This window comes from Cajanus cajan, chromosome 11 (assembly GCF_000230855.2).
Source record: "Cajanus cajan strain Asha chromosome 11, NIPB_CcT2T_4, whole genome shotgun sequence".
NCBI lineage: Eukaryota > Viridiplantae > Streptophyta > Magnoliopsida > Fabales > Fabaceae > Cajanus > Cajanus cajan.
In genome coordinates, this window is record NC_138527.1 from 5,983,686 (window position 1) to 6,044,633 (window position 60,948).

At 32.7% G+C, this 60,948-nt stretch overlaps 5 protein-coding genes and 1 pseudogene across 7 annotated transcripts in view; 1 reads left to right on the forward strand and 5 right to left on the reverse strand.

The window, feature by feature from the left end:
* The window catches only part of RDR1 (RNA-dependent RNA polymerase 1), a 10,161-nt gene extending 9,532 nt beyond the window's left edge, over positions 1 to 629 (reverse strand). The window contains exons 1-2 of one of the 2 annotated variants that reach the window (XM_020377074.3): positions 470 to 629; positions 188 to 255 (exon numbers count right to left, since the gene is read on the reverse strand). The gene's annotated coding sequence lies outside the window, so the exon portion shown is untranslated. The remainder of the gene's footprint in view (positions 1 to 187; positions 256 to 469) is intronic. The other variant, XM_020377075.3, reaches the window with a different exon arrangement.
* Positions 630 to 13,265: 12,636 nt separating this feature from the next.
* Positions 13,266 to 13,964, forward strand: LOC145953312 (secreted RxLR effector protein 161 pseudogene; annotated as a pseudogene).
* A 2,054-nt stretch (positions 13,965 to 16,018) lies between these two features.
* On the reverse strand, positions 16,019 to 19,165 carry LOC109812983 (transcription factor bHLH121). Its single transcript, XM_020377072.3, has 5 exons — positions 19,016 to 19,165; positions 18,815 to 18,933; positions 17,756 to 17,883; positions 17,076 to 17,546; positions 16,019 to 16,547 (listed from the first exon to the last, which is right to left on the reverse strand). Exons 1-5 carry the CDS (start codon positions 19,063 to 19,065, stop codon positions 16,398 to 16,400), a joined length of 918 nt encoding a protein of 305 aa, XP_020232661.1. The 5' UTR covers positions 19,066 to 19,165; the 3' UTR covers positions 16,019 to 16,397.
* Positions 19,166 to 20,396: 1,231 nt separating this feature from the next.
* LOC109812971 (putative RNA-dependent RNA polymerase 1) lies at positions 20,397 to 29,007 on the reverse strand. The gene is made up of 4 exons (XM_020377059.3): positions 26,129 to 29,007; positions 22,737 to 24,604; positions 22,111 to 22,261; positions 20,397 to 21,269 (listed from the first exon to the last, which is right to left on the reverse strand). The coding sequence occupies exons 1-4, from the start codon at positions 26,354 to 26,356 to the stop codon at positions 20,397 to 20,399; spliced, it is 3,120 nt and encodes a 1,039-aa protein (XP_020232648.2). The 5' UTR covers positions 26,357 to 29,007.
* Positions 29,008 to 30,410: 1,403 nt separating this feature from the next.
* Positions 30,411 to 41,796, reverse strand: LOC109812981 (Sec14p-like phosphatidylinositol transfer family protein). Its single transcript, XM_020377070.3, has 6 exons — positions 41,526 to 41,796; positions 40,435 to 40,690; positions 37,536 to 37,572; positions 37,087 to 37,204; positions 36,756 to 36,866; positions 30,411 to 30,705 (listed from the first exon to the last, which is right to left on the reverse strand). Exons 1-6 carry the CDS (start codon positions 41,595 to 41,597, stop codon positions 30,556 to 30,558), a joined length of 744 nt encoding a protein of 247 aa, XP_020232659.1. The 5' UTR covers positions 41,598 to 41,796; the 3' UTR covers positions 30,411 to 30,555.
* A 12,476-nt stretch (positions 41,797 to 54,272) lies between these two features.
* On the reverse strand, positions 54,273 to 60,679 carry LOC109812988 (two-component response regulator ORR21). Of its 2 annotated transcripts, none has more exons than XM_020377081.3 (6): positions 60,289 to 60,679; positions 58,130 to 58,282; positions 57,654 to 58,043; positions 57,411 to 57,487; positions 55,829 to 56,995; positions 54,273 to 54,903 (listed from the first exon to the last, which is right to left on the reverse strand). In XM_020377081.3, exons 1-5 carry the CDS (start codon positions 60,434 to 60,436, stop codon positions 55,829 to 55,831), a joined length of 1,935 nt encoding a protein of 644 aa, XP_020232670.1. In that variant the 5' UTR covers positions 60,437 to 60,679; the 3' UTR covers positions 54,273 to 54,903. The 2 variants fall into 2 exon arrangements, with proteins under 2 accessions (XP_020232670.1, XP_020232669.1); XM_020377080.3 differs by having other exon boundaries at positions 54,273 to 54,881; positions 60,289 to 60,678.
* Positions 60,680 to 60,948: the final 269 nt, after the last annotated feature.

The window sequence follows — 60,948 nt, forward strand, 5'->3', positions numbered from 1 at the left end:
CTTCTCTTTTTTTACCCTTGATATCTCTCTCTTCCTTCCACCCCAAAATGGGATCTACGTTTACATTTTCCCCTAGTCCAAGAAACCATACAAAGATAACACAATTAGTTCATGAACCCCCCCCCCCCCCCCCCCCAATTAAAGTAATTCTTAGACATAAAAGATAAAACTGTTCAAGTGTGCTCACCCCTTCGAATAGTATCAGAACCTCTATGATCGTGCGGTATTACCTAATCAAAGTTGTTCTCCACTCTTCTGAAATAAAATAGAAAACACATGATCATTAAAACACAACAACAACAACAACAAAAAATGCAAACTTGACAGAAAAGCAACTTCTTTTAAAATTTAAAAAAAAAATTGAGTATACAATTGATCATCTTAGTTCAGTCATGAGAAAGCATGAAAGAAACAAGACATGAAAAATCCTTTTGTGGGTATGATGAGCATGATCACTGTGAACACCCACCATGAAAAGAATGAGCAAGGAAATGAAGAAAGTGATGCAAACCCAATACTGAAGAGTGAAGTTATGAGCATTTAGAAGCAAAGGGAGAGAGAAAAAGAATCGTCAACGTTAAGTCAATAGCACTGCGATGGTCACTGCTGCTCACTGAGTGAGTTACAAAAACAAAATTCTTATATAACGAAGGAAACCATTTTTTTTAAATTAAATTTTGGATCCAGTTTCTGATTGATTCGGCAATGGAACGGTGTCGTTTAGATGAGCTGGATTACTAATGCAGTACTGCCCAATGGATTGGATTTCATTCAGCAAACTCTGCAAAGGACTGGACGCCAAAAGTGCAATATTCTTTTTTTTTTTAATTTACATTTTTTAAAACAAAATTCAGACTTAAAAATGAAAATTCACTTTTATATAACAAATTCAAACTTTTATTCTCATGTGTGATAATATTTATTTGAGTAAAATACATTTTTGGATCGTTTTACTCATTTTATTTTTTAATCTTTATAATTTAAAAAAATTATTTTTAGTTTTTATATTTATTTTTTAATTTTTTTTTTAGTTTTTATATTTTAAGATAAATTTTTTTTTACTCCTTATGCGTGTGATTTTTTATTTTTTTAGTTATTATTATTATTTTTTTAACATTATCTATTTTATGTTTATGTAATAAATATATAATTCAATATTATGTGTCTCATAAGAATTTATTTTATTGAGTTATTCTAAATTAAGTTCATTGATATTTCATGCCTCTTTTTTATCCTCATTTTTATCTTTGACGTTCATTTTTTAGATACTCTTTTTTACCTTTAGAAAGTTAAAAAATTTTACAATATCAATATAAAAGAAATAATCTTATAAGAAATTAACGATAAAAATTTAAAAAGATTATAAAAAAAGATAAGTATAAAGATTATATATATATATATATATATGAGAAAAGAGATCAAATGACTCTAAAAGTAATATTCTCTTAAGTTATTTTACTCAATAACTCATTATGTATTTAAAATTTAACTATCTAACTATTAAAAATTTAAAAGTTTTAAAAATTAATATTTTATTTTGTTGATTCAAATTAATAAATAATCATTAAAATATTTTAAATTTCTTAAAAAAATTTAAACTTAATTTATGTATTAAATCAATAAAATTTAACAATTAAATCAATAAAATTTAACATATACAATAAATTATTAAATAAAGTACCTTGAGCAACTTCCTTTTAAAATCATTTGAGAGAAAAAAAAGTCATAAAAGTCCATTAACAAGGTAATCATTTGAGAGAGAAAAAAAAGGTAGCTTTTCCTATAGAAAAAATTCCTGCCATGTTCCAAACTTCGTTTCTAAGTACCATAATAATAAAAATAAAAAGAAAAAGAAAAAACCCTTCGTTTTTTACTATCGGATAAGGGCTTTTTTTTTTTTTTAAATATAATAACATCTCCAATAGAAATGATTCCCTTTAGTGGTTCGGTATATTTAAAGGTGTGATAGGTGCTATCATGTGTCATTATTAAGTAGTTTATACTAAATTTTGCTCCAATAAAAAAATTTTAAGTTTCGAAGAAAACTTATAATTTTATATTTTTTTTTAATTTTAACTTAATTATTATATCTATAAATTTATAAACATCTCAACAATGGAGAGTTGCATGATAAAAAAAACTTTTAAAAAAATTAAACAACTTTCATTGTAAACTTACTCCTATAAAAGAATTATTTTAAACAACTAACTTCATTGAGCATGTATACAAGCATCTCCTAATTGTTGCATTGTATGTTGTAGAACTAAAAAGAAAATAAATTATTAGTCTAATTTTGTATATTTTCTCTCTATCGTTACAATGAATTTTATCATGCCATTTACTATGTATAGTAAAAAAATTTAACGTAAATCATATATTTTACATCAAAATATAAAATCTATCTTCCTTTTAAATTATAAATTTTTAAGAAGATTTTATTTTTATTTATATGTCATTTTTAAAGTCTTAGACAATATCAATTATTATTTTTTTTAAATTATACCACTATATTTCATTTAACATTTTATTAATTTATACATTGATAATGAATATATATTTATTTCAAAGCAAAAATGAAAGAGTATAATAACTCAAAGCGTGTAGTTCAGTAGTAGGGGTTGATCACCCTTAAGCAAGGTCAGGAGTTTGAATCCTGCCTTGTGTATGCAGCCGCGTTAAATCTTGAGATCAGCTATCTCACTCTTTGAGGTGCCTCCCTCGTAACGAGTAGAGGAAGCTGAAAGAATTATTACTTTTATTGATTTGTTTATGATAATTTTAAACAGCCCTTAAAAAGGAAGAAAAGCGGTTATTTTGAATTTGAATGAAAATCAACATTAATAAAAAAAATCGTCCAATTAAATATTGTTAATACAGTAATTTATTAACTTTTATATTTCCTTCATTCCAAAATAATTATTAATTTTATACAATTTACACAAATCAAGAAAAATAATAATTAGACTAGACAAAATATAATTTTACAGAAGTAACTTTATTTTAGTTTATAAAAAATAATAAATAAATTAAATAAAACTTTATTATTAAATATATGATAGAAAAAACAATTAATACTATCTTGGAAAGGTAAAATTAGAAGAAAAAAAATCTTCTTTTTGATGATTATTTTGAAACAGAGAAAGTAATAATTATTTTTAAAGACATATTTACTCCGTATTAGTTAATAATATAAATTATTTTATATCGATAATGCATAAATATTAAATTCTAAAACATATATTACAATTTATCTTCATGATGGAAAATTTAAAAAATAAATTACTATTTATAAAATTGGTTTTAATCATAAATCAAATGGTTTATATTCAATATTAAACTAAAAGAGGAATATTAAATAGAATCAAAGTCTTTGTTGTTCAAAGTAATGTTCCCAAGAAAAGTATATAAGAGCATGAAAGTTAGAGAAAAGAATACATAGTGTAAAACTTTTATGAACTATTTATATTATTCTCCTAGGGATAAGTGTGAATCCCCTAAAATTTCCCATATTTACTATAGATTTACTTGTTCAATTGTGACATCAAATTCAATACTTTGCATTTGTTGCTGTATTGAATTTTTTTTTTCCAACGACATCTGTATTGAGAAAAGCATAAACCTATAGAATTCTTAATATTGAAACTTTTGAATCAACTAAAATAAATTATAAATTAAAAAAAAAGTAAAATAATTGATAGAGATTATGAGTTCTTTCTCATTTTCCAACTTCTAAGAGTGTGTTTAAGAACTAGTTAAGCTTAAAAAAACAATTATATTACAAATTTTTATTTTTTTTATATTGAAATATGTATTTTTTTTTTTTGTTAAAGGTGATTTTAAATTTGTATATAGACATGCACTAAGTAATTAGAATAAAATCTATATCATATATAGATCCTTGGCAATATAGTTTTTACGTGGTGTATGTATGTTTTAAAGTTTAGAATATTTAAATGTGGGTTAAATTTAAAATTTCAAATTCATGAGTTAAGTTGAGTTGAATGTACATAGAAATGTGTGCTAATTTTAAAATAAATACACACATATAGGTTATGCTTGGTAAAAAAAATGAATTGTTATGGGTTGCATCAATTGTCCCGTGGCAGAGGCTAGGTGGGCCAAGTCACTGTCGAATCATGGCGTTTGGACTGCTACGCTCTTAAGTAGAAAGAGTTGCGCCCTGACTATAAGCTATAGCTTTTGGCCTAGTGGTAAGCGCTCGATCCAACAATTGATATTTAAGTAGAAAGAGTTGCGCCCTGACTATAAGCTATAGTTTTTGGCTTAGTGGTAAGCGCTCAATGGGTTGCATCAATTATCCCGTGGCAGAGGCTAGGTAGGTTAAGTCACTGTCGAATCATGGTACTTAGACTGTTACGCTCTTAAGTAGAAAGAGTTGCGCCCTGACTATAAGCTATAGTTTTTGACTTAGTGGTAAGCGCTCAATTCAACATGAATAAATTAAATTTAAGAAATAATATAATTTTTCTCTTTAGTTGTCTTTATATAATTTAAAATTTAAATTATTCCCTTTGTTTTCGCTTTTTTTTTTTTTACGTGAAGAAGAGTTGCGTTAATTTATAGTCTTTAAAGAAGAGTTGCATGTATTTGTTTCTTGAATCTTCTCTTTTGTCTGTTTGCATGAAACTAAATTTTGACAAGAGTTGCATTAATTTACTTACTTTACAAGTATCTTCTTTTCTTCCTATTTTGGCGTGTTGGCCACATATTACGATTAAGGTCATGAATGCTTCTTAAATTTAAAGTTTTAGGTTACAAACAATTTTTGTTGGAAACAATAAAAGATTCAACAATCAACCCAAACACAAATTTTAATAAAATAAACAACTGTTATTAAAAATGTATAGTATTACACTTCACTCTTTATGTCTCTTTTTTATCCTCACTTATGATATTTATTGTTGAAACACTTTTTTTTTTATCTTCACAAAATTAAAGACATTTAACATGTGATCTCAAAAGAGATAACATGCAAAAAAAAATAGCAATAGGGACTAAAATAATTAAAAAATTAAAAATATAAAAATTAAAATAATCTATCTTAAATTACAAAGACTAAAATAGATTGAAAAAAATAAATATAAAAATAAAAAATAATTATTTTAAATTATGAAAAATAAATATAAAGTAAGTAAAATTAGAAAACAACAAAATAATATTTTAACCTATTATGAATTAGAAAGTGTTCCATCGTTCTTTTCCTTCGAGATTTGAATGCAAATATCGTCAAAGTTTTGAAATCAAACTAAAAGCAGAGGAACTTAGGAAACCATTAATATATTTTTTTTCGTTTTCTCTTGGTTCTAAAAAAGTATTCTGAATCGACACGACCATATTGGAAAAAGAAGCGGTTAATGCTATAAATATGCTTAGATAATTTTTTTAATGATATGTTTGGTAATGAGAAAGTAGTAGAGAAGAGGAAGAAAGTGTACACAAGTGTGAGAACATTGAAAATTTGAGTGTATTTAGTAAGAGAGAATTATAGGTAAATTTTTTTATGAATTTCATTTTAAAAAATTTTCTCTAAAAAATGAGAAAAAAAATGTGTGAAATTTGATTTCAACTATGTTTTTCTAGTATTTTTGAGTTATTTTTCTCTTTATTATATAAATATTATTTATATTAAATACTAATTTCATTATATTTCTTATTTAATTTTATTTACTAAATAATTATAAATTTTATTTTATTTAATTTTATTTCTTATCAAATTAATTTTCATTTATTTATTTTTCTTTATCGTCTATTTCTCCCTCAAAGTAACTTATATTTTTTAATTATTTGATATATATATTTTAAATTTCTTAAAAAAATAAAAATATGCAATAATAAAATATTTGTTGTGTACTAGTCCGTACAATAGAATCTTGAGTGCAGGCGTAGACGAGGAAAGAAAGGATGTTTTCAAATCCCAAAGGGAAAAAGAATACTTGTGGGCCCACTTTTGTCACACTGCTTTTTTCTCGCCAATCATCGGCGACTCCTTCTTCAACAAGCACCTTTTTTTAACTTTTCTGCTTCACATGACTTGTAAAATAGAATAGTTGGATAAATATAGAAAATAAAAATATTTATTTTTTTTCTTGATTTAACAATTAAATATCTTTTTATAATCAAGTTTCTTCAAATTTAATAATAAAACATTTTTTTATAATTAAAATTTTTAACTTAAAATAAGTATTTTTTCATACAAACTTTTCTAGACTCAATCTTATAACATTGTTATGAAAGTTATATAAATATTGTGTTCGTTTCAATTGGATATTATACAATCAAATACAAAATAGTAAATGAAAGAATATATTTATAAAGAGTATGTTTCCATGTAGTTTGGAGAAAAGATCATCGTAACATTTTGAGTTTAACTCAGAAATTTATTTGGTATGTCTTCATCGTCTTTTCTTGTGATGACAGATGATTATTCAATTCATTTGATACGAGCATTGAATGTATTTCACTAAATGTTATCTCTTATATAATCAAGGAGATTACTTATCAACTTTCTATATCAAGCAAAACTTGTATAAACAATATTAGTGTATAGCAACTATAATAATGATTTCATCTATTTTTCTCCGTGATTTTAGGAATCTTGGTTCTAACAGAAAGCATAAGTCTTCTTTTTAATAAATTTATGAATTCCAAGATGACTTTTTGGCTTGATATGTTAAATAAAGAAGAATTCAATATATACTTTATTGTTAATTTTAATGAATAATAAATATTTAATATATTTGAGATAAATTATATATTTTGTCTAATTTAGACGTCTCACAAACGATCTGTGTCTTACACTTTATTTAATAAATTTTTTAAAGTATTTTTTAAAGACGATTTTGCAGACATTTATTCTTTATAAAAATGTTTTGTTTATTAATATTAAAATTTTGAATTCAAGAATCTATATTGTCTTTTGACTTAACACTTAATTTTATATATTTAATATTTTATCTTTTATTTCTAAATATTATAATATAAAATATATAATACGTAAAAAATTATAACATGAATTTTAATTTTTTAGGATAATCATTAACTTGGTTATTTTAACATTCACTTTACTCTTTCAATTTTTTTTGTGATATCCATATAGATTTCATACAAAATTGAAAATTCAAGAATATTTTATTTACTTTAAATTATTCATTAGATATTAATGAAGTATAGCTCAATTTGTTAAAAAACCAACTTAGATATTACTTTCTCAGTAGTTTGACATTACAAATTTTATCAATTTCAATTTTCTTCTGTCGTTTTAAAATATTAATATAGTATTAAATTTTTTTTCTTTTATATTTTTAATCATTATTAATGCATTAAAAAAACTAATTTAAAGACATGAATATTTTACAAAAACTTATCTTAATAACTATAACAAACATAATTATTTAATCAAAAAATTATTATTATTATTTCTATATATTTTATTTAATTTTTCAGTTATCTTTTAGAAGAAAAAATTGAGACCTTAACTGTGTCAGTTAATTATATTGCTTACATATCTTTTTCTCCCACAAATCAACGACGACTCCTTATTGCATAAGTATGGATGATGAATATATCTTCTAATCTGGACTTGAGTGTTGACTTACCAAAGGATAAAGGTAAACCCTATTTGTCTTTGGCAAGCAAGAAGTATCTGGGAACGTTAACCACTTCCAACATCTAATTAGACTTACAAGTCCAATTAAGTTAAAAAAATTAAAAATTAAAATGTCAAATTCAATTTTTTTTTTTTGTATTTCTTTCCTTTTTTAAATTATGACAAACACAAGGATATATATATATATATATATATATATATATTGAAAGATGACTTTTCAGGTCTAGACCATGACATTGATGGTGTCTAAAATAGTAAATGAGATACTGGCGGGTGTAAGTGTTGGATCTTAATCCAACGTTGGCCTTATATGTGAATAATTATATATTAAAAACACATAATGCCAAATTAAAGTGATCTAATGACGTATAAATTATTTTGGCAGTTATGTATCTGAAAGGTTATGGGACCTTTAATGTGTGGTAACTAAAGGGTAATTCTATTTTGTGACGGGTTAAAATAGAAATACCAAAAGACCTTATGACTGTCTACAAATAGGTTAGGTCCCCAGATCACACGATGTTCTTTTCTTTTCTGACATCCCATTATCAGAGAGAGACAGAGAGATAATTAAAGGGTTTTCTCAAGAGAGTACGTGTTGATCTGGAAGGCCAAACCACACCGCTCTCTTATCATCATGAATTCAGGTATGCTTCCGCTTATTGTTTCTAGTGATTAACATGATAGAATTTATTTTTATATAGATGATGATTTTCATCAAAAGGTTAAATTTGGTTCTAACAATTGGTATCAGAGCCATTTATCATGTTTTATCATTAGTAATATTTTGGACATGTTTCTTCATTATAGTATTATATAAATTCACCATGCATGTACAGTTGAAAGAAAATCCAATATATGTATCTTCTGAATATTATAGTAAGGAGAAAAGGACTTTAATTGTTGGCTGATTTATTTATTTATATATTTTTTGAAATTCCTTTATGTAATTTGGAAAATGGATTTTCATATGCACCGTAACAAGGAATGATAGTTGTTTATTTGATTTTAATGGAGTTTGCTTCCAGTAAAGTTTATTTCTACAATTTGTATTCGTTACTATGGTTGAATGCAATTGATTGGATTGGTTTCAGTTTCAATTTACAATTTTAATTAATTTTAAGGTGATATATTACTTATTATGTCAGACGCATATTATATTTAATTAGTCTGAACTTTTGATTTGCGTTTGATACATAATATTTGTTTGATATATTGAACATTTGCAAGCATGTATTGAATTTAGTAAATTATATTGTATGAAAAGGTATGATTTTTATATCAATTATATTATATGAAAGGTATGATTTTTATATCAATTTTGGGATTTACGACTAATTGGTTATGAAGAATCAAATAATAGTCTTTTATATTTTGACATAAATTTCTTGATGATTCTCACAGATTATGTAGTCAATTGATATATTATTATATCTCTTTATGCTAATTGATTTCGATTTCAATTACGAATTAAATTCATTTTTAAATTGATATGTTATATATTGCAATTGATTTCGAATTCAGTTACGAATTTAATTCGTCTTTAAATTATGAATTCATTTGGTTTTAAACTGATACATTAATATATATTATGTCCAACGTTTAATGTATTAATTACTTTTTATATTGAGAATTCATTTGATTTAATATGTTTACATTATTGCAATAATAATTGATTTTATAATCAGTTTGATTTTTATATATACACACGGTAATATTTTTATTTATTATTAAAAAAAAAAGGAACCTACATATGATTACAATAAAGGTTGATTTGTGTGTATATATAAATTTAAAAATATTAATTAAATTCAAATACTAAAATAGTAAAAATAAAGGTTTATATATATATTAAGATTAATTAATTTAAACAACATGTCACCAAAGTGACCTCTCTTGTGAAAATTAATTTATTTTAAAATATAAAAGGTTGTGATCCTGTAACTTATGTGTGTATTAGTCGGCCCAAAGGAAGGTTAATATTTTACATAATTACATGTGTACTTGTGGTGATAAATGCGTAATAATTCTTTGGTTTCTTTTTACATGTAAATATTAAATCAGCCTAAAGGAAGGTTTATTATTTGACATGTTCTTATTATTAGCATTTTATTATCGCATCAAGGTATCATTGAATAGTTAAAATTTTATCCAAAGATAAAATATTAATGTATTACCGGTATCTTGAAATGGGATTTATTTGTATTTCAATTTAATTTTTATTTTTTGAGACTTATATGAGTGTATTTTGTTTGTTGTTCTCAATTCAGTTATGAATGATCCTGCCAATATTATTGCTAATGTCAACTCTATTCCTATATTAAATGGCTCAAACTTCAAGTCCTGGAAAGACAATGTCTTAATAGTTCTTGGAGTAATGGATCTTGACCTTGCATTAAGGATAGACTCACCCCCACCTCTTACGGATACAAGTACCTCTGAAAATAATAGGGAAATGGAAATGTGGGAGAAGTCAAATCGCATGAGTCTAATGATCATGAAGAAAGCCATTCCAGAAGCATTCCGAGGCACAATATCTGAAAATATAAATACAGCTAAGGAGTTCCTTGCAGAAATTGAAAAAAGGTTTGTTAAGAATGAAAAGTCTGAAATAGGTACACTCTTGGAAAACCTAATTTCAAAGAAGTATATGGGTAAAGGAAACATTAGGGAGTACATCATGGAGATGTCTCATATTGCTTCAAAACTAAAAGCACTTAAGTTAGAACTCTCTGAGGACTTGTTGGTGCATTTAGTTTTGACTTCTCTTCCAACACAATTTGGTCAGTTTAAGGTGAGCTATAATTGTCAGAAAGAGACTTGGTCTCTAAATGAGCTCATCTCACATTGTGTTCAGGAAGAAGAAAGATTAAAGCAAGATAAGACAGAAAGTGCTCATATTGCCTCTACCTCAAAATATAAGGGCAAGGGATTGAAAAGGAAAAAGGATAAGGAAGTTGCAGTTACAACACCTCAAAGGAAACAACAAAAGAAATCAAATGAATCTGAAGGAAGTGTTTGTTTCTTTTGTGGGGTTGTAGGGCATGTGAAGAAGCATTGCACTAATTATCACGCATGGCGTGCTAAGAAAGGTATGCTTCTCAACTTGGTTTGTTCTGAGGTTAATTTAACTTCTGTACCTAGACACACATGGTGGATAGATTCTGGTGCAACAACTCACATCAGTGTGTCTATTCGGGGTTGCCTGAGTTACCGAAAACCAAATGATGGTGAAAGATACATCTATGTGGGTGATGGCAAGACGGTTCAAGTTGAAGCAATTGGAAAATTTAGATTATTGTTAAAAACTGGTTTTTATTTGGATCTTGATGAAACGTTTATTGTACCGTCTTTTAGATGAAATTTAATTTCTATTTCTGTTTTGGACAAATTTGGTTATTCTTGTTCATTTGGGAGTGGAAAATTTAGTTTGTTTCATGATTCAAAATTGGTTGGTTCTGGTTTTTTATCAGGTTACGATAATCTTTATTTCATTGATACGATTGCTTCATTTAATGAATCTTTACAATTAAGTACTCGAGGCATAAAGAGAAAATTAACTAATGAGAATTCAGCTGCGTTATGGCACAGACGATTAGGTCACATCTCTAAACGAAGAATAGAAAGACTTGTGTCAAACGAAATTCTAAACCCTTTAGATTTTACAGATTTTGATATTTGTATCAATTGTATAAAGGGGAAACAAATCAACAAAAGGAGATTTGAGGCCAATAGGACTTTGGATGTCTTAGAACTTATAATACAGATATTTGTGGACCATTTCCTACGGTAGCATGGAATGGTCAACAATATTTTATAACGTTCATAGACGATTTTTCAAGATATGGCTACATTTATCTCATTCATGAAAAGGCAAAGTCATTGGACGTGTTCAAAAATTATAAGGCTGAAGTTGAGAACCAACTCAACAAAAGAATTAAAAGCGTCAGATCTGACCGTGGTGGTGAATACTATGGTAGATATGATGGTTCAGGTGAGCAACGTCCAGGACCATTTGCTAAATTCCTAGAGGAATGTGGTATCGTCCCACAGTACACTATGCCGGGTTCGCCCACTATGAATGGTGTTGCTGAAAGACGAAATAGAACGCTTAAAGATATGGTAAGGAGTATGATTAGTCATTCTACTTTACCAAAGTCACTCTGGGGAGAAGCCCTTAAAACTGCAGCATATATCCTTAATAGAGTTCCAACAAAAGCAACTGGAAAAACCCCTTATGAACTTTGGACAGGCAAAAAGCCTAGTTTAAAACACTTACATGTTTGGGGTTGTCCAGCTGAAGCAAGGCCTTATAGGCCAAATGAAAAGAAACTGGACTCAAGAACTATAAGTTGTTATTTTGTTGGATACCCTGAAAGATCAAGGGGGTATAAATTTTATGATCCCACAACTAAGTCGATTTTCGAAACAGGAAATGCTCAGTTCTTTGAGGATGTAGATTTTGCAAGGGGAGATATAATTAAGGACTTTGTATTTGAAGAGGAATATGTTGATATTCCCACAGGTGTTATTGACATTGTTCAGGATCCTCTTCTTGACTTTGTTCAAGACACAACAAATCAAGACAATGTCAAATCTCCTATGCAAGAAGTTGTTCCAGAAGAACAAACTCTTCCTCCTCAAGAACCTATGCCATTAAGGAAATCCACTAGAGAAAGAAGAAGTGCAATACCAGATGACTATATTGTGTTTCTCCAAGAACATGAGGTTGGAATTGGATTGATGGAAGATGATCCAATTAACTTTCATCAAGCCATGGAAAGTTCTAATTCTCAAAAGTGGATTGATGCCATGAATGAAGAGATTAAGTCCATGAAGGACAATGACGTTTGGGATCTTGTTCCATTACCAGAAGGTGCGAAACCCATTGGTTGCAAATGGATATTTAAGACCAAGAGGGATTCGAAAGGTGATGTGGAGAGGTTCAAGGCTCGTCTTGTCGCAAAGGGATTTACTCAAAAAGAAGGTATTGACTATAAAGAAACTTTTTCTCCGGTTTCTTCTAAAGACTCTTTTAGGACTATAATGGCATTAGTGGCGCATTTCGATCTTGAGTTACATCAGATGGATGTAAAGACAGCGTTTCTCAATGGTAACATTGATGAGACAATTTATATGATGCAACCAGAAAACTTTATTTTGAAAGATTCAAAGAATTTGGTTTGCAAACTTAAGAAATCCATCTATGGGCTTAAGCAAGCATCTCGACAATGGTATTTCAAGTTTCATCATGTGATCACCTCGTGTGGTTTTGAAGTGAATTTAGTTGATGATTGTATATACCATAAGTTTTGTGGGAGCAAGTATATTTTTTCTGGTTTTATATGTTGATGATATTTTGCTTGCCAGCAACGATATAAATTTATTGCATGAAACCAAGAAATTTCTATCTAAGAACTTTGAGATGAAAGATCTTGGTAATGCATCTTTTGTATTGGGCATACAGATACATCGAGATCGTTCTCGAGGTACTCTTGGGTTGTCTCAAAAAGGTTATATCAAAAAGGTTCTCAAGAGATATGGCATGCAAGATTGCAAACCAGGTAATACCCCTGTGGCTAAGGGAGACAAGTTTAGTCTCGCTTAGTGCCCTAAGAATGACTTTGAAGAAAAGGAGATGCAAAAGATTCCTTATGCATCAGCAGTAAGAAGTCTTATGTATGCTCAAGTCTGTACGCGTCCAGATATTGCGTACGTTACAGGGATGTTAGGCAGATATTTGAGTAATCCTGGATTAGATCATTGGAAAGCAGTTAAGCGAGTCATGCGGTACTTAAAGAGAACAAAAGATTATATGCTCATATATCGGAGGTTGGATCAGCTTGAGATCATTGGGTATACTGACTCCGATTTTGCTGGATGCCAAGACAGTATGAAATCTACATCAGGCTATATATACATGCTAGCTGGAGGTGCTATTTCATGGAAGAGTGCTAAACAATCTCTTATAGCCTCTTCTACTATGGCAGCTGAATTCATAGCGTGTTATGAGGCATCTAATCATGGAATTTGGCTGCGAAACTTTGTCACAGGCTTGCGTATAGTAGATGGCATAGAAAGACCACTCAAGTTATTTTGTGATAATAAATCAGCAGTTTTATTTTCCAACAACAACAAAAGCTCAACAAAGTCTAAACACATAGACATCAAGTTCCTAGTTGTTAAAGAAAGAGTTCAAAGTAAACAATTGTCTATAGAACATATTGGCACAAACTCCATGGTTGCGGATCCGCTTACTAAAGGATTACCACCCAAAATGTTTCTTGAGCACACTGCTCATATGGGTGTTATGTCTTTAAGTGATATTCAGTTTTAGTGGGAGTTTGTAATTTTATGAATGCTTCTATGACATAGACATATTTTTCAATATATGTATGGTTCAAGTATATTTTCTGCAGAAATAAAGTTTTGGTATATTGAAACTTTGATTTTGTCATGGTTTGATCTCACTAAGGTTTAAGGAGGACCTATTGGAATTAGGCATGTTAAGATCACATTACATGAAAATTCCATGCTACACATCCATATCATGATTCATGTTATTCATTTGTATCAATATATGTGACCATTGATGGGTTTAGTTACGACAAATTAAATGTAACAAAGACTACTTTGATCCTATGTTGGTATGATTGATGAACCGAATTGGTAAAAGATGCATTTTATAATTATATAATTATAAGGTTACACATATAGTCCAAGTGGGAGATTGTTGGATCCTTAATCCAACGTTGACCTTATATGTGAATAATTATATATTAAAGACACATAATGCCAAATTAAAGTGATCTAATGACGTATAAATTATTTTGGCAGTTATGTATCTGAAAGGTTATGGGACCTTTAATGTGTGGTAACTAAAGGGTAATTCTATTTTGTGATGGGTTAAAATAGAAATATCAAAAGACCTTATGACTGTCTACAAATAGGTTAGGTCCCCAGATCACACGACGTTCTTTTCTTTTCTGACATCCCATTATCAGAGAGAGACAGAGAGATAATTAAAGGGTTTTCTCAAGAGAGTACGTGTTGATCTGGAAGGCCAAACCACACCGCTCTCTTATCATCATGAATTCAGGTATGCTTCCGCTTATTGTTTCTAGTGATTAACATGATAGAATTTATTTTTATATAGATGATGGTTTTCATCAAAAGGTTAAATTTGGTTCTAACAGTAAGAACATATAAGGATCAACAGAGATTGGTTGAGACTGTTAAATTTGCACATTTTAACAAAAATACCAAAATTTTAATCTCTTAAAAATTTAAAAGTCAAGATATACCAACTAAGCATCAAAGTTTTAATGTTTTAAAAATTTAAAAGTCCAAATAAATATGAAAATCTTAATATCTTAAAAACAAAAATAAAATACTGTTATAATACATTAAACAAATATGTTTTAACTCCAAATATATCAAACAAATCCATGTGAAACGGACAAGTCCCATGGGGTTTGCAAATTTAGCCAGCGAACTTTACAGAACAGGCAAAAATATAGCCATATGAATTTTTAAAAAATAAAATGCAACTGTTATTCGCAGGCTTAGAAGACTAATTTGCGACCTTAACCGATAAACTCACTCGTACTCTTTATCTTATTTTTAAGATTCATTTTAGTTCTACATATAGAAATAAACTATAATATAAAATTCAAATACTATCATCATCTTAATTTCAGAAAGGGAAATAAATTCTTAAAAGTAATTAAAACAATTTAATATAACATATAAATCTAAATAATATTTTAAAGATTATAAATTCCTAAAATAGCTTATCTTAAAATTTCACTCACTTTTAACTATTTTGAAATTTAAATTATTCTATCAACATGTACCAACTTCAAGGAGAGTGTTGAATTTTTTTATTATTTTTTTTTAACGCAGTTGCTGTATTTTTAGTTTGTGTCTCTCTGATTGTTGGCTATATATTTTTCGTGTACAGTTTTCTACAAAAATAACACAATATTATTAAATCTGAACCCAAAGGTTTGGTTGAGATGTCATTTTCTTCCAAATTTGAACCCATATATCTGAAGCCCAACTTCAAATTGAAATGGACTAGCAAATTAATAATATGTCTCATGTGCAGAGAAAAAATTATACACTACGATTGAATTAGAAGAAAGGTTGATTTGATTTTACCAAAGAATCCGCCAACTATTATTTCGTTCCCTAATGAATAAAGTCGTTTCATACCACGTGTGGAAGAATTGAAGAAACCGAGACAAGAAAAAAGGAATATAAACTCTTGAATCTAAGTCATATTTTCATATTTTGGTGCCCTCAGTTATTAAACAAAATGACTTGGGTCCAAGTACCAGAAGATCATAAAAATAGGCAACAAAATCTCAAATAGAACAATTCACCCACTTTTGCATCAAGTATACCGATAATCTATATTACTAGCATGTTAATCTATATTTACATTCTCTGGGAGGTTTTCATTTCTCAAGCACTCAAATTGCTCCAAGATGAGTTTATTGTGAGTAGTTTGTAACCTACATATAGGGATTCCGATGCTGTGATAATTAACTTAGGAATATACATCTATACTAAACATCTTTCAGATTTTTCTCTTGTCAGGGTAAGAACCGTTCCATAGGTCATCATTTTGTTTCAGAAATGATAGAATCTATTGCCAAATTATGCTCAGACCAAGGAACAAGTATAACTGGAAAGTGTTATATATATATATATATATATATATATATATGACGTGGTCAAATGGTACAAGAAGCCATATGCAATATCAATTATCAGTCTTTGGGATGTCACCCACGCTGTTGGAGCTATCCTGAAGTCCTTGAGACGAAGAATACTGACTTGAAGCACTCCCACCTAGGATTGTTCTGTTTTTCATAACTGAATGCTTGCCCTTCCTTCCTCCAGAAATGCAATCCTACAGGAATTGAAATTGATGTTGTTAGTTTCAGCATTGAGACAAGTTTGAGTTTCTAAATCTGGGTTATATATGTGTTCAGTCCCCAACAAAATCATCTCTTTTCAGTCCTTCATTTATGAAAAATTGAAAATGTATGATATACGATCCCTATTTCAATAAAAAAGGACCAAAAGGAAACTATATATTTTTGTAAAGGATAAGGACAACCAACACACCTAGGCCAGATTAACGATAAATGAGACCTAAATGAGAACGATATATATTAGGTTTTTTTTGCCAACATATGAAACCTTTTTGTTATGCGTGACTTTTTTACTTTAAAGAAACTAATAGTAAGTAATTTTTTGTTGATGGGCCTAAAGCCTAAGCTAAAGCAACCTTAACTTTAGGCCACCCCTTAGTACACCTTACACATTTTAAAAAACAAGGAATGAAATTGAGATGAATTTTCTATAGGGGCTAAAGGCAAACATATTTTTATATTTATAAAAACATATTCAACTCTTAAAATTTTTTATAACCTACCTGTTGTGTTGATGATGATCCAGGCATCTTAAGTTCAAGCTCTGTGGCCACATCATGGGACTCACTACACCTTTCAGCATCACCGGGCCTTCCATGAGCTGGTGACTTGCTTCGGGATTCTTTATGGTTTGACACGTGGGACGTGGAAGCACACAGAGCTGATGGCAGCTCAACTGGTGGATTAGTTGGAGTTGAATATGGGACATACATTGGACAAGGATTAGCCATGGGACCAGGGTTTTGATTTCCAAAGAAAGGAAAAGGTTGAAGAGAAGGGTGGATGGAAATTGGAGCAGGAGGGATAGGAATAGGAACTGGATACGAGTAAGGTTGACTAATGACAACAGAATGGTCAATTGCAGCCCATGGGAACATGATTCTCACCCTCTGCTGGTACTGGGCATTAAGATTGTCTATATCAGATTTTATAGATGTCATCTCTTCTCTGAGTTCATTCTTTTCTTGCATTAGCTGCAAATTACAAAATTGACGGAAGAAATGAGCAGCAGACTGGCTATGTAATATCTCATGATCAAAATTTAGGCAAACAAAAATCTATTTGGATACAAACTTAGAAAAAAACTTTTGAGTTTTTTTACTGAAAATAAAGAACTCTTTTAAATAAAGAAACTCTTATAAACATTTCTATCCTGTATTCAAACAAACTTTAGGAACCTTACTTCACGTGATTCTTCAGAAAGTGCTTTATGCCCTGTTTTAAGCTTATTAACTTCGGCGGTTAAGTCCTTTAGCATTTGGATGGTCTCGGTGAGGATAGTTGCCTTGTCATTCTTTGGTCTATCAGGATCTGTATCGAGTTCAACAAGCATTGATATCTCAGCCAAACCATAACTGCTACATCAAATTGGCAATATATGTTGAAAAGGACAAAGACTAGATAAAAGTTCAAGATAAAGAACTTTTTGTATACAAAAGCTATCTTAAGAGGCCTCAAACACAAATTAACATAATAAGATATTCCCTTATGCCAACCAGAAAAATTGCAAGGTACAGCACAAGATCAAAGATTCAAAGAAGGTTCTTGTTTCAGCAATCAGCACAAAATCAATCATATGCAGGTATGTTACATCATTGTCAGTGAGGGGAAAAATGATGACTAATGGAGAATTGTGTCAGGAACCCTTGGGCAAAACAGAAACAAGAAAGACTGGAACGAAGTAATTGGAATAGATCACTTTATTCAAAAACTAGAAAGAATAGGAAAAGAATTACACAAGGAGCACTCTCCTTCACACTGAGAAAAGCTCAGTCAAACTAATGAATTTCCCAAAATTGTTCTCATTTACTTCTAAAGTCTTATTTAAATGGTGAATTTGAAGGCACAAATTTGAAATAAAATGAAGGGTGGGAATCTATTATTCCCTTATTTGGGAGTTGGGACACAAATGTCACATAGGGGGAACGATTCTAACAAAAAAAAAACAGATAAATTATTTGTTTAGCTATATAGAAAGCCAATTTCCCCAAAAACAAAGCAAAAGGGAATGAAAACTTAACTATGGAAATGTAAGTTGTGTTATTTTACACACTTATAAAAATGTAGACTTAAACTAAACTTCATGGAATACAAGGAAGGGCCAATAAAACAAGTAGCGTATCATACAAAAAAAATCTTAAAAAAAAAAAAGAATCAGATACAAATGATAGATGGATTTAGTTATAAAATATTTGCAAAGAAAAAGAAAAAATGAGGAGAGAGAGATGTTGCAGTGTTGAACCTAACGTGTTTGCCAAGTCTTGGAAGTGCTCATTGAGTCGATCCCTTCTGAGTTTCTCGCGGTCTGCCTTGAGAACCTTTCGTGCTGCACTGGGATCCTCCTTTCCGCCTTCTCTCTCCCTATAACCACGCTTTCTCATTTAGTAACAGTTGCAAGTTAGTTGTTAACAAGTAAGAGTAAGAGCGAATTGACATGCAAAACCTGAGAACTTGGTTTGAATTTGAAGAGGGTTTGGAGCTGCGGTGATCCATTTTGGCACTCTAATCCAAAGACTTGAGAAACTGAGAAAGAGATACATAGTGTGTCCTCCACGAGCCACTATGTATCTCTTTTCGTCTTTTCTCATTCTTAATCCTTTCGTTTTCCATTTGCACGAGTGCCTTACACGTGTCAACACCTCACCATCATTTGTATTCTTGCTATTTGCTATTTGCTATTTGCTATTTGCTATGCTTCCCTTCTTCTATTAAGAGGTATATTATATGTTGTATGTAAAATTATGAAAATTAAATTTTATTAGTCTCATAATAAATTTATTTCTTAATAAATTTGAGGGTACCACACTATTCCATTTTTAAACCTATTAAATTTCATTAGTTTTCATTAAAATTAACTATTCTTGAAATATCTTTTACATTATCATTATTATTATTATCTAAGATATGCAAATATTATAATTATATTATACTTTATTATATTTTTTAATTTTTTTGTTACAATTAATTATATAATTAAGATATTTTACACTCACCTGTCTCGAGAAATTTAAATGTTATATATATATATATTTTTATTTTAGAATATAATTCATCTAGATTCAAATATTAAATCAATTCAAATGATAATTAAGAAAGTTAATTAAATCATTTAATTTTAGAGAAAATAAATTATAGAGAAATGTATTTTATTTTTCTTTTTTATTTTAATCACCTAGAAATATTTTTAGAAAAATTTACTCAAACAGACTTGAATATTCTTTAGATTGGTTTAATTAAAATGATTGAGTTATTTTATGATATTTATCTAAAGAGATATTTTATAAAAGTTATTTTTTACCAGAGGAATATAATTTAATTTTATTTATGAGATCTCTATTTATTGAGAAAATTTGTTATACAAAATCAAATATTAATATTATCGTATTCTAAAAATAAAAAAATAATTATTAAAATAATCAAAACAGATTAAATCTAAATATTTAAAATATAAATAAAATATTCTTATTAAAAAACTAATTTATTTTCTTAAAGATATTTAGAATATTTCCAACATAAAAGAATTGAAAAAGCAGCTTTGCTATACCGGTATTCCTTTGCATTAATGAAATCTTCCGTAAGAAGCAATCAAAGTAGCTAATGTTCATATCTAAATAGTTGGAAATGACACTCCTAGGTGCTTGTTCATTCCATTCCCTTACTCACTTATCTGGCTTAAACTATGCTTATTTATTTAATCATCTGCATAAGGTAAATTTGGCAAAAAGCGTAAGAAAAAGGAAGATCATAGATAATAGATAATAGATATGTATTAGTCCATATGAAATCATATATATCAAGTAAATAAGAAATTTTTAGCTACATGTTCAACCGGTTAGATATTGTACTATTAGCCACAATAAGAAGCAAAACAGTGATATGGGTAACAGTTTCAGTATTGTCCAAATCTTCATGGTAAAAGTTCTTCGAGTGACTTTGTCCTTCTTTATCTGGATGAGAGTGTCATATACACACCATGGGAAACTGATGAAATGTTCCCTGTTTAACCCTTGATTATAGCATCCCCAGTAACTAGGATGATATGTAACATGGTACCAAGCTGATGCTATTGCATTGGCATCATCCCCTTGAGAATTTGACTTTTCTATCATCACATTGAACCAGCTTCTAGCTTCCTTTCTAAGTGATATCATAGCATGGTTAATTCCTTCCAAATCCTTTCTATCATTGAAGGCTTTTGACATTTTCAAGATATTGCCACTGACTATTTCTGCTTCTGTCTCTATGCCATAGTAATCCATAAGGTTCCCCAACTTGAAATCATACATGTTCTTGTATTCACTAGCAATAGCTGCATACTTCTCAAAGCCATCAATCTCCATGTCATGGTCATATGATTGCCTTGCCACTTTTCTAGTGAAGGGCTTAGAGAGACTCCTGTGTTGTGCAACATTCTTCACCTCGCGATAGAGCTTTCCTATTATGCTGTTTGATTGGTAACTTGGTTTGTCTGGCTTTTCCATGAAATCTGGATACTCTTCCACGCGTAGATGCTGCGGTATTTCTGCTGGCACACCAGATTTTGCAAAATCAACTGCAATTGAGTGTAGCTTTGCAAGCTCAATACATGCAGGGCTCATTGCCCTCTCAGGATCTTTGTCAGCAAAGACAGTGTGTGCACTTGCAACAATTCCTAACCTGTCTTTAACTATGTAGTGAGCAAAATACTCCTCAACTTCCTGTAGCCAGGTGTCAACAGATTAGAACATGAGAGAGCAGGGCGGCTCAAGGGTAAGGCTACTAAAACTAAGGTTTTAGGCCTATCAACTAAAAGTTATTTGCTTTTGCTATTACCTAATAGGTTTTGTAAAGCAAAAACGGCCATATATATTAGTAAAAAAGACTTGACATATAACTCTTTTATTTGAAGTATATAAGTCTCTCAAATTTTGTTTTAAGTCTCTGTCATTATTGGGTCAACCCTATAAGAGAGAGCTCTCAGATTGTGTTTAGTTTTTATACAAATAGAAGTCAAGAACTAAGTCTTTGTCTATAACTAGTGACTATAGGATGATTTAGATTATAAGCATAAACAAAATAAGAACAATTCTCAAACATTTCATCATGTTTGTGGAAAAAACGAAGCAACGCCTATACATATTTTAACTTTGGTTATTTTTCCTTTTATTTTTGTAGTGGCCATGCCACTACTTTGATAACATTGCTTTGCGCTAAGCGGCATTCATTAAAGAAAACAGGCATCTTAATCTAAGCTCACAATAAAGAAGTGTTTTATACTAAATCTTTCTCTATTTCTACACATAATTTTTTTAATTTGATAAGAAGGTATAGCTCCTTCCCACCAAATTGGTCTATTCCTACATATTTTCCTTTCTTATAGCATTGTTAGGATAATCTCCAACTGCTAAAATACAGCATGAATTATCCTAACTAGGGTTGTAGTCATCAGATAAACAATCTTTGATTTTCTCTTTTAGAGGTAAAATTTTATCTTTGATGTCTTTTTGATCCCCTTCCTTCTATCATTTTACTATTACACTTCTATTTTTAAATTAATACCTGTAATGTAACATCATGATCCACAATCACAACTTTAGATGGTGCATGATCCATGGGATTTTCCTGACGAGGAGGAATAAGATCAGGGTCCCAACTGACAAAGTAAATATCTCCATCCAAGTCACTTCCTGAACATTCATTAGGATGAGGTCTACATGAAAAATCAAATGAAATCAGAAAACAGCTTACACATAAGAAGTGTTATCTCTTCCATCAATTTGCCGCGGTAGTACTAGTGTATGAAAGAAAGACTTGGTAGATAATAATTAGGCAAACTATTCTAGGAATCTTCAAACAAGAATGAAAATGAAATCCAACAGAATGTTATTGATTCCTTTCATTCTAAAAATTCCTTTCCACGTAGTCACCAAAATACTATGATAAGTTAATTTTATGTATACAATATGATTTATCTGATAATGCTATACTATGATATCTTCGTAACAACTAGTAATTTTCTCAATTGAAATTTAGGTACATCAAGTTATGCTGCCTTTAAAATAGATGGTTGAATGAATAGGTTATGTGTGGAAGGTTATTCCGAAAGGCGTGTGCACTTGAATCAATGTCTTCATGTGTGTGCTGTGCTGTGCTGGGAATAGGAAATAGCAAAATGGAAGTCTTACCTTCTCCCCTTCTGTGGAAAAACAACACAGTCCACCATATGATGCAGGGAAGGTACATCCACTGCTCTTAAAACTCGCACATCTCCTGGGTGCAGACAAGGATTTTTGGCTACAACTACCTTTCCCTTAACAATATGTTTGCTTTTGTTTGATCCATATCTGTTAGAAGAAAGAGAGGACATAGCATGAAATTGCTTATTTCTTTGGTGAGATATCTGCACAAAAACCTCTCCATATTTTAATGTCCTAGTTTCATCTAAGCATCCTAGCATTGCTCTTCCTTTCTTAACAAGTATCCTTGTTTTGAGCTGCAATTCCTGTAGTTTTGATGCATATAACGTTTGCAACATCATGGAAAGAAATGGTTCCTTAGTTGGACGAAAGCCACAGATAAGCATTTCCCTTAAAATGTTTCTAATCTCTCCTGTGGACATCAAGTCCAGCACCTTCAACGGCTTTCTGGATATCATTTTAAGCTGATTAAGGATCTCTCGTTGTTTCTTTCTGAAGACTTGATCGTTGACCCCAAGTGTGGACAAGAGGGTAATTATTTGACGATTAAGGTAACAAGGTCTGTATTTACTCCATGCCAAAACATCTAATTTTGTGTTTTCTGACTTGTACTTGCACATGCTCTTTCTTAAGGACAATTTAGTTGAAGAAGTTGGATCAATAGCAACAACACCTTTGTACCCCCCATATCTGATTTGAAATGCAGATGGAATGTTATCCTTACAACCACATTTCTTAGCCACTTTTTGAGCCAATTCAGAAGATATCTTCCCAATTCCATCAGAGAAACAAAACTTGATTTCACCTCTTCTTAGTTCTATATCAGGAATAATTTCAATTTCATGTTTTCCAACACTCACTGTTTCCCTGGAAGAACTGAATGATTGACCAAGCCTAGCTGCATATTTTGCCACATTTCTAATTTCATGAAACTCTCCCATCCACTTTCTTATATCAGATGCTGTAAGTCCAGTTCTTGATGCAAACATCCACACAGAGTTATCCCGTAATTGACTTGGTGAGAAGGCAAGAAACTCAAACTTTTTATCACCAATTGATATGCCATTTTTCAGTGTTGACAGTACCCTCTCATGAATCTTTGTTTCTCTGTCCACATCTATAGAACATGAACGTGGCACCAAATCTGCTGAATGAAGTCTATCCATGTCCTCATCAACAAAAGAAACACGAAGGAAGTTATCAGTGTCTTCAGGATAGTTGCGCAAGACACGATTGGAAAGGTTCACTTCAGGACCACAGAAATATATTTTGGATGGTGTCACTTGTATTCTATGCACATAGACCAACCCATCATCTAAAGAAATAGCACTAGATACTGGAAGTTGACTATTTGTTGAGTATTTCTTGTATTGTTTCTCCAACCATTGTGCAGGTTCATAGCAGCATTCTTTCATTTGATCTAATTTATGCAGGGCACTTTCTATGTATTCAAGCTGTACTCTTCTAGGATCAACCAGATGAAAAAGATTGATGTCAATTGCAAGCACAGGAAGGCATCCATGCTGAATCAATGAGTTGATTTTGAACACAATTTTGTATGGCAAGTTGAAGTCATTTGGAGGGATCACTATGGGGACAAAATTCAAGTTAGAACAGAAACCAAGGTGTCTCTCAAGAGTAAAGATGCCATCATTAACTTCCTTATAATTACGAAAGTGCTGATGGAATTTTGGGACCTCAACACTTTGAGGAAGCTCAAAACATAAAGCAGAAGATTGTCCAATGCTACATGATGGGGTGAAATCTACTCCTCTAAACCAATGGTTGTCATGAGCCTCCTTAAAATATTTGCTTTTGGAAACATCTTTCTCGTAGATCAGAGGAGCACCACGTAACTGACAATTAGGAGAGAAAGTGCAAGAATAAGATAGAGTTCTTATCTGCTGCTATAAAGTAGACCAAAATATTCAGTTTTCTTATAAACTAAGATGGTCAAGTTTCAGCTACCAGAACAAGGTTCATGTTAAAGTAAAATAGGTAATGTGATTTGTAGTTGTGGCATTATACTGTGCAGAAGAGTTCTAACAGACAACATTTTCTACAATTGTATGGACACTTTGTAGCACTATTTGTTTGTGACATAGTGATCACTATTTCCTCAAATAAAATCAATATAAAGTGAGGAATATATACATGAGAGAGAAAAATACATGAAGATATCTATTTTAAACATTTTGCCCTTGTTAATCTTTTTCTTTAAGCTAGTCTTATTGAATGTTGTCAAAATTAAAACCGGGAAATGGAAAAAAAAAAAAAAAAAAAACCACACACACACACCTACCTGAAACAAGTAGAAAATTGGGAAAAAAGAAACAAAAATTGTATGTAAAAGGCTTATAGGAAGGGATGGTAAAAGTAAGAACCTTCATGCATTGTCACTCTGTAAATTGGAAAAACTAAACCTTTCCCTCATGAAAATTAAATTTACCCAGATTCATGTTCACCCTATGTAATCTTTTTATCCACAAAACCTTTTTCCATGGTTTAAACAATCTAAATAAATTGTGGGTATAATATGATTAAAAAGATCGATGGTCTAAATAGTTTTATAGATTGATACATAAATCTAGGGGAGTATTTTTCCCAAAAAAAGTAGCTTTTTAAGCTTTAAGAATTTTACCAAAATGGTTTATATAGTTCTTGAAAAAATAAAATTCAACTAGGACTACTGATTTTATTTTATATTTTCTTCATCTGAAATCTTCACAACTCAGTACTCCATAAAAGAGATTAACATGAAAATTATGTCAAGATAAAATTCATAAAAGGAAAACTGATTGCAAAACAATTTTAGTTTGTTTGGATAAATTTCACCATAAACACTTATAGAATAAAAAATAGGAAAAATAAAATGAAATAAGTTTTTTCATAAGGTAAAATTAACAAATGTACAAGTTAAATTCAATTTTGGCAGAAGTTAAATGGTTTTTAACTTCTTCAAAAAGTTGATTTTAACTTATGCATAAGTTAATTTTAACTTTTAAGAGAAGTTCATTTTTTTTGGAAAAGCTTATCCAAATAGGGAAATACTCTTAGAATATATGTTTTGAGACACCAACAAATGCTATATTGATATAACTGAGATGGATATAAATTAGGAAAATCTTGGAGTATATTCAAACTCACACATGAACACATCTGTGAGTACATTCAAACTACTTAAGTTAAATCTGAAACTAGGTGATATGGATACTTTTGCCAACCGTAGTTGATATGATTATTTAAAAGAATATATAAAACTATGAATTTTGGATGTGTACATGTCCTTGTTTCTTAGATCTGTTCATAAGGATTTGGATACCTATTATTATAAAATAATTAATTAAGGGATCTGATAGTACCTATGTAAGAAAACTAACCTGAAAAATGAGAAGCTTTTTGGTTAAATCATCAGAACGATGCAGCTCAATACGTGATATACTCTCAGAAGAAATCTGCAGCTTATAATCCGTTGACAAGTAATGAAAAAATATATACATTTTTCTCAATCTGGACCCGAATTTAACTGAAGCATTTGGATGTTCCCAGAGTACACTTAGTTTGTCCTTGGATGTTTGACATCCAAAGTGCACTACTATATCATCCATGCAGTGAGGAAAGATCCTTGACTTTGGCACAATGACATCTTTTATTTATGTAGCATTTAGAGCATATTCATTGTAAGATAGGTGCTGAGTAACTAAGAGCAAGATTGTTTCAACACTTTTTCTGTCTGTGAATTGAACATTAACATGTGTTGTAGTATCTGCTTCTTTATTCTGCCCAACCTCTACAGCATGAACAGTTTGGGGGCCTGTATGTTGCTCCAAAAATTTCTTCACCTCTTCAGCTAACACATTAGATGGAAATCCATGCATTTGGATTGTCTTTCCCATAGTGTTCAATTGATTAGTTTACCTGAAATTTATATCTGAAGGACAAATAAGCGTACAATTCCTTAACTTAGAAAAATATGATTTGCATTTTTATGTTCAATGTGAATGTTACCTTGTAGAACAATTAGAGAGATAGATCACATTTCCTTTGTGATATTTCATAGTTTTGCAAATATAACATATAGACACTTCTTGCTTGGAAAAAGAAAGAAAGAAAACTAAAGGATTTTTTTTTTTTGCTAGGATACATTTATTTAATTCATGGAAAATGGATATAAACAGTGTGAGCTTTTAACTTGTCTCAAGTAATGTATATCAATAACCCTGTGCAGAATCCATGTATCAAGGTAAAAATACTAATAAACAACTATATATAGAAGTTGAGGAGGAGCAACTAAGAAAACAACTTCAATTTGGTTAGAATGTGATTCCAAAAGTATGGTTAATAATACAATTGATGGTCTGAGAGACCAGGTTCTTCAAAGAAATTAGACTAATTTTGTTAGTCACAACAAAGAAAGAGCATGGTGGAAATCTGTTTGTTTAACTAATGTTACTCTATTTTTTTTTTTTTTAATGTGTGTATTCATATTTTCTTTCCTTTTAGGCTATGGTTGTCTCAAATATCAAATATGCAGTTTATTTCACGCTACTGACAATGATAAGTAATACCTTGTTTGACAATTCAATAAAACTGTTAAGAACAATTTATTTGAAAATATTCCCTATAGAGATTAAAATGAACAGTAAACTGATAAAATTTGCAATTCAGGAAGGCCTTTAGCTTGCAATTAGATCATTAATAATGCAGAGCATTTTCATGTAATTACTAATTAACTATTATATTTTAGTTAACATGTTAGTTTCAAGAAGATAATAACATTTACTCTGACAAGAATTCTTTGCTTGGTGGGGAAGAGACAGAATAGTTCAAATACTAAAATAGAGACAAATTATATCATTATCATTAAGAAGACAAGAACTAGCTTTTAGCTGGGGGTGGGGGAGTTGTGATATTTCTTATCTTGAGGATAAAACAAACAATTGCCAAAATATAAAATCCATTCTCGGGTCATAATTTCAATCCTATTATCAATTTGAAAATGACGTATTCCTGAATTGGAAAATTAAGAAATAATAAAATAGAGACAAATTACATCTATTGTAGGTCTTGATTTCAATTCCATTGTCAATTTTAACATCTTGTATAGATGGAACATAGTTATGCTATATACCCAAATAAGTTTTCACCTTTAGTAAGTCTGGCAACTGCGAAATGTACTGTGGTGAAAGATTTTATACTGACAAGTGACAACGTTTGCTGCTTGTATTTGAATCTTAACATGTAGAGAAAGGAAGATATAAATTTCATTATCAAACAGTTATACATGATTTTGAATAACACATTACAACAATCAAATTATCCAATAGATGTTCAAACTTTTAAATCAAACACTTGTAATCTTGAAAACAATAAGAGATTCTATCCATGTTAGAGCACTAACTTTATATGCAATTTGTAGAGTGTCTTACACAAAAGTGAACCAAATTACCAATGTATAGCAAGAGGCAGCATCAGCAGCACTTACAACTGAAAACATGCATTTTCATTGCTTCAAATGATGAATCAAATTGATAATTTACCAACATGTAAGGAGAAAGAATGCTCAAAGGAAACCTCTCTAGTTACACTAGCCAAATGCAGTTTGAGAAAACCAGGACATGCATAATGGAACAAGAGGAAAAGAGTGTCCTGCTTTACACTTTATATGATTGTTAGGCTAGAGTATACAACATTTTTCTTTTCAGAATAAAAAGAAATGGTAGCATCCCTTTTCTATTATGGAATTTTTTTATTTATATTTATGTCTTTTTATTAAATTTATTAGATAATCATTTATTCATCAGTATTATTATTATTATTATTATTATTATTATTATTATTATTATTATTATTATGATTATTATTATTATTGGATTCATGGCAAGAACAATAATTTACTATTTTTTCTCAAATCGATGAATTGTTATTTTTATAAAATTATTTTACACATAACTCTGCAAGTCTTCATAGTTTTACTTTTAGATATTATACAAAATATTTTTCAAACATTGAAATATATGTATGTTTTAAAAATTCTTATTTCTCTTTTTATTTTATCGATGTGAGATTTTATTTATATTTCAACATGTAAATATATACCGTATAAAATTATTTTATATTATTAGTGAATAACCTATTTTCTCTCTTCCACTAATTTTTTTTATAACTTAATTTTCAACCAATATTTTAGTGTACGTATATGTACTTTTTTTATTTTATAACTTTTTATTTTCAATCCATATTTTAGTGTACGGAGGTATATGTGCTTTGCCTTTTCCCAAATAGGAGGGCAAGTATAGAAACGCGGAAGCTCATACTTTTCTTTACATTACATTCCCCAACATAGGAAAAGGAAAAGTATGATTCAGTCCAATGTAATGTCCCTACCTATTAGTTGAACAGATTGATACGTATGATTATTCAATTATAAAGGATAAATGATTCTTTCGGTTTCCCCTACTACTTTCACATTTTTTCTAACAATCTTATTACAATAAAAATAATACACCTCCATTCCTTTGAGGCAAAGAACCTATTGTTTTCTTGAATGTGCTATGGAGGCCAAGAGGAAGTTAGAATATAAGAGTACTCATCTTCGGATGGTTTAATTAATTTAAGGGGTGTATTTATTTCAAATTTTATAAAATTTTAAAAGACTTTTTTTAAATAAACAAGTATGTTAGTATTTAATCAAAGATTTTATGTCACTTAAAAAATAATGTAGTGATATTTAATCTAGATTTTCAAGATTTTTTAAAGAATCTATTAGTATTCATTTGAAACTTTTTACAACTTAAAAACAATCCATTGGTATTAAAAAAATATAAGGATTTTAAAAAATTATTGTATTAGACGGATTTTGAAGAACTTTTTAATAATATCTATAAATACCAAATTCATAAAACAATCTCATTCAAACCCATCAAAATTTGGAGGATTGTTTGAAATGACTTTTCAAGTACTTCAAGAATTTTCAAGTGAGTTTTTCATCTTTTTTTTTCATGCTCTTGTCTTTCTCCATTTTTTTTTCTATTAATAATATTGCATTACTGCTCATATATAATATTGTACTATTGTTCCATTTCATTCCCCTATTTGGTGAAACTCCAGTACATAAATGTCAGTGTCATTGACTTGTTATATTTTTCTCTTCATTCTCTTTAATTGAGTTACTTTTATTTTTCGCTATTTAGTTGAATTTGTTCCTCAAATATATAACAAAGAAAATTCTTGAAATTTCAACTTTCAAGTAGTAATTTTTTTATAACATGCGTCAAGAAAAAGGAAAACTGAAAGCTGAAATTAATATCATGATCTCTCCAATCAACCGTAGATCTTCAAGACCTTGTAATAAAAAATAGCGATCTCTCTTCCTTTTTTGAATTTGTTACTCTTATCTTCTTCCTTTTATGACTCAACATTTATTTTATTTCTTTTTTTTACTATGAATTTTATTTTGTCTGAATGCATCTCTCTTTCATTTTTTTGGTAATCTGATGTAAAGAAGAAAACAAATTACCAACCAGGGGCTATGTTAAGAACTCCAAGAGGAGTGGAGAGTATACACATCCTTTCACTTTGAGTTTCTCCCGGGTTTGAAAGTTATTGAATTTGAATAAAATAAACGTTAATTGACCATATTAACTAAACAAGAATTTGAAATTGAATGGATAAGAGATGAATTATGATTTTTTTTTTTGTCGACAAAATTAGGTTTTATAAAGTAAACATGTTTCTGGGAAAGGAAGTCCTGATAGATTACAAGGTTAGACTTTAAGCATCAGATTTTCCCTACAAGACTCCTTAATCAATTTGTTGTTCCATTTTCCAATGGTGTCAATTCAACATCCTGGATAGCTACAAGCTTAGCTTTTCCACCATACTCTTCTGGGAGCACCTCTTCACCAACCTCCCTTATAAACGCCCTTGTCTCATCCTCATTGGTTACAATCACAACCTGCATTCACCATCCAAAACTCATGGAAGTTAATCAAGATTCATATAGGACCTTAAAGTGGGGAATTGAAGGATGTTAAATAATTCTTAAGTGGTCAAACGTAATTCTAAGCTATGAAGCTAGAACTTATTTCCCTTCATATGAGTAAAAAGTTGACTAAAGTAGCTAATCAACTAGTATTATGCTTTAAAACCATATTATAAAAATACAATTACTGTAAGTATAAACAAAAATACAAAGCCCAGACACCATATTTTAGGAGACAAAAACGAAATGTTGAAAGAGGGGACCTTTAGTTTTATAAATGTTTCAATTTATTCCTTCATTCAAATGGTAACGATGTTTCTAATAAGAACCCTAAGAGAGTTACAGCACAATTAATGTCTTCCTCTTGCAGGAAATCAAAACAAAAATCAGTAGCAAGGTCAAGTATGAGGCCAAATATCAAGAAATGACCCTAACTTCCTGACTTTTTTTTTTTTTTTTAACAGCAAAAGAAATTTATTAATCTGGTACAAGGGGTACCATAAACCCATTTACAACAGGAGAAGACATAGAAAACATAAATTGAACACATAAATTTGTTTGCCATCACTATAAAACCTCCTCCTTCATACCCTAGGACAAATGCAAAGACCAGGGTTGCTACACCATTGTGAGAATGTAAATTGAAAATTCTTCTTAAAACTTGACAACCACGACCAAGATGTAAAGAGAACGTCCTTAATAATTTTGTCTAGATCAAAGCCTTCATGTTCAAACACATAGATTTTTGTGCCTTTACAAGGTCCACATAGTCACACTCCATATTACGCGCTAGGTTTCCACTTCTGACTTGGACAATAATGGACCCGGAATGAAGCCAAAATGTTGTTCTAATGACAGTGGTAGGGGAGAGGGGCAATTTAGCCAACTGAGCCATTGTGTCCATACCTTATCTACTAGAAGACATGTGCAGAAAATGTGTGAAGAACTTTCAGGTTCTACTTTGCAAAAGGCACATAACATCTCTTGAGAACCTAAGATGACATTTCTTTTTACCAAATTATCAACTGTTGATAGTCCCCCTTGCAACAACCTCCACATAAAAATCTGAACTTTGGGGGGAGTTAAAGTATTCCAAATTTATTTAAGAGTTATGGCTTAAGTGGACCTAAAGACTTCTGCGTGAATAGTTTTATAAGTTGACCTAATTGTAAACAAGCCAGAGGAATCAAGCTTCCATACCCATGAGTCTGATAGGTCTTTGCAAAAAGTGATACTCTTAATTGTATGTAACATAGCCTGTTCTTGAGCTAGCTCCCATTCGAACCAATTCCTACGCCATCTGAAATGCCATACCCAACCAGCTTTCGACCAGCACCCCATATTATCAATTGTGTCATGTTTTTGTTCTGAATTTAGGTAGAGCCTCAGATATGTTGCTGCCAGAGTTTCTGTTCCAGCCCATTTATCCTCCCAGAATTTAACCCTTGTCCCATCTCCAATTTTCCAGCTCACTAACTTATCAAACCAGCTATCCTCCATCTCGCTCCCACAAACCTTTAGGAGGTCACGCCACCAAATAGAATCTTTGCCAGAGGCATTATGTAGGGACATGTTGCTACCTCCTCCGTACCTTGAATGTAACACTTGTCCCCACAAGGTGTTTGGTTGATGGAAAAGGTTCCATCTCCATTTTTCCAACAGGGCAGTGTTAAACATAGTGATATTTTTTATACCTAATCCACCTTGTGCCTTTGGTTGAGTAATCTTGTCCCACTTAATCCAAGGAATCTTCTATTGACTCTCTTTGAACCCCCATAGAAAACTCCTCTGTATGGACTTTATTTGCCTAGCCACCTTCTTTGGCATTTTGAAGAAAGATAGGTAGAAGAGGGGTAGAGAAGCAAAAGTAGAATTGATCAAGCACACCCTTCCCGTCATAGAGAGCGTTTTACTCTTCCATAAGGACAACTTCTTTTTAAGTTTTTGAAGGATGGGGTTTCATGACTCCGCCCTCCTTGGATTCACTCCTATAGGCAAGCCAAGATAAAAGAAAGGGAAATGTAGAAGTTTACAATTCAACAGATAGGCATAGCTCTCCACTATGGATGGTTCCATGCCAACCGCTCCAAAATTACTTTTACAAAAATTGACCTTTAACCCTGATACAATCTCAAAGTACCGCAACATGCTTTTTATTACAATAACATTCTCAAGACAAGCTTCACCCAAGAACATGGTATCATCTGCATATTGGACTATACTAATGTCAATTTTGTTTTCACCCACCTTCAGGCCTCTGAACAAACTTTTTTTCTTTGCCTCCCTCATCATACCTGTCAGCCCTTTGGCAGCAACATTAAAAAGGAATGGTGCCAGAGGGTCTCCTTACCTTATGCCTCTCTTTAGGCTAAATTCATCAGTTGGACTTCCATTAACAAGCACCGATACATGGGCTGTTTTCAAACATTCACTTATCCAATCTACCCATTTGTGATTGAATCCCAAGCATTGTAGCATATAAAGGAGGTAATTCCAGTTAACTGAGTCATACGCCTTCTCATAATCCACCTTAAAGAAGATATTGCCTTTTTTCTCCCTCTTTGCTTCGTCAATAGCCTCATTAACCACCAGTACACTATACAACAAATTCCTCCCTTCTAAGAATGTGCTTTGTCTCTCATCTATAACACATGGTAACACGATTTTCAATCTATTAGCTAGAGTCTTGGATAGAATCCCTAAACCCTAAACTTCTTGACTTGTTATTGTTGTATCATTTACTTGATGTCAATTATGCATACAATTTCTATTCAATTTAGACAATTATTAATGTATTTTATACTTCTAATCTTGTTTTTAGTCACAAAATACTTAGTTGGGAGTTAATTTTATTTTAGGATTTAATTATTTAAATATTAGATATTTTAAAAAAATTTATATAACACAGGAAGAAAATACTTTTGAAACTCCAAGATACATAGGAGACTGCTCTGAACTAGTGAATTTCGTGCAAAGCGACCAAATTACGGCCCGAAGCAAGCCAAGTCAAAGAGCAACTCTAGAGGATTATGCCAACTCATTCAGAACAAGTTATTTAGGTGCTTTGAGTATGCAAAATTTGCTCACAACTACTACTCAAGCTCGCTCTAAGCTAATACCTTGCTTGGAGCTACTAATAGACTAGCTTCTATTGTACAAGCTCGTTAAAAGCGAGCCACATGAGCGCTCTAAGCGAGCACATCTGACCTAAACGTCCATTAAAAAATATTATAAAAATAAGGTCTCTAACATGTCTATGTATCAATGAATCAATACTTTTCAAAGTACAATTTTAGAGAGATTAGGAAAAGTTTGTGTCACGGGTCAATCAGAGATCTCTCTTCTCTTGTGTAATCTTTAGTCACGAGTGGCTAAGTTCTCTGCTTCTAGTATTGATGTCGTTCTCTTGTATAATTTTTAGTCATGAGTGACTAAGTTCTCTACCGTTGGGGGTTGATGTAGTTACTATACTCATGTAATCTATTCTATTCTCATTCAATATATTGTTTTTATTCGACGAATCTTTTACTTTATATTTAATGCTTGTTTTGATCAATGCATGATTTTATAATTTTAAATTAGGTTAGAAAATCCTTTTAAAATTACGATCCAGGAATAGGATTATTATCCTTATCCTTATTATTATTATTATTATTATTATCTAAATTTAAATTCTTCATAGCTTTGTTACATACTTTTTACGTCTATCATTCTATAAATTTTTTATACTTTACGTTAAACAATTTAAAATAAATCTATATGTTTAATACTAAATTTAATTAAACAAATTATAACTCAAATCAATGTGAATTTGATAACTTGAACTTTTGTCTAATTTACTATCTATGTTAATAAATATACTTGTTAAATGTGTATTATCCATAGAAGCCAACTGCAACTTTATTTGGAACAAGATCCAATGGAGGATGGTTAACATCTATCACCCAACTTGGGGGGGGGGGTGTTATTAATCATGCATGTGTTTAGTGTGCATGGTAGTAATTTAGTCCTTACTCCTTACATGTTAATCAGAATATTCGCTACGATTTGTGTCCATTCTAATCAGATTTTTTTCTACTTTTATTGTGTATAAGTTAGGGTTTAATTGCATATATTTATTGTATATATTCTCTGATTTAGGAGGTAAATCAGGAATTAGAATATTTGTAATTAATAATTGTAACTATGTCTGTTAGGATACTATGCTACTGAAAAACTAACGCTAACAAAATAGCTTCAAAATAAAGGTAATAGTCATGCTTCTTGCTTTCTATTCCATTATCACATGTATATATAGCAAAATACAATGCCACATCATTGGCTCCCCGCACAAACAAATAACAGAAAAGAATGGGATGATAAGCACTACTAGGCAGTTATATGCTTTCCTACAAGTCAAAAGCTGTAAATTTATATTTATATTTCATTACACAAAGTCCTAATAATAGTTGGATTTCATTGTAGTACTCTTGGGTCGTGGGACTGGGTTGTGTTGCTATCATCATCTCTATTTATGAGAAATAACTCAGAATCCAAACAGGGCATCAAAAGCCTATTTTCTCATATTACATTACTTTGCAGTCATTTTGTTCTGTATAAATTCATGACCTGTACCTACATTGAGAACAGTTTTCCAAATTCTCCTACAAGAACCATATTATGAAGTAGTTATGCTGTGGCGCAAGAGTAACCTTTTATGTCTGGCTTACAAGGTACCTAGATCCTGTAAAGCTTAAAAGAGGGTTTTGGAGTAGTATGCTTTGATGCTTTAAGAATTAAAGGGAAAGCAAAATGTCATTTGACTTGAAAGTTAAAATGGAATCACAAACACTTGTATTTCTTGTCATATTGTATACTATTCACATTGGATATGATTTAAGTGATAAGATTATTTGGTCATTTTTTTTGTTATAGATATATTTTTATCAAAAGAAGAACTTAGTTATAACTGATAGGGTTATTAATTTTATGATATTTATCTTAGAGGATATTTTATAAGAGTTATTTTTTTATCAGAGGAACATGATCTAATTTTATTCATAAATCTAAAAAATTTGTTATACAAAATCAAATATTGATATTATCCTATTATAAAATAAGGAAACAAAAATCACTAGGGTTAGCCTAGTAGTTGGGTGGGAAGGGATTGGGGGTAGTTAGAAGCATGAGGACCTAGATTCAATTCTTATTGCGACCATCTTTGTAATCTTTCTTATCTTTATCAAAAAAAAAAAATTATGGAAACAAATCCTAAAATAATCAAGATTAAATCTAAATATTTGAAATATAAATAAAATATTCTTATTAAAAAATAATTTATTCTCCTAAAGATATTTAGGTATACTCCCAACAACAACAATGTTGGAGACACTAACAACTGTAGATTTAGTTTTCTGTTAACTCTTAACACAATTCTGTTACAACTAACTGCTGAGACTGCAGTTAGTTATACAGCCCGTCAATATAAATCCTAATAACCCTGTACTTTGAGTTGTTGAATGCTAATAGATTCAGAGATTCTTCTCTTTGTATGCACTCTCATCTCTCACTCTTTATGCTATCCTGTCCAACAAATATGACTAGGATGGGATCTCATATTATCACATTAATAACTCAATAAAATTGATTTATAAAATAAAGATTATTTTTTATTTATATACATTATTTTGACCATATTAAATTGTAATGAAATCTTTAACAAATTCCTTTTGATAGAGTAAAAATAATATATTCTACTCTCATTACTAGGAATATTAACTTTTAGTTAACAAGTTGAATATATTAAACAAATATCATTCCTAATATATCTAATATCCCATTCTACCTGCTTTGATGGCATACCGATACATGGAAAGGTATATTAATTTCCAATTCAGATTGATTCCAGAAAAAGGAATCACTGATGGGTTCGATGTGCATTGAGATCATAAATCCATGGGAGATTTTTAAAGATGATGCATGTAGCCAATGAATTACAATTGTGCACAAGCATAAAAATTCAACTTAAGATAATTAATAAGTACCTTTTCTAGTGTAGCTTTCTCTAGGAAGCGAGAAACTAATTTCCAAACAGCCACAAAAAACCATGGCATGTGCAAAATATAGCACTTTGCTAAACGTTCAGGGTAGTAATCCTGCAATTCAACCAAAAAGCATTAAAAATAATTTAAAATATATGCTGTATTTTACCTTTCAAATAAATGTTGATAAAGGCCACACTAAATTGATGCTAATTTGGACATGATATAAACAGTGATTTTGATCAAATATTCAATAAAGTGAAAGTGTGATTTTATATATTGGCATTTATGATATGCATGAAAATTTCAAGGAAAAGCACAAAGGAAGTTTTACCTGTAAAAATTGAAATCCTGTGATTAACCCCCGTGCATCAACATTTTTATATGAAATATTCTTCAGATCAATAATCCCAATCAACTTTTCATTTCCTACTTCCCTTCCTTTGAAAGCACTGCAGATGAAAACGATTAAAATTAATTTCAAAATTTTCAATGATATAAAGAGAATAAAGACAGATCACAGATGAAAATTACTTTCTGATAATAAAAATTTTATTGTTTGTTAGGAGGTAAAATGTACTAACTTTATTTTTAAAATGAAGCCAAGATATTGCAAAAAAAATTCCCAACTTGAAATTAAAAAATTTAGTCTTAGGCTATGGAAAGTAGAGATCAAGTATCAATCACATTAAGTAAAACAGATATAATCCTTCTATAATGCATAGTCAGCAAGTAATTTAGTTTTAGACAATTGAAAAAAGCATCACAGTAAAATTATAGTACCTTGCAATTGTCTTGTCCAGAAGATATACAACAAATTCTGAATCAATAAAACAAAATAGAGTAGTCAGTCAAACTGGCAGAATTAAAAGGAATTAGTGAAATAATTTTATGAAACCATGCATGCTCAATCCCAGTAATCAAATCAAAACACAGTTACGAATCACTAAATTAGTAATCATCAGAAATGGTCATATGGAAAAATAGAAAGGAAGAATTGAAAAGAAAAAAAAAATTAATATAATCTAAAATTACGTATTCAATATGTTGACTTCACTTGCTCTTTTTATTGATTTTACCTGATTTATTATTTTTATTTTTATTTTTTAGTTTATGCAATGTTTGAATCGAAGGTATACACCCTCTCAAGAGCCATCAATATGGTTTCTCTGTAAATATTAGGGTGTAAGCGGGCATAACTCACCTACAAATTTAACCTATTCGAATCAACTCAATTACATTTTTGTAAGTTGGGTGGATAATTTTAATATTACCTGATTATAAATGAGTTGAGTAACAAGTTAGAGAGTTTGTTACTCAATGAACCTGAGCTAACTTGACATAACTTGACCTATAATAAATTATTAAATTAAATTAAAAATACTACACAACGCATAATACACATCTTTGTATATATTTAATTCTACTTTGTTTTCACCAAATATTTTAGTAATGAGTTGATTGACTAAATTAAAGAAAACATAGAGTACAAACAATAATTTAATTTTACTTTTTATGTAATTCAAAATTTGTTAGTTCAAAAGATAATGTTTGCTTGTTTGAAAAAATATTTGTATTTTTTCACGTTTAATTGTTGTAATATTATTTGTGCTTTGAATCATGTATTAAAGTTTGAATTAAATATTTTTTTGTTTTTTATTTGTTTCAATTTTTTAAAATATATTTATTTTTAATTGTTTAAGTCGATGATTCTACTTGACTCAAATTGATTGTAGTCCGATTGGTTTGAGTTTCATCATTTAAAAATATTAGAAAAGTACTTTTACCAATTTTAATGTAAATTTGAAAGTTGAATGCATAAATGAAGAAAGAATAAATTGTTACTTTGAAAATAAAATTACTTATAAACTCTCCCAACTTATTTAATTAATCGACACAAATGCAAAATAACGTGTTTCAAAAATCAAAAAATTTGAAAGCAAAAGACACATTAATAGAACTATGAGACAATTGGACAGAGTTCAATAATTGAAGTAGAGACACAGCGTTTGGTTTGGTACATCTATCATCAGGCACCAGAACCACAATTAATGCATTCAACGACTTATATAAATCCTCGACCACAAAAGAATGCATATAACTAAAAGTTGCTGGATATGCCCAGAGCCTCATTAATGTTTGACATATTCATTTCCCTAATTTTTCAAATGAAAACAATTACTCCACTAAATATAATGATAAGCATATAGGGGTAAATATACATTTTTAGTGCTTGTACATAGAACCATTAAAATAACCATGATCTAATAAATATTTTAATATTTTAAATTTAATAATGACTTGATCGTGCGAGGCCCCAGCAGGAGAAGTTGGCCATGCAGGGGATAACCCTAATCAAACCATTAAATTAACCTTGACCTAAGTGGCATATCCCAAATTTTGGCCTTTAAGCAAACAATAATGTAGTTTAATTAATTAATTCCATAGGTGAAAAGAAAAAGTCAAGGAACGAGAACCAAGTGAAGCGTAACACAAATTTTAAGTTAGGATCTCTCTCGTGGAATATTCGCCTAGTGGTCCCCATTAGCAATGAGGACAAATCACATGCAAATGAGTAAATGACATATTTGAACTGACACTAAACTTTCCACATCCACATGACAAAAGACATTGGAATTTTATTTAGACTTTATGAAGATTGTTAGATGATTTTTGATATAATTTTTAAAATAATTATTAAATTTAAATACTTTTTTATTTCTTATAAAATGAGCGAATTTTATTTTTAGTATTTAATTTTTTCTATGAAATCATTATTTTTAGTATCCTATCATTAGGTGATGTTTATTAACTTTTTTATGTATTTAACTAAAATTTAAGTAATTATCTTAAATAATATTTACTAGAATTTTTATATCAGGTTAATATATGACATTTTCTAATTTATCTACTTAAATTGATTTTTATGAACAAAAAATAATTATTTCATATTATAGAGGAGTGAAAATCAAATAAAAGATTTATAAGAATTAAAATTAGTTCAATTTACATCGACTAAAAATAATAAATTTTAAATTTTGAAGAGGTAAAAAAAATATTTTATATGAATCAAAATCAAAACTTGATTATCATATGAACATTTAAAATATATTCAGTCTAATTGTTATAAAAGTTAATAATTTTATTTTACATAGCATTTTATTCTAATTAAATTATTTTATTCTTTATAAAAACAATAACTTCTTATACATTTAAGACTTAAGAGTGAAAATGTTGAAAAGAAAATGTTATATTTTTATATTTATGATAAATTCAATACGTATTTTTCAATAATAATATATTAATTTTAAATGTTTAAAATCAATTATAATGATAAGTAATAATAAAATCAAGACTTTTAATTTTGTACCCTATAAATAAGATAATATTTATTTTTAATCTCTAAAAATATTATCTTTTTTCCCCTCATTTATTGAATATATCATTATCAATTCTATTTCTAATTTTCATGACCAAGAGTTTAAAAAAAAAATTCCTAAATGACAAGATCACATCTAACATATATTTATATGTGAGATTTTGTTTTTTACAGACTGAAAGAGAACATATTCATAATTAAAAGAAGAAAAACATTTTTAATTTTAATTGTTTTATAAATATATAATTTTTTTAAAAATAAAAAAAGTGCTGCAATTTAACAAAGTTTAAAGAAGGCAATTACTCTTGAATTGAATCTGATCCTTGGAAGGGAAATGTCTGCATGTTTGGACAATCATCACAGGAAATTTATCCTTAGACAAGCCCTGCAATAAGATCTTTCTTGTTTCCAATTCATCCCGAATTTCAGAATCTGAAATGAACCCATTTGGCACCATGTCAGCTCTCCATTTTTGCCACTGCACAAACATCTTTGCACCCTTTTCCACCTCCATTGATCGAGAAATCAAAAATCTCATCAGTGTAGGGTCCCCATAGCCCTACAAAACGTAAATTAAAACCCCTCAATAACATTAGTAATAGTAAAGATTACTTCCCTGTGCCAACAAGTTTAACATCTTTTGAAAGTCTAGATCATAAGTAACTTATAAACATCCTTTATGGGCTCATCAAGACTTCTTTTCAGAACAAAATCATGATGATTTATAAACATCATTTTTTAGTTCATATAAGACTTCTTTTCGATTATGATGAACCAACAAATGTTAGAGCAGATGATCAGTATGTTTGAAAATTAATTGAATTGAACTCGACTGATATTTAAAAAAAAAAAGTTATATTTACAAAAAAAAAATTATCAGATCACGTGTTTCTCTGATGGTAGTGATTTTAAATTGATACTCAAACATATACAATATCTCAAATGTAGTCACCTTATCGATGTCCGCAGACATGGAACATTGATGCAGACTACCTTTGCCCATCAGCTTCAATTAGAATTTATTACGGTTATGCTAAAAAATCTCACATATTTTGTGAGTTAAGGCTAAAGGTAAATTAAAAAGTCCTCTTTAAAACAAAATCCTGATAATTCAATGATTATCAGAATAAACGTAACTAAAATTAAAATCACTCATTTTAATCCTCATATTCTTATATAAGAAAAAAAAAATTAGAACTTATGAACTCATCACGTATATGTTCAAAGCCCGCCTTATTACTATTGCAATCCTAATGATTCTAAAATGAGCGAACTAAAACTAATTGTAGCCGAAAATTAGAATCTAGAACACATTTTAGGTTGAAAACAATAGCAGTAGAAGTTGGGAGCACAGAAACTAGTACATTAGTTGAGAAAATAAGAGATTGGGTTACCTCTGCAGAAGAACCAAGGTTCTGAACAGATTTCCTCATCTGGGTAAGTGCAAAATCACTTTGTTGATCCATTTGGGTGAAGAAAAAAGTGAGAGCAGGTCCCAAATAGGAGAAAAGTTGGAAGAGGGAAGGTATAGAGAAATATAAAGAAGGGGTAGGTGGAGGTTAGAGTGAGTAAATGAGGAGAAAGAAGAGTTTGTTCCGTTGAAAAAACGGAAACAAAAACAGAAAGAAATGAAGTTCGTGACAGGCCTCCCTCATTTTCCTGCTTTGCCATTCTCACATAACTCATAACCTCCACATTTTATTTATTATTATTTTAATAAGTCGGTATGTCTATTAATTATTTCACCCCAAAAAAATATCTATGGTTTATTTTATTTTATTTTTGAAATTTTTAACTAAATGATTAAATTAAAAATTATAATAAAATCATTTATTTTTATATAGGGCATTAGAATCTATTTAGGGTGACTTAAAATTATTTAAATAATTAATAAGAGAAAAAACACTTCGTGTATTTTTTTTTTTTAAAAAAATAGGCAAATAAATATTTTAATATAAAAAATGTAGTTGTTATTATTAAAGAAGATAATTTTTTTTTCATATACATTTTTTCTTATTTTATATTTAAGAGATTTATTTTTTTATTTTTGAGTAAATCAAAGTTTTTCAAAAAAAATGTTATATTTTTTTTAGGCTTTATTTTTTTTATATATTAAACTTATTTTTGTTAAAATTATCTTAAATTAAGTCTTTTCATATTTTATACTTTTTTTTTATCCTCACCTATGATAATATTATTAGGACACTTATTTTTTTATTCTTACAAAATTAAAGACCTTTATCATCTTAAAATAAAAGAGATGATGTTATAAAAAAAAATTAATAGTATGAGTTAAAAAGGATTAAAAAAGATAAGTAAAAGAATTAAAAATATATATTTTAAACTATAAAAATTAAAAATTATTAATAAATATAAATATAGAGACTAAAAATATTTATTTTAAATTATAAAGAGTAAAAGATAAAATAAATAAAATTATAAAATTAGAAATATATTTTAATTTTTTTTATTAAAGAAAGAAGTTACACCTGCTTGTAAAAAAAATTGCATTAGTGACAATGTAAGGTACCTAAACTCATACACAAGAAAATCAAATACATAAAATCCAGCATGCCATATGTTAACTATTATTTATAGCATAGACATAATAAAAATTAGGAATTAATTAGGGATGCCAAACGACTGACCGCTCAGAACATGTATAACCTTTTATATAAGGATGGTAAAAAAATCTCGTAATTCAAATATTTGTGGATAAAATTTGTTATAAATTATATATAAATAATTAAATAGATATTTGTTTAATATTAGAACAAGGATAAATAGTAAGATATCAGTATCTATAGATATTATATATGTCATAATTATTTATTTTTAAATAAATATAAGTTGTAAAATTCTTTTAAAATATAAATATGTTTAAAAATTATTTATTTTTAATTTTATTATATTTTTTATCTTTTATTTAAAGCCTTATATTTTAACAAATATTTATGAATATTCACGAATATATAAAAAAATCATTAATATTTATTAAATAAATACCTGCACTAAATGAGAGACAAGAGATAATACTTGTCATGTCCTACCTCATTAACATTCATTAAATATTATATTTGTGTATTTGCTATCCAGATTACTCAGCAGAATACCCTTTTACAATCTGAATTGAGTAATTCAGGTTGTTGAAGTTGTATTATTTTATGATTTTTATTTTGAAATTGTAGTCATGACACGTAGCATAGGTGATGGCTTACATACAAAGGACCAACACTGTTGACCGATTACATATACATGCAGGAGGCATGCCAGTGTGGATGATGTATTCAAGGAGCCTTATCAGAACCAGCCTCCTAAAGAGGTGCCTCATTAGGACCAGGCTAGAGTTGTGATTACTCTCATTCTTGGCTTCCTTAGTGGGTTTGAACACTTCCAACCTCAAAAAACCACATTTAAATATTGATGTTTTAATAATTATGTGCTTATATGTACATTTTTTTTTCAGGATATTGGCGAGTTGAAACTAGTATCCCATGGTATGGTGTTTAAAATGAGGACCCCATATTATCAGATATCGTATATGGTTAATGTAACCAAATTGAGCTCCCTTCTCATCTATAACGTATAGATGATAAATAAGGCATTATTGTAACACGATATTATGAATTATTATTTATTTAATTATATTATATAATTGATAATGTTGATATGTTGTTTTATTGTTTTAAAATTAAAGAATTATTATAAGTTTAATTTTTTAGAATCTTTTTACGTTGAGGTCAAAGTTAACCTAATTTAGGAGTATATAAGATTTTTTGTAAGACTTAAACTTCATAAATTTATTTATTAAAAATTATACAGAGAGATTATAAAGAGAATCTCTTAAGCAAAAGGAGATCTTCTTCCTTTTAATTTCATAGGAGAACTCTGACTCTTTCCTTGAGCATTATTTGTAGGAGTTGAGTTGGGATTCTAGGCTTGGGAGTTGAGAATTGGATGTTTGAAGTTGTAATATTCAAGAAAAGAGAAGCTTGTAGATTGATCCTTGTTGTATTGCATTTGTTCATTCTTTGGTTAATTCGCTCATTTGTGGCTTTGTTGTTGAATTGATAAGTGGAGGAAGTTGAAGTCTTAGGTTTTTGGGCGTTCTAGCATGTCTTGGAGAATTATTTATGATCTTCAGGCTTCTTGTTCTTGCATGTTGTTCAAATTGATGAATTTGAGTGGTTTAGCATGTATGGATGTATGTTGAATTGGAGAATGCATGTTGAGTTGGAGTAGATGCATGATTGAATTGTTTAAGCGGATGAACTTGGTTCTTGAGTTGTGTTTCTTATCTGGGTGTACTCACTCAAAGTAAGAACTTACTCGCTTAAAAGAGCTGATGCGACATGTTCTTACCGGAAATCTGCTGTAGAGATGATCCTCCGAGTAAGATTGGTGAGCCTCCTTCGCTGGTACGCTTGATGCTCCAAGATGGGGGTGGTACCTGCAAAAGAGATTCCGATGCTAAAGTTAGTGTTTGTGGGAATATGAATCTCGTATATGTAATGCACGTACCTTAATGTGAATTAGGGTTGCTTTGGGCCTTGGGCCTGAGATAAGATCAAATAGTGGATCTCGTCTGGAGCGGGATCCCTTGAGATCGGTTATGATTTGCTTAAATGCCGAGCTGACGCCGCGTGGCGCGTGTCCGAGGTTAGCTCGTGCTGTGGTACCGAGCTCGGAGCTCAGCTTCGGAGTACGGATAGTACACTAGCCCCCCGAGCTCCGAAGATTGTAGGTCGAGGAGTTAAGACTGAGCTCGTCGAGATCCATTTAAGCGCCGAGCTGACGCCACGTGGCACGTTAATGGAAGTGACGGTTATGTAATGATGGTTTGCGTTTGTCATGATGGTTTTCCATTAATGTGTCGTCAGACGTGCCCCTTGGCTGACACGTGGCGTGACCGTTTTGAATTTGGGAGAAAACCTTATTTTCTCTCACTCACGCCTCTTGGCTTCTTGCGCAAGCTACTTTGTGCACCTTCGCTTCCGTCCAGTCTCCGACGCTGTTTTCACAGTTTCCGCCGCCGTTTTCGGTAACCCCGTCACTATTAGGGTTGTTTTGTGAGGAAGAGTACCAGGTACTTCCTTTCTACAGTTTCCTTTTTTCTTTTCCCCAGATCTTCTTTTTCCTTAATGGCTGGTGGAAGTGATGTCGGTTCTTCTGTGCCTGCCAGGGGTAAGGCGCGCGGCAAGGCGGCGACTACCGAGAAAGCCATTGTCGAGAAGAAGGACACACCTCCGCCCAAGGGCCTGGAGCCAGGCATCCCTGGTTACGACTGGGTCAGGCGTGAAATGGCGGGGGTCCAGAGCATTTTTCGCTCCTTTCTTGAGGTTAATGGGATCTCGAGGTCGTGTAGGGTTTGTGACCCTTCCATTTCCCGGATGATCCGGCTTGAACCCTGTCAGGCCGGTGAGGGCGTGTACATGGGGAAGTCTACCGACCCTCCCCATTTCTATATGTACCATTGTTTTTTTAGGGATTTAGGTGTCTGTCTTCCCTTCACTCAGTTCGAGTGTAATTTTTTGAACTTTGTCAACTCGGCTCCTTGCTAGTTGCACCCCAGTAGTTGGGGTTTTTTGAGGGCTTTTCAAGTCTTGTGTACAGTTTTAGGGATAGAGGTGTCTCTTCCCGTCTTCCTTCATTTTTACCAGTTGAAGTTAGGCGTTCCGCCATACGGCATACTATCTCTGAGTGGGAGTAGGGATGGGGGTTTGTTTACTCTCTACTCCCAGTCGTACAAAAATTTCAAACAAGAGTTTTTCCGAGTCGCTCTTGTGAATATCGACCCATTGGAAGATGGGGTGTTCTACTTCGGCAGGCTGCCGAAATTTCCCTTCTATTGGTGCCCCCGACCATCTAGGTTTCATGGGGTGGGCCAAGTGAAGCTGACGGCTTCGGAGGCGGCCGCCATCGAGAACCTCGCCGCGCTTCCTCGTCCGCTGGATTGCAAGCTCGTTCTGTCGCTTGCGAACTCGGCGTACAGGGAGAGGGGCTTGGAGAGTGAGTATTTTGTTTTTTGGTGGTTTGTCGGAGTTTGTGAAAATTCCCTTTGCTAATGTGTTTTATTTCCTGTCTGTAGGTATCATGGGGAAGAACTTGTGGCGTGAGCTAAAGCATCGCTACAATGTTACTGAGCTCGAGGTCCCCGAGCCTCGAGAGGAAGATGCTTCCCCCTTGAAAGTTAACCGAAAAAGAAAGAGGGGGCGAAGGAGGTCGGGGGGACCTCTGCCCCTCCAAACGCCGAGGAGGTGACCTCCAAGGCTGCCGATGCTGGTGGTGGACCTTACCGAGAGTCCACCGCCCAAGGGGGCTCCTCAGGTGGCCTTTGAGGAGATGGCTCAGACTGCCGAGCAGGTTGCTCAATCTGCCGAGGTAGTGAGTACCTTGTCTCTTCGACTTTTTGGTGTCTTCTATTGTGCTTTTCTGTGTTCTGACCTAGGGCCGTCTTCCGCAGGCAGGAGATGCTGCCGAGGCGGCGACCCAGGCTGCTGGGCAGGCCGCCCATGCTGCCGAGGTGGTGGCTCCAGCCACCGAGCAGGTTGCCCGCGCTGCTGAGGTAAGTAGTGTTCCCTGATTTGCGTGATTTTCTGTATGTTTTCATTTTTCTTTTTTGATATGGCGCCGATTTTCGCAGGCGAGGTCGGAGGTTCCTATCGTGGACTTTCCAGTTGCCGAGCAGGGGACACTGGCTTCTGCCTCTGTCGAGGCTCATGGCGAAGGGCCGAGTCTTAAGGTCCCCGTGTCCACGCCTGCGACTTCGGCGCCACCGTCTGGTTCGTCGCAAGAGGCTTCCCGGAGTCGATACATAGCCCACCGCTTCGGGAAGGGCCTTTCAAAGGTGCGATTGGACCATGTGAGCGCCTCGGCTGACATGGACTCGTTGTGGAGCGCGGGGGTGACTGCCATGAAGTTCTTCCCTCAAGGCTCGCTGAGCTCCGAAGACCAGGAGCTAATAGACGAGGTCGATCCCGTGGATAGTTTCGACGCTGCTCAGGTCCTTCTACAGAGGGCTATGGCCATTATGGGCCACTGGAAGCCTCGGTGGTCCAAGCAGCAGGAGGATTTAGCCAGACTGAGGGGTCGAGTTCAACCCCTGAGGGACGAGAACAAGGTTCTAAAGGGGGAGAATAAGGTCCTGAAGGAGGAGAACAAGGGCCTAGGTGTCGAATTGCGAGCCGCGAGGGGGGATCTTGCGAGGGTGCAGAAGCCCCTGGAGATTGCTCTACGCTCGAACGAGAACTATGCTTCTCAGGTGGGCGAGCTGCAAGGGTTGGCCTCTTCGTCCCGAAGTCGAGTGCGCTTCCTCGAAGATGAGGTGACGTCCTCCCGTGGTCGGGTTCGCTCTTTGGAGGATGAAGTGACCTCTCTGAAGAGCGAGCTAGTGACGGCGACCGAGAAGCGCCTCTACGACGTGGTCGTGATTGGTGACAAAGAGGAAGATGTCGCCTCCTTGAAAGCGGAGCTGGCCAGGCAGGAGGCGGAGAGGGTGGCGCTGGAGAAGAGGCTGGGGGAAACCGAACAAGCTATCGTGGTTGAGCATAAGCGTGGTTTCCTCAAGGCGGCTCGCCAAGCAAGGCTTCTTGCCCGGGGTTCGACTTCTCTGGCATGCATGTGGAGAAGGTGGTCCGCTTTGGGCAGTTGGTGAAGGAGGACGACCTCGAGGGTAGCTCCAGTGAAAACGCCTCTGGTAGGCCAGTTTAATGTTTTTGTATTCTATTTTTCTGTTCCTTGAATTCATGTATTGAACTCGGTAAACCTAGCTTTGTATGTACGTATTTTGCTTTGTCTATTTGCACTTAATTTTTACTGTTTTGCGCGTTTTTGAGACTCGTTTGGTGTTTGTGCTATGGGACACGTGTTTGACGTCTTGATCTCGGGTTTTGAGTATGTCTCATACGGGTTCGAGCTCGACTTCGAATTTTTATTATTTAACTCTTGTAAAGGTTCGTACGCGACCTCGAGTTGATCATGTCGAGGTTCGAACTCGACCTCGGATTTTCCTTATTTAACTCTTGTAAAGGTTCGTACTCGACCTCGAATTGGAGTAAAATGATTTTATTAAGGTTCGAACTCGACCTTGGATAAGAGTGTTGAGGTTCGTATTTGACCTCAAACTTTTAACGAGGTTCGGACTCGACCTTCGATAAGCGTGCTTAAGGTTCATGCTCGACCTTAAATTGGAGTAAAATGACTTTATTAAGGTTCGAACTCGACCTTGGATAAGAGTGTTGGGGTTCGTATTCGACCTCGAGTTGATCATGTCGAGGTTCGAACTCGACCTCGGATTTTCCTTATTTAACTCTTGTAAAGGTTCGTACTCAACCTCGAATTGGAGTAAAATGATTTTATTAAGGTTCGAACTCGACCTTGGATAAGAGTGTTGAGGTTCATATTCGACCTCAAACTTTAACGAAGTTCGGACTCGACCTCCGATAAGCGTGCTTAAGGTTCGTACACGACCTGAGAATTTTCACGAAGATCGGACTCGACCTCGGATAAGAGCGCTGAGGTTCGTATTCGACCTCAAAATTTTAACGAGGTTCGGACTCGACCTCGGATAAGCGCGCTGAGGTTCGTATTCGACCTCAAAATTTTTACGATGTTCGGACTCGACCTCGGATAAGCGTATTAAGGTTCGTACTCGACCTTAGTGAGAGTGAAAGCGGTTGGTTCGATTTCGTCCTTTATAAAAACAAAAAATAAAAAAATGGATTGAGGAAAATGGGTGATTTTATTGATTGTGTCTATGTGCCTCGTTAAAAACCCTCTCGGTCAAAGACTGAGGCGGGAAAAGAGTGCACAACTTCGTTCATACAGAAAAAAGAAATGGAACTTAAGGGGCTACGGTGGGGGGATCCCCCTTGCTTTGCTTGCTGGACGAGGAGATCTTCAGACTCTCGGCGTAACACTGCCGAGCTGTCTTCTGATTTGCTCTGACGGAGATGATTTTACCGTCATTCCCTGGGAACTTCATGGTGAGGTGTGGAGTGGATACCACCGCTCCGAGCTGATTCAAGGTTGGCCTCCCGATAATGATGTTATAGGACGTGTTGGCCTCCACGAGGAGGTATCGAACCATGACTCTCCTTGTATCCAGAGGTACTCCGAAAGTTATCAGTAGGTCTACGTACCCGCGAGTGTGAACTCGCTCTCCTGCGAAGCCAACTAAGGGCTCCGTGTGAGGTTGGATGAGAGAATGGGGGACGTCTAGCCTGAGGAACGTCGGCCAATACAGGACGTCGGCCGAACTCCCTTGGTCAATGAGTGTCTTCTGTACCTCCTAGTTGACGACTTCCACCACGATAACCATGGGATCATCCTGGTTGGGGCAGACACTTGCGTAGTCCTCGTCAGAGAAGGAGATCGGGGGTGAGCTTTGGTGCGAGGCCGAGGTGGTAGAGTGGATGCAGTTGATATTCTGTAGGTGCCTCTTCCGGGCCGAGCTACTGGCGCCTCCCCCGGCGAAACCACCTGCGATTGTGTTAATTACTCCCCGTAAGGGGGTTGTCCCTGTCTCCTAGCTTATCTCGGCCTGCACTGCGCCGCCGACATTTTGTTGGGAGCTAGAGGGTTGGTCCGTGCGAGCTCCTGAACCCCAGCCTCTGCCCCGCCCCCGACCGCCATAGCCTCCTCGGTGACCCTGCTGTCTCTGGATGTACTGGTCGAGGTGGCCTGCCTGGATGAGCTCTTCGATACGGTCCTAGAGCGTGCGACATTCCTCCGTGGTGTGACCGTGATTCCTGTGGTACCGACAGTGCTTGGACTTGTCGGCACTGTTGGGAGTGTGGCCTGGTGGTGGAAGGGCGAGTAGGTTGCTGTTGCTGACTTCTTCCAGGATGTGGACTCTGGGTGCGTTCAGGGGAGTGTAGAAGTCATATCTCCCCCCCTGTTTGGCCTGGCCGACTTCTTGAACTGGCTGTCATTGTTGACTTTGATCTTATCGTTGTTCCCCTGTTCTGGCTTCGTTGGTCCTTTTTCGCGAACCTGGTCACGAAAAGCAGAGTGTTCCTCCATCTGGATGTAGCCTGCAGCGCAGGCGCGAAGCTCGTCCATGTCGCGGGGAGACTCACGACACAGGCTATCGACGAATGGCCCGGGCTTGAGTGCCATGAGCATGGCATGTAGGGCGACCTCGGGATTCAGGTTCCTGATCTTGATCGAGGTGGCAGCGAATCGTTCCATGAACGCCCGAAGTGGTTCGTCGTCGTTTTTCCTGAGACTGGCCAAGGCGGCTGAAGTTACATGATGAGGTCGGCTCGTCGCATATTGCGCGGTGAACCTCCTGACTAAGGTGCCGAAGCTATCAATGGACTCGGCAGACAGTTGGGTGTACCAGTTGAGCGCGACCCCCTTAAGTGAGGTCGGGAACACCTTACACAAGATAACGTCATTGTTAGTGTAGAGGTTTACCTGTGTCATATACAGGTCGATGTGCTCATCTGGGTCCGTCGTGCCATCATAGCGATCGAGGTGGAGAGGCTTCCACCCATGAGGGAGTGGTGTCTCCATGATGCCATCCACAAAAGGGTGGCGGCAGAAGGTTGTCTGATCCCCTGGGATATGAGTAGGGGCCTTGCTAACTTCATGGGCTAACTTATGTGTCGGTGCATGGGACCGATGTGTGGCAGGTCGTTGAGTCGGTGCCCTAGTTGCGATCCGGGGTTGAGAGACTGAGTGCTCCTCCTCCTCATTGTGGTTGCTCGTATGAGGAGGATGATCGGAGAGGTGTCGAGGGAGTTGAGCGCGGATCCGCTCATTCTCGGCGCGTAGCGCCGCCAGGTCGGCTTCATTAGCGGTACGCATTGTCGTTAGGTTAGTGTCGTGCTTGGCACGCATGTTTTGTAGGTCGGCAGCGTGTTGCTGCCGCATCTGTTCGACTTGATCGATTAGTCTCCTCAACGCTGCTTCGTTATCCATGGTAGTTGAGTGATTTGCGTCGTCTGTTGTGCGTCTACTATGACTTCTGGTGAAAACCATAAGCGTGGCCGATAAGAGCTGTCTTGATCGGTCCCACGGTGGGCGCCAAATGTTCTTACCAGAAATCTGCTGTAGAGATGATCCTCCGAGTAAGATTGGTGAGCCTCCTTCGCTGGTACGCTTGATGCTCCAAGATGGGGGTGGTACCTGCAAAAGAGACTCCGATGCTAAAGTTAGTGTTTGTGGGAATATGAATCTTGTATATGTAATGCACGTACCTTAATGTGAATTAGGATTGCTTTGGGCCTTGGGCCTGAGATAAGATCAGATAGTGGATCTCGTCTGGAGCGGGATCCCTTGAGATCGATTATGATCTGCTTAAATGCCGAGCTGACGCTGCGTGGCGCGTGTTCGAGGTTAGCTCGTGCTGTGGTACCGAGCTCGGAGCTCGGCTTCGGAATATGGATAGTACACAACCATTTCAAAGGTGTTGTCTAACTTTGCTCGCTTAGAGTGCTCATTGGTTGCTCTAAAAGAATTTTCCTCACTTAAAGTGAGCAAATCAATTCTTCCAAGGGTGCTCTTTGTCTAAACCCGCTTAAAGTGGGTTATGAGCATTTAGAGTGAATTTTGCTCATTTAGAGCATGCTTATTGTGGCTTGAAGTGACTTTATCATTTTGATAAGTTGTATCTTCTATCTCATATCTTGTTGTGTTGGTTGTTTACATGAAAATTGTTAATTATTGAATCCAATTCATAGTATGTTAGTCTGTGATGATGTATGATAAAGATTTAAGTTATTTTAAAATTGAAAGTAGTTTGATGTTTGAAGTTGTAAGATGTTGAGTTGTGCATGCATGAGGCATGATGTTATGTTGACTTATGTTGATAAGATCCATGATGCATGATTTGAAGTGTGTAGTGATACTCTAAGACTCCAATTGTTGAAAAATCACAATTTTTCCCTCTATATATAGAGATTTTAGGAATGAAAATTATCATGCTCCTCATATATATATATATATATATATATATAAACATATAGAAAGCCATGGTCCATCATTGGTATCAACAGCCAATGTTCTTACAACCCATGAAGATGGAAGTCAAAATAAACTTTTAACAAATTTTTCATCATATCTATGATGGAGAAAGTTATGATCTTTGGGTAGTAAGAATGGAAACATACCTAGAGGTTTTAGATTTTTGGAAAGCCATAGAAAATTATGATGTTTTCACACTACCAAAAAAAACCCTAGCATTGCCAAAATGATAATTCACAAAGAAACAAAAATCAAGAAGGTAAAGGCAAAGAGTTGTTTATTTGCTTGTGTCTCAAAATATTTTATCAGAATCAGGACTCTCAAAATTTTGGATAACTTAAAGGAAGAATATAAGATGAAAGGATTTGAAGCATGCAAGTAATAAATCTAAAGGAATTTGAATTATAAAGAATGAAGGAATTTGAAACAATCAAATAATATTCAAATAAATTGTTTAACATTGCTAATAAGGTACAATTACTAGGCACACGATTTCTTGATTCTATAATTGAAAAAATTCTAGAAGTTGTATTGAAAGATATGAAGCTTTAGAACAAAGAGTTGCTACATACATTGTAAGCATTATAACAAAGAAGGCTTATGAAATAAGAAGAAATTATGGAGGATGTATATTTAGTCAAGTGGAAGAACATCAATGGTAATAAAAATAAGAAGGTATCATTCCAAGAGGATGACCAAAATAATAACACTTGGATCTTTTCACCATGTCCTTATTGTAAAAAGACTAATCATCTACAACAAAAATGTTGGTGTAGACCTAACGCAAAATGTTACAATTGCATTCAATTAGGATATATGAAAAATGCATGCATATCTCATGAGAAATAAGAGAAACAACATTGTTAAGAATTAATAAGAAGAAAAAAAAAATTGTCTTCAATGTCATGCTTTATAACCAACAAACTTACAGAAGTTTGGCTTATTGATGGCTATACAAACTATAATCGAAAAATCTTCAAAGAACTCAACAAAACTAATATTTTTAAAGTCCAAATGAAAAATGGAGCAAACCTTGAAATAAAAAGAATTTTTTTTTTTTTATTAAAAGTCATTCAAATTTGAAATTTGATGTTTTATATATTTTTTATATTAATCAAAATTTGTTGAATGTTGTTTAATTATTGAAAAAAAAGGTTACAAAATGTTGTTTGAAAACAAGATTTGTGTTATTGAAGATACAACAACAAAGTGTTAGAATGTTTAATGTTCATATGAAAGTCATATTTAACAAGTGATTATTGTGTTGTTTTGGGCTTTTGGACTTAAAGCCCATGAAAATTTGAGTATGTTGTAATAAATGTTATGTTGGGCTGAAAAGTTTTTTTTTCTTTTGCAGATTTTTTTCCAAGTTATGTCAATTTGTTTAAGCTTTAATTTCTTTTTGATGGTTGTAGGAGGTCAAGCTCGTTCGGGTGAAAGTCACCCACCACTAGCTTGTGGCCGGCTATCAGGAGAGTAGAATTATGTTAGAATTAGTTGTTCTGTTAGCTAAGTCTGTTATGGTTAGTTACTTGTTGATAGTGTTCTTTAGTTAATATAAATAAGAGCACCGTGTACTTTTTCAGTCATTCCAATATATTGTTTTGGTGAATGAAATTCAATCAATCCAATATCCTGCCTTCTAAGTATCAATATGATCTTTATCTCTCATGGGTTTGATCTTCATTCTTTGATCCATGGATTTGTAACACCCCACACTCATTTTATGTCGGGCCATAATTTGTAACATCCCTTTGATCCATGGATTTTTTTTTTCAACTTTAGCCTGTTTTATTATATAAAATAATATAAAAAAAAATTCATCATTCGTGAACACTGATTTTAGTTGGAACTTTGAATAGAGGTATGAAATTATCGAACATTTCCATGTGTTTCTGAACTAAAGAACTTAATGAGGATTAGGAAGAGAAGACTATTAGGCAAACCGAGATAATGACCAATTTATCGTTGCTTATACAACCTGGCATTTTATAAGGGAGAGAAGTCTGTTTCAGATCATAGAATGAAGGGACACCTCAATTATTTCACAAATAAGGATCATTTTCTAAATCATGATAAATCGGGGCAACGCACTCAAATCGATTAATTGTAAAAGAAAATACTTTGACCACAAACATAAAGAATGAAAAATACCATGAACTTTCCAAGGATAAAAAAAAAATTATGGGTGGACATTGTAAATGTCCCTAAATATTAAAATTCTCAACTAACAGCTATAAGCAGTTAACATACAAAGGTAAGAATACCATACAACTCAAACTACTTTGATAATGGATAATTACCATGCCTTTAACATTATGAACAAAGAAGCCCTAGATAAATTTTGCTGGCTAGAAATCATCAATTCAAACAGTTGAATTTGTTTTTATTTTCCTACAAACTAGTTGATAGATTATAAAACATTCCTAGATACATACATGTGTGCAGCCACTAACGAGCAAATCAACACCCATAAATAGTAATCCCTTATGCAGAATCAGTCTTCATTGGACTCTAAAAGGAACTAAAGAGCTGGTGAGAAGGCGTTTCCATAAAGGTACTTATTGTTTCCCCTTCGATTTTTGAAGGAGTATTTGCAGTTAAGTTGATCTACAATTACTCTGAAAATTGAAGAGGAAACAATATGTACCATTTTGAACACGTCTTCTCACCAATTACTAAGCGTAGTGTAGAGCCCAATGAAAACCGAGTCTGTATAAAGGATAGCTATTACGGACTTTGTACCTTTATGGAAAGGCCTTCTCACGAAATATTTCAACCTGTTGCAAACAAGATTCACACCTTCACAACCAACATAAATATAATAAGGACAAATACATTAAAGACAAAAACATATTTTTCGTCTCGTATATTATTTATTAGTGTCAATTTAGTCCTACGTTAATTATTTGAATCAATTTATTCCCACATCTTTAAAATGTATCTCAATATTTAATTTTTCATCTCCTCTATTTAAATACTTGATGGATGTGACATGTGTCACATCTGTTAAGTATTTAAACAGAAAGAACGGAAAATCAAATATTAAGATACATTTTAAAGATATGAAACTATATTGATTTAATTAATTAAAGTGAAACTAAATTGAATCTAATAAATAATATAAGTGACAAAAAGTATATTTTTGCCTAAATTAAACATACTAACTTAGAAGGAAATGGTGTAATTCATACATATAACGGAGCAAGCACATTCAACTTTTTTTATTTTCCTCTTCTGTTCAATTTTATACAAAATGCAGACCAAGGTAAAAAAGGAACATTAAAAGAAGAAAAAAAGAATGAGAAATTATAATAATGAACTCATGAATGAGAAAATAAATACTTGGTGTAATATACCGATAGAATACTCTGTTCAATTTTATTTGTATTCTAGTTTGAAAAATATCAAAGAATACAAATACATATATCCAGGCTCTAAAGAATACAGATAGAATACTTATTTGATAGGAAGGCTAACTTAGAAATTTAGATTACAACAGAGTAGACAACTTATGTAGAGAATAACACATACAATGTTGGAAAAATAGCTAAATAACTCTTCTATTTTTATTAAAGAAGAAATTTATTAAGATGGGCATAATCATCATTGTAATTACAATAAGCCCTGATAAAATATAATGTTCAAATCACATATCATGTAGTTAAACTAATAATATTCACAATCTTATAAAGCATAAGACTCAAAGAAATAGTTATCAACTTACCTATTCAGTGAACACGCTTGAACGGTCACGAGATGGATATCTTTCTATGATTGGGTGGCTCACTTTGGGAAAATTTATAAAATTTGGCTCCTCCTTCAGTGTGTTGCCACTGCTATCTACGTTGACTTTCATTTGACTAAAATCAGTTACAGATGATTCAATTTCATTTTCTACAAACCTACTTGGAATGCAGGTACCTTTTCCAACAAACCCAAGATTCCTAAGACATACTTGATCAAGTGAATCATCTGATTTAAAACCATAGGGATCTTGTCTATCAGACATAGGCAACAGGCTAGGCAAAGGTCTTGCAGCGCCAAATGAAAAAGTTGAGTTTTGAAGCTGCTGAATATTGCCATTGCTGGAGCCCGTTGAACAAGTCGAGGGTGTAGTATACCCATAGAGAACACCTTGGGCTTTTGTGTCCCCACCAGGAAATTGAGAAGCAATCAATGAATAATTTGATTTCTGTGAAAATAGACTATAATCAATAGCGGCATTCCTGCCAAAACTGCAATCCTGATTGACAGAAGCAGGACTATTTACTGCCTTGAAAGTGTCGGAAGATTGAGAGGGAACCACCAAACAAGATGGTTGTACATTGATTGAACAACTTTGATCATGTATCAGTGACTGCTGCTGCAGCTGTCGCTGTTGTTTTTGCTGGTGCTGCTGCCTTTGTTGGTGCTCTAACATATCCATCAGCATGTTGTTATTCTGAATACCCACTCTTTCAAGACTAGTATTGGGTCTCACGGAACCAATTGTATTATTAGATGATGGCCATGCACCATATCCAGATGACGTATCATTTACAGTTAAGCCAGATGGAGGGAAATTCTTGTTAATGTTGGAAGGACACTTTACAAGAGGTTGACCATATGCTACAGCATGTTCAGAATGGGAATGTTTTGGCCCCTGCATGGATGCTTGCAGTAGAGCAGTCTGGTCCACTGTAGGCATTATGTTAGTTGCTGGGCAACCTAGGAGCTCAGCATGAAGGGCTGCAAGTGTTTCAGGAGGAACATGGCCAGCAGCAGCCAAAGCTTGTATGTCAAATCTTCCAGTAGCACCCAGCTTGGATTCTATAGTCCCAGGAACTGCGTTTAGCATCCCATTCTGCTGCTGTGCCACTCCACTTAATCGCTTCAAATAGAGTCTAAATTTCTGCCAATGAATATTGAAATTCACAATGGCAATGTTAATTACACTGAAGAGCTACAAAACATAGGTTTATTTATCTACAATCTATTGCCTCAGGTTGTAAAGAAGACAAAATATTTACTTACGTAACCAAAAAAAACAAGGCAACATATGAAATTGACATCAAGACATTGAAAATAACAAGCTAGCATTTAATAAATAATAAGTAAACTGAAGGCCAAGGTACATGTAAATAAATTTAACACATAAACTAAAAAGAAATTAGAAATAAAAATAAGAACATAAACATATTGCAACTGACTAGATCAGCTCAATATCCAACGGTTTTAAATTAAAACAAAAAAAAAAAGAAAAAAAAGCAAGCAATTTTTAGGGAAAATGGTAAAGTACCACTTCACATTTTGAACTGAAAACAAACCTGCAAATGACTTGCAACATTTTCTCTTGTCAAACCAGGGACATTCATCAATTCAAGTATTCTCTTTGGCACAGCCTCTGAAATACAAGGATATGGAACATCTGATAAGCTAAATTGCAATAAATGCTTAAATACTCAAAAGGAAAAGATTTTACTTGTAAGGTTATAGTAATCCAATGAAGTCTAGTCAGTGAATGAGAAAGCAAATGATATAGAAAGAAAAATATAGTCGAAGATTCATACTGTCAAGCCCAAGTTGATTCACAGCACTGACAAATTGTTGATGCAGTTCTACTGACCACACAACACGGGGCTTCTTAGATGTAGTTGGATCATCACTCTCCAATTCAACATCTTCTTCTTTTAAATTGCTCCTCTTTTTTGGTGCTTTAACTATTTCTGATGCATCAACAGCAGAAGTATATTCAGTATCATCATTCCCCCTTTTATTCCGATCATTATCTTCCATGCTGCCAGAATGATCATGTTCTTTATTTTCATTCAAGATTTTCCTAGCAACATGCTGCCATATATTCCTTAGTTCTTCCTCACGTACAGGCTTAATCAAATAGTCGCAGGCCCCATGTCTGATTCCCTTCATGACAGCACTTGTTGTACTATCACCAGACATCACTGAATCATGCACAACATAAGCAATTTTCAATGTTAAGCATTATAAACACACTTGTAATTCTACAGACACGAGAAACAGCACTTACTAATAACAGGAAGGTCCATTTCCAGCCCAACATGTTCAAGGAGTTTATAGCCATCCATGTCTGGCATATGAACATCACTCAGTATCACATCAAAACAACCTTTCCTTTCCCGCAGAAGATTTAAAGCAACAGTAGCCTCAGTGCACGTGGTAACTGGAAGATAAAAACACAATAAGAGTTAAGAACAAACAATATTGTTCAAATTAAGACGAATTGTCATCAGCAGCAACCCATGTCATACATTTACTAGATCTACATTTCCAAATTCCCAGGCCATTTTTTTATAGAAATTTCAGGCCATAGTGAATAGCCTGCAAACATAAATTTTCCCCATTAGAGTAAAAAAAAACCCTTATCTCATTCATTACGCACAGTTGAACTCATTAAATAAGCACACAAGAAAATTAAAATAAAAATCACAAATCCTATCTGCCTGTTTGTTTACAATTATCTTCACGAGTCAAACAGTATGAGGATTCACACAAAGGCAAAATTTAGCCAAATGTTAATCAAACACACTATATAACAACGGGTCCAGTTTTATAGGCGGAGTATAAAAGGCACAAACCCTTTTGCTATAGCCTATAACAACTGTGAAGCAAGAATATCATGCAAATCTTCCTAGGACTTCCTTCTTTTCATAGGCACAAATCAATTAAAAGATTAAGAAATGAAACACATTACACTATAACAGAATGTTTAAAAATTAAAAGGTTAACTTAATAAACGCACACAACCTTGCATTGTAAGACTCAGTTAAACTAGGAAAATCCCGAAAACCTAATGCATCCATGGTCATCCTCGACCCTAACATAACCAACACAGGCATGGTTTAAGTGGAATTAAGCTCAGTCCCCCTAAAACAAAGTCAAACTCTCAGTTTAACCGTTGAGAACAGAAAAACCAGAAAGGTACGTAAAAGTAAGTTCGACACTTAAGGGAGTATTTGGGAAAAATTTTCCAGAAAGAATATATTATTTTCCAAAAAGTTCTTTAAGTAAGCTAAGCTAGTGAACTAAAAGAAAGAAAAAAAAAAAGACTTAAATCCACTTTTGATTTCTATAGTTTTGCGAATGTGTAATTTTCGTTCTCATTTTTTTTGTTGTTGCAAATTTAGCACTTTTAGTTTTCAAATAATATTCATCCACCCGTTAATATGTCATCTAAAATTATACAGAAAATACTGACAAGCCCATAATGCACTACCTAGTAGTTACTTAGAGTCTTAGACATGTTAATTTCTATGTCTACAGATATATTATATATTTCTTTTTTATTTCAATTAAAATTTATAATTATTAAAATAATTTGATTTATTTTATTTTTAATACTATTATTTTTTTACATAACGAACTAACTGTTGGACAGTATGATTCACAAACATACACGTCAACGTTTTTTTAATTAATTCTAGATGACGTGTTAATCCGAAGCCAATATTGCTTCAAACTGTGAGGACTGAGGATGACATGTTAACCGGGACTAATTGTAATAAAAAAATTTTGGTTGACAAACATTTGTAAAACAAAATGATTATCAGTGCGTTTGTTTAAACTTAAAAAAAATATTTATAAATAAGTGCTTTAAAAAAGAATATTTCTTTTAAGATGTAGAAAAGAGTTACTTCTTTAAAAGAAAAAAAAACTGCTTATTTAAAAAAAAATAAAATAGACAAACAAGTTAAAAAAGTATAAAGTGCTTATTTTTATTTTAAAAAAAAAAAAACATTTTTTAAGAAAAAAAATAATTTAAACAAACATACCCTAATTCTCAAAGTGACTTTCCTATACGAGTTGAAAAGAGAAAAAGAAAAACATGAGCGTTAATTTTTAAATAAGCTATCAATTTTGTCTTTGAAGTTTGAACTACTATTACTCTCCCTCTTCTAACTAGTAACAAAATTTTATAAATAATCATTAAAATATTGAATAGTCATTACTTTAAGTAATTCCTACGGTAATGTATGACATGTATCGTATCCTATGGCAGGTTCAATTTGAAGTGCTTTTTAATATTTGAGAACTAAGTAATTTATATTTTTCTCGAGGGACCAATCAGAAGAAAGTAATACACAAACTAAGAAATTAGTTAATTAGTTAATCTCTTACAAAAGCAATTAATTAACAAATTCGAAAACCGGAAGTTCCACGAGAACCAACCTCGGTAACGACAGCGTATAGACATTTGCTCGATAATCCTCAAGGTGGTGGCGTCGTCGTCGACGACGAGAACCCGGAGCCCCGCGGGGAACTCGGCGGAGGGCTTGTCGGCGGCGGAATGCGGCGGTGTGTGGAGCGAGGCGGCCATGAAGCGACAAACGGCGTCGTTTGGCGCGAATTCAGAGCGTGAGAGAATGTGGGAGAGCGCGCATAGGCGTGCGTGCGAAACCCTAGAGGGAAAGGAAAGTGAGGGGAGAGAGGGGAAAAGCGGTGGATCGAGGCGGAGGTGAAGGTTGGAGTGATTGGGAAGGAAGAAGTGTGGAATTGAAGAAATATGGGGAGGGAAAAGGAAAGGTGTGTGCGATGGAAATGAATTGATAATGGTGGGAAAAGATATTAATAGATAACGCCACCTAGAGAGATAAAATTATATTCTTAATTACGTTCGTATCAGTTAATGAAGGAATTGCACACGTCACTTTTTTCTATGTCATATGTCATGCTGCCAGTCTTATTATTAGACAACAACTAACTAGTGCTGCACTGTCTGCCTCCATGCTATTTGCTCTCGCATTTCATTTTAGATTTGGGTTAGATTATTGTTTTTTTTTTTTATCTTTTCTTTATTTATTTATTTGGTTTAAATATTTTCTCTTTCAT

Coding starts and splice junctions, on each gene's coding strand:
- LOC109812983 (XM_020377072.3), bottom strand. CDS start 19,065: ATGGATCACCGCAGCTCCAAACCCTCTTCAAATTCAAACCAAGTTCTC. Junction 18,934..19,015: donor AATTCAAACCAAGTTCTCAG/GTTTTGCATGTC, acceptor GCGTGGTTATAG/GGAGAGAGAAGGCGGAAAGG. Junction 16,548..17,075: donor GATCATCATCAACACAACAG/GTAGGTTATAAA, acceptor CAATTCCTGTAG/GATTGCATTTCTGGAGGAAG.
- LOC109812971 (XM_020377059.3), bottom strand. CDS start 26,356: ATGGATGATATAGTAGTGCACTTTGGATGTCAAACATCCAAGGACAAA. Junction 24,605..26,128: donor AAAAGCTTCTCATTTTTCAG/GTTAGTTTTCTT, acceptor CCTAATTGTCAG/TTACGTGGTGCTCCTCTGAT. Junction 21,270..22,110: donor ATCATGATGTTACATTACAG/GTATTAATTTAA, acceptor ACCTGGCTACAG/GAAGTTGAGGAGTATTTTGC.
- LOC109812981 (XM_020377070.3), bottom strand. CDS start 41,597: ATGGATCAACAAAGTGATTTTGCACTTACCCAGATGAGGAAATCTGTT. Junction 37,573..40,434: donor GGATCAGATTCAATTCAAGA/GTAATTGCCTTC, acceptor TTATTGATTCAG/AATTTGTTGTATATCTTCTG. Junction 37,205..37,535: donor CTGGACAAGACAATTGCAAG/GTACTATAATTT, acceptor TTTCATCTGCAG/TGCTTTCAAAGGAAGGGAAG.
- LOC109812988 (XM_020377081.3), bottom strand. CDS start 60,436: ATGGCCGCCTCGCTCCACACACCGCCGCATTCCGCCGCCGACAAGCCC. Junction 57,488..57,653: donor GAATCAACTTGGGCTTGACA/GTATGAATCTTC, acceptor CTTGTATTTCAG/AGGCTGTGCCAAAGAGAATA. Junction 56,996..57,410: donor ATGTTGCAAGTCATTTGCAG/GTTTGTTTTCAG, acceptor ATTCATTGGCAG/AAATTTAGACTCTATTTGAA.